The sequence below is a fragment of the Macrotis lagotis genome, chromosome 1 (genome assembly GCF_037893015.1).
Source record: "Macrotis lagotis isolate mMagLag1 chromosome 1, bilby.v1.9.chrom.fasta, whole genome shotgun sequence".
Lineage (NCBI taxonomy): Eukaryota > Metazoa > Chordata > Mammalia > Peramelemorphia > Peramelidae > Macrotis > Macrotis lagotis.
In genome coordinates, this window is record NC_133658.1 from 80,021,644 (window position 1) to 80,093,732 (window position 72,089).

The following is a 72,089-nucleotide window of genomic DNA, read 5'->3' on the forward strand; positions in this document are numbered from 1 at the left end:
CTATGGTATCTTTAAAGAGGGTATAGTTTCCTTCCTTATCTCTTTTAAGGAGATCTATTCTTGCAGTTGCTTTGTCTGAGATAAGGATTGCTACACTTCCTTTTTTTCACTTCAGCTGAAGCAAAATATATTTTGCTCCAACCTTTTACTTTTATTCTGTATGTACCACTACTTCTGATGAGTTTCTTGCAAGCAGCATATTGTAGGATTCTTGTTTTTAATCCAGTTTTCTATTCACTTATGTTTTACAGGACAGTCCATCCCATTCACATTCAAAGTTATAATTATTATCAACTCTTTACTGCCCTCTATGCCATTTCCATCTATTTATAGTTCCCCTTTTTTCACCTTATCAATATTACCCAATATTTTGCCTCTGAATACTACCCCTTCAGTATGTTATCCCCCTTATATCCAATCCCCTCCCCTTTCTTTCCCCTTTCCCTTTGCCCCTTCTTCCTTCCCTTCCTTCTATTAGTTCCTCTTTTCCTCCCCTTCCCCCTTTCCACTTTTAATACTTGAGAGGTAATATAAGTTTCTAAACTTAACTGAACATGTGTATTTTAATCCTTTGAGGCAAATCTGATGAGAGTAAGATTTAGGCCATTCTCACCTCCTCCCTTCTTCTCCTTTATTGCAATAGGTCCTTTGTACCTGTTCATATAATGTGATTTAATCCATTCAATCCCCTTCATCTTCTTATCTCTTTACTATCCACCTTTTTTACTTGAACCTTATTGCTTAATGATCATTCAGAGTATATACACAATGTACAAATCAAAACTGCACTTGACATCTGGATGGAAAGAAAGCCCAATTTCTAATCATCACTAAGGATAAGAAAGATTAGAAAGTTATTTATGTTCTTGAAACCAAAAAAAAAAAAAATGTGCTATACACAAATAGGTTTTTGGCCTTTTATGGCAAGGCAATGTGGATAAGTGACTTGCCCAAGGTCACACAGCTACTTAATTATTAAGTGTCTGAGACCAGATTGGAATGCCCTTCCTCCTAATTCCAGGGTCAGTGCTCTATCCACTGTGCCACTGAGTTGCCCCCCACACAAGCAGTTTAAAGGAAGTGGGTCAATTTAATGCTATTGTTGTTTTACTAGGTGGCCAAAAAGTTCTGGGATTCAGTCAGTGCTCATCATGCTAAAATCATGAAGAACTTCCTCTCAGAGAGAACAGATCAAATTACGATTTCCACAAGGATGACCACCTCTCAAAATGCTTGATATTCCAATCAACAACTCATTAAAGAGCCATTTGCACATGGAAATCATTGACTACATGGAATTTGAATGCAGAGAAATCAGTGTGGAAACTTTGTGAAATCTAGCCTGCAAGAGGTCATGAGCAGGGTAAAGAATTCTTGGGATAAAATCACTGACAACTGTGTTGACAATGTATTACCAGTAGGCTTCATGGACAAGAAGTACTCATTTAAAGAGAAATCTATTGCTGGACATGAGAGATTGGGTCAATAGTTCTACAGAAAATGGAGTCAAAAGATATTCCCACTGGAATTCAGGGTCTGGAGAGTTATGATGTTGTTCCAGAAGGAGATGAAATGACTATAATTGAATAAATGTAAATTTTTGTACATAAAAAAATCAAGACTATTAAACAATGAGACATTCCCTTAAAATAATCTCTATGTATCTTTTGTACCAGAAATTAAGATAGGACCCAGAAACTTGGAATTCAAATACAGTCAAAAAATCAATTTTTTTTCTTAAGACTTTTCTAGAGCCTGTTGGAGGACTACAAATTGCAATCTGTTGAGAAATTAAGAGATGGGTGACCTAGGCACCATCTTTAAATAGACATTTACCATCAATTTCATCTTATCACCATAATTCTTTTCATTTTATTTTCACTGCCATCGTGGTCACCATTATTATTATATGATAATGGTATGCATAGAAATTATTTTGACAAGGATCTAAGGACAGAACAGAACAGTTTAGACCACTAATGTCCCTGAGAAAGCTGTCTCTAGGAACCTGTGTCATAACACTGTATTCTAAGTCCACTTTGAGTTCAAAAGGAAGAGTTTCGTGTAGAATTAAGTACATGGGTCTTAGAAGAACATTGATGGTCATCAACTCATACACATTCACTTCCTAAATAGGAAGATTGAGAACCACAATGACTAAATAGTTTGTCCTAACATACACAAGTAGTATGTAACAGAGTATTTTGAATCCTATCCCCTTATTCTAAATATCGCACTCCATCAATGGCAGTGAGAAAAGAAAGGTGGGGGTGGAGGGAATTATAATATAGATTAGTGGACTACCTGATATAGAATATTAGCCTCTGGTTGATTATTGTAAGATCCAAAACCTAGCATGTGGTATAGATGTCTCCATCCCTATCTCTAGACAATACAAATAAGGTAATTTTGACCATGCTTTTATTTCTGTCTGATGAATGTTGGGTAGAGAGGAACTTTCCATAGTACCTCCATTCCGTCTATGCCTGAGTTTGAATCATCTGGGTCCATACATGGTGCTAAAAACAACTTTAATCATTCCTTTAAGAGAGAGATTAATTACTCTAGTGAATGATTCATCCCATTGAGCAATTGAACACTTAAAGTGATATTCAGGACTCTTGGGATTTTAATGGAGCCTTGGTAAATTTCCTCATTTCTTTGCTTTTGCTTGCCAAGTTTCCAACAGTGGAGAACATATAAATTCAGATCTCTTGGGGATTGACTCTACATAGAATTCTCTCTGTTTGTACAAAGAGATCAGACAATTATAATTCAATAATAAATTGAATAAATACTGAGTTTGCTGATGTAATATTGGGTTAATATTTCTTAAAAGTTTTTAATGACAGTAAAAAATAAACCATAGGAACAAATATCATAAAACAGGAAGAAAAGGTACTGAGTGACCGATTAAAATATTCAATATGTCTGGGAGGGAACTTCTATAAATACATTGATATTTTTTCAGATGAATCAAGAACTATCAACTTTTGTTTCTTAGTGTACTGGATTTACATCTTTCTGACATTGTGAGGTACAAATAGAAGATTAGGGAGGATTGAGGACAATAATTACCATAGAATTAGTACATGATGAGATGGAAATTTTTATATCATGTTAGTGCTTGCAGCAGAAGGACTTAGTGCTTCTTCTGATCACCTTCAATATTCATGTCTTTTGACTAGAGGAGAAAAGTGGAGTCAGCAGTGTCAAGGCACTGTGTGACAACATTGGAAGCAGTAGACATCAGCTAGGTAAGACTTGGAGGGATTGGAATAGTCAATTTCATCAATGTTCTCTCTTCTTTCTGTTCCTTTTTCCTAATATTTTATCAGCAATATGGAGAGCATCTCTCAGATATGGAAGGGTTTGGAAATGTTTATCCCTATGTATACACATGTACCTCTGTTACTAATTATTCAATTTTGTGTATTTTCAATGTATTTTAAGTTTCAGACTTTTCCTCACTCCCTTCAGGCAGGTCACTAGCAAAGGCCACCATTTGACATGGATAGATAGATAGATAGATAGATAGATAGATAGATAGATAGATAGATAGATGATAGATAGATATTTGGAGAGTTAGATAGATGATATATCAATGGACAGATAGATACATGGATAGATGGATAGATAGATAGACCAACAGACATATAGGTGAGAGAAGGGGGGGGGGGGGGCTGGTTGAACCATGGCCATATGTGTGATACTACTTTATGCATACCTCTATCTATCAATTCTTTCTCTGGATTCGATAGCATCTTCCACTACAGATCCTTTGTAGTGGATTTGAGTATTTATTATACTCAGAATGACTTAGTCATTCACAGTTATATCTCAAATGATATTTCTATTATTTGTGATACATTCTCTTTGTACTGCTCATTTCCCTATTCATTATTCCATGCAAATCTTTCAATGTTTTTTACCTAAAATCTACCTACAAAAAAATATTTCATTACAATCATATACCACAGCATTTTAACAGAACCCAATTGATATGTATCCCCTCAGTTTCCATTCCACCACATAGAGACCTGATATAAATTTGTTAAAACATATAGATTCTTCCCCCTGCCCTTTTTCTCTGATCATCTTGGGAACAGACCTAAGAGTGGTATTTCCTGGACCAAAGTGTATACACAGCTTTAGATCTCTTTATTTATTTATTAAGATCAAATAATCATAAAAAACACAAAATTCTTAATTTTTTCCTTTATATCACTATGAGTTTAATAAACATTAACAATATGAATATTGACTACACAGCAAATAAAAAAGAGCCATACCAAACCATAAATTCTACTACACACAATTTAGTTTCTAAGGATATTTCAAATTTGGCTACATACTTTCAACACTTATAATATGCTTATTGGTTTATAACCCATTTATAAACTAGAAAAAAGGAAACAAATTCAGGTTCATATTTATTATTATTATTATTATTATTATTATTATTATTATTATTATTATCACGGAGAATGGAATTAGGATGCCATTATGGATATACCTTCTTTAAAAGGGACATAACGTGAAGTAACTAGATAGTGAAGTGGATAGAGCAACACTCCTGAAGTCAGGAGGACCTGAATTCGAAACTGGTCTCAGACACTTGATAATTAACTAGCTGTGTGACCCTGGATAAGTAAGTTAATGAACATTGCCTTGCAAAAGAAAGGAACAAAATAAACCAACATATTCTAATATGACTGGGAGATTACAGGATATATTCATGTGAAAAAATCCAGAAACCCAAGATAGGAAGTTGAGTGATAAGCACTGGATTTAAGATTTGTGGGAAAAGAAATAGAAGCATTATTTTCAGGAAAATAAATCCCAGACTACCTGAATACAGGGGGAAAAAAATCTAAAAAGAGACATGAAACAGATGACAAATTTCACATAGGGTAATAATACAGAAGTTTATCTATAGGAGGTTTTGATTGATGCAAAATTAATTTAAGTGATTTCCTTCTGTGTCTCAGTCTCCCTCTTCCTTCCTTCCTTCCTTTCTTCTTCCTAGTTTATGTCTTTCTCCTTTAACTCTCTTTTCCTACTCTTCCTCTTCCTCACTCTAACTTTATCTCTCTCTCTCTCTCTCTCTCTCTCTCTCTCTCTCTCTCTCTCTCTCTCTCTCCAGACCGATGCTAATGTCCAACTGTATTGTATAAGAAAGTTTGGGGGTAAAGTAGGGGTTCACTGAAAATGTGTGTATTTTCCAATATTACTAGTCCTAAGAATCTATATCGGGGAGGGAGGGGGGCCAGCTAAGTGGCACAATGAATACAGCACTGGCCCTGGAGTTAGGAGGATCTGAATTCAAATCTCACCTCTGACAATAATTGCTTAGCTTTGTGACCTTGGCCAAGTCACTTTACCCCATTGTCTAAAATAAATATTTTTTTGAAAAAATTAATCTAAGGCAAGACTTGATTTTAATCTGCTCTGCCATTCTATATCTTCTATATGCTCAAATGACTGGTTTTGGTGATCGAAGTCTGTAGGATAATTATAGCATTAGATATGATATATAGATATAGATAACTAGATAGTTAACAATATGCTAGATGCAATACAAACTTAGAATTTCAGCAATAGAGACTGACAGAATTGAAAAGGGTGTGTAAATATAATTTAATCCAATCTTCCCATTTTGCAAACTGAAATACCATGACAAAAAGCAGAAAAATAAGATGCCCATGGTCCTTTCTGATTTATGAGAAAGTCTTCATAGAGTACTTCACTTTTTAATAATGATAATAATCATAACAATAACTAGCATTTATATGTCACTTTAAATTTCGTTAGGTAACCTCCAGATATCTCATTTCATCTTTCCCTCTCTGAGAGATAAATATTGGTATTAGCCCTATGTAACATATGAGGGAATTAAGGGTGAGAGAAGTTAAGTGATTTGTTCTGTGTCACACAGTTAATATATAAGACCAGAGCTGAAGTTCTTCCTAATTCTAGGTCCTCAACTCTATTCACTGAGCCAAACAGCTAACACTTTAGAGCACAGATCAAAACAGTACCATGATTACTTTTGTTTTATGACTCCTTAAACAGAAATATGTTAATATAACTCCCATAGTTTCATCATAGAAGCATTTATTTATTTCATTATATTGTTCAATAAGTCCAACTTTCTTACAATAGAATCATGGGTTGGAAAAACAAGACCACTGTCTCTGAGTTTCTCCTTATGGGACTATTTGAAGGATCAGAGCATCAACATCTACTCTTCTGGCTATTTCTGCTCATGTATCTGGTTACTGTGATTGGAAACCTGCTCATCATTGTGGCTGTTGCTTTCAACACTCATCTCCATACTCCTATGTACTACTTTCTAGCCAACTTATCTTTTACTGATGTCAACTTCATCTCTACCATAGTCCCCAAGATGTTGGTGAATATCCAAACTCAGAATAACTCCATCTCTTATTCTGACTGCCTAACACAGTTATATTTTTTTATCATGTTTGGTTCAGTAGATGAGTTTCTCCTGGCCACAATGGCATATGACCGTTATGTAGCCATTTGTTACCCACTCCATTATGCAGTAATGATGAGACCTCAGCTTTGTTTCCTCTTGATTTCAATTTCATGGGCTATTAATGGCCTTCATTCCCTCTTACATACATTGTTAATGAATGAACTAGTCTTCTGTGCTAAAAATGAAATTTCCCACTTCTTCTGTGACCTGAACCCCCTGCTGAAACTGTCCTGTACTGATATCTTCATTAATGAACTAATGATCCTCACCATTGGTGGTCTTGCTGGCATGACTCCTTTTATCTGTATAATCATATCTTATATGTATATATCCTTGGCTATCCTAAGAATGCCATCTGCAAAAGGGAAGCAGAAAGCCTTTTCAACTTGCAGCTCCCACCTTTCTGTAGTAGCTCTCTTTTTTGGGACTGTCTTTGGAGTATATTTTAGTCCTTCATCCAACCACTCATCCCACAGTGACATCATTGCATCTGTAATGTACACGGTGGTGACCCCAATGCTGAACCCTTTTATCTACACCCTGAGGAACAGGGATATGAAAGCAGCCCTACAAAGACTCTTTTAAGTCTCATTCTTGAGGACTAAGATATCTAAAATTGTGTCTCTTCTCTTCTGCTCTCCAAACTGAGTAGCAGGAGGGCGTCAATTTCAAAGAATGTTCCCAAAGGCAAAGTATTTTGATTCATTCAGATTTCATCAATTATCTTAAGTTAACTCAGGTTTTTCTATCTGGGTTGACAAGTTTGAATTTGGATAAACATACTAATAATATATATTTCTATTGTTGAATATTCAAAAATAATAAAATGTTAAGATAAATAATCAATCTTACAGAAGCTTAGTAACAGAAAAAGAGAGATAAAGCTACAGATAAATTCCATTTTGATGTCCCTTCTCAACATAGTCTGGTTGTCAGACTAGGGATTTCTGGTCATCTGAATATAAAATGACATCTGGTCACCTATTTCCCTATTATTTTACTTATATTTACTTCTCACCTTTTATTTATCTATCATCTGTATATATTCAAATCTATGTCAGATAAACCCTGACTCAACAACATATGCTGTGATAATGAGATTTCTATTCAGAATCTACAACACAGACTTAGTTCTTTACCTAATTTTATGGCTAACTTAGCTATTAACAAGCCTTTTAGTCTCAGTTTCATATGTGTAGAATGAAGGAGCTGCACTGAATAAGTTATGAACATTTATATCACTAACTAAAGGTATCTTTTCAAAATGAAAAAGAATGAATGTTGAAATCAAACAGTAATCTGATGAGCCACTAGTGGGGGTGGGTCTATTAAGGAGAATAAGGAAGGACCGGGATGTTTCCTTCTGAATCTAATGATAGTAAACAAAAATGCCTGTATACACACACACACACACACACACACACACACACACACATTATATATACATATATATATATATATACATGTTTATATATAAATATATATATATATATGAAGAGACAGAGAGACAGAGACAGAGAGACAGAGAGAAAGTTGAGAACTATAAGTTAGAGCTATGATCATGTTCCAATACAAAGCAACATGAATATAGACATTTAACTCTATGTAACTTCTCAGTTCCCCACTGCCAATAGCATCACTTTTCTTGTTCACCTCTAAGCTTTTGTGTTTTTTTCTTGAAGTCAAACACCCAGAAAAAGGGCAGAATACCTTCTTCAGAAACAACATTAAAAGTTGCAAATCTCATTTTTATTCTTTTTTGAGGGCTGAGTAAAAATTATACTAAATGACAGCCTATATGGTGATTTCAATTCCATTCTTGAATGAATCAGCTGAAGCAGCCAAGTCAAATTCTGTGTTAGAAATATTGGGGGGAGGGGGGCAGAACAAGGGGAATGATTGTTAACACTAGAAAGGAGCTTCCATATATCATTCTTCAGATACTGAAAGGGAAGTTTTCCCAGTCCCTCTTAATTCTATTGCTTTTCCTTTGTGATTATCTCCACTTTATTCTGTATATGGCCTATTTGTACATAATTATTTGATGTTGTCTACCCCCTTTAGATTTTGAGCTCTTCAAGAATGTCTTCACCTTTGTTTGCATTCCCAGTGTTTATTGACTATGAAATCTTTTGATACTAGCATTTGAATTTTTAATGTTGTTCTGCAAAAGATATCATTACTGTAGACTAAAATTGCAGTTTGCTTAGAATTTGAATACACAGAATAATCGTGAGACCTTTTCAGTAAATAGTAATTGCTAATGTTCAGTATGTTGTTAAAGAATTCATTGTTTCCTATAAACATGTGTTATTTGAATAATATGGACATTTGGAGGGCAGTTAGGTGGCATAATGGATAGAGCACCAGCCAAGGAGTCAGAAGGACCTGAGTTCAAATCCAGCCTCATAAACTTAATAATTGACTAGCTGCATGACCTTGGGCAAGACACTTAACCCCATTGCATTGAACAAATAATTATTTTAAAACTAATATGCACACTTGAAGAAAGCAAATGGAGTAGTCCCTTAGGTAGTATGGCAAAACTTTCATAATATCAACACTTCAAAAATAATGCTATATCATAATTGGAAGGAACTTCATGAGAAGGGTATAACTTGGACATGACCAGAATATTTCCAAGTCTTGCATGTCTGGGATTCCAGATCAAGCAGTATTGAAAGTTTACCCAGGTATGTTAGACCCAAGCCCAAAGCTGAGTAGTGTAAACTCCAAAATAAAAGCCAATCCACAATAATACAATCTATAACTTTTCTTATCTTTGTTTGATTTCTATAATTACCATAGTTTTTTGGGTGTTCTTTTGTGGGGATCAAATATATCATCTGGCTAGCATTCCAGACTTTTTGTATTTATTTGTTTGTTTGTTTGTTTGTTTGTTTGTTTTGCAAAGCAATGGGAATAAGTGGCTTGCCCAAGGTCACACAGCTGGGTATTTATTAAGAGTCTGAGGTCAGTTTTGAACTCAGGTACTCCTGACTCCAGGGCCGGTGCTCTATCCACTGTACCACCTAGCCACCCCAAGACTTTCTATATTTAAATGAACTACTTTGATTATTAAACTACTTATATAATCAATCTGAACCTCTCAGTTTCGTTCTTCAGTAACATGTTGGAAACCATGTTTGGAGGAGTCTTGAGTATATCACAATGGAGGATGCAAAAGGAAGCAAAACATTATCCCTGACCTCAAGGAGTTTACAATCTTTAAGATGCAAGCAATCATATACAAAGTTAGCTAAATGCAAGATATAATTAGAAGAAAGAAGGCATTGAAATTGAGGGGTTGAAGAAGACCTTGCAGAAAGGGGATTTTAGTTGGGGTTTAAAGAAGTCACGGAAGTCTACAGTCAGAGTTAAGGAGAAGAGTATTCTAGATATGGTTGTATGCCAGGGAAAAATTCTCAGAGCTGAGAAATGGAGTAGGTTGTTGACTGCTCACTCACTATCTATTTGTGAACATTAGTGTATTGTGACATTTTATGTTGGGTGGCATGAGGTCCCTTCCAAATATGAAACTGCACTTATTTTGAGCCCTAGAAATCATGAAGAAGTTGCCATACTACCTTTGTGAGCACTCAGGTTATTAAAATCAATGCCAAATTATCATGCCGCAGCAGTACATTATGAAAATAAGTCCTGCTCATAGGGGAAAATGACTTCTTTATCACCAAACTGAACATTAGGTTATGTAAAATACCATTTGCTCAAAAGGTCACAAGATCATACTATGTACTGATTAGGTAGGCTCAAATACTAATATTAAATTATTTCAGAATCAATCGATAAATATTTATTAAGCATGACTATATTCCAGGAATTGTTCTAAGTGCTGGGGATATAAACCAAGGTGAAGACGTTCCTGTTCCATCTAGAGTTGTAGATAGCTTCAAATAATTATGTACAAACAAGCCATATACAGTATAATTTGTAAATAATCAACAAAAGAAAAACAATACAGTGAAGAGGGGTGGGGAAAACTGCCTAAACATCTAAAAGAATATATGGAAACTCCTTCTGATGTTAACAATTACCCTCACTCCATTCCGCAACATTTCAAATAACAGGGTCAACTCCTTGGATTCTATTTAATTTTTCTCCCTTAAGTCCTAGGGATTGACCTGTTTACTTCAGTTGATTCATTCTTAAATGGATTGATTGAAATTGAATTAAAAAGCTATGTAAGTCTGTCATTTGGATTGCTTTTCAGTCATGCCTCAAAAAATGGAATTGAGAGTTAAATTTTTTGATGTTGTTTCTGCTAAAATTGCAATTGTTTTTTACTTATATGGCTTGGCTTTGAGAACTTTTTTAATTTATGGAATGAAACAAACATTTACAAAACTTTAAAAAAAATGATTGCAACCTGAAATTCAAATCTACCATGTATAACTTTCTCTTCATTTTAAACATACAACAATATTATCATGTAACTTTTTTTCATCCTCACTCCCCTCCAGAGATGGCCACTATTTGATACAAGAGATATGTGTATGTGTATGTGTGTGTTTGTGTGTGTGTGTGTGTGTGTGTGTGTGTGTGTGTGTGCAGAGCATCCAAGCATATTACACTGTCATGGTTTAAGGTCTTACTTTGTACCTCAGATAGGTGACGTGATTAAGTTTGCTTACACCATCTACACTCTCTTTTCTCAAAGGCAAATAAATCTGTAGCATCATCAACTCATCAACTAAAGGGAATTTGGTTAAGAGCCAAATGGTTAGAGGGAGTTGAAGAAGGTTTCAGGGATAAAGGACACAAAGAAATGGTCCCTCTTGAGTGAAATGAAATATCCTTTCTAGGGGCCTCAGGAACCAAAACTAAAGGATGGGAAGCACTGATCCTTCCAATATTAGGAAAGAATGATTCTGAGACATGGGCTAAAATGATCTTAAAGGACACAAAAAGCAGTCCTTCCTGAATCAAATGAAAAAACCCCCCTTGTCTAGGATTCAGGGGGCTCAGGGACCATGACAGAAGAATGAAAAGCACTGATCCCTCCAATAAAAAGGTGAATGGATTCTAATATTAACATTATTAAGAATGTGCTAATAAGAATCCCCAAAACTGAGATTTTTCTCTTGATTCCAGGGGAGAGAAGCAGGCAAGGGTTAACACTGAGAGGCTGGTTCTTATGTCAACTAGAGCAGAACCTCTAAGTCCTCCAGGGAAAAAAAGAAATCTTCAACAGGAGTCATGGGAATAAGGTGTATGGCCTACGTATCTCCCTCCATTTGCTACAGGTCGTACCAGTCCTCCCTGGAGCCTAGTGATGTTGTGTGATCAGGACTGTATTCTTCCTAGGGTGCTTTCTGGCACCAACTCCTGGTCTTCTCTTTCTTGACCAAAACAACTATGAGTTGATACAGATACAGATACATGAGTCTATAAATATAGGGTAAGTTGGAACTGCTTAACAACATCTATGGTTCCTCCCCGGTGCTAGTATATTCTTTGGCAATAGACTGGAGTGTTCTACACTCTCATGCTTAAAAGAATAGATTCCAATCAAGTCACTATCTTGTACATTAAAAGGGAGGATAGGAACTGGGAAGCTAGTGAGTATATTGTAGGTAGTTAGGTAGATTGGTTAAGGGAGTTTTCAAATGATTTAATCTTTCCTTCACTGATTCTAATTCAGGCTTATACTCTCTTTCCCTTATCTTTGAGTACCATTTATCAAAGCTATACCACTCAAGAGGTGGAAGTTTCCTTATTCCTCAGTTTCTACCTTAAATTCTCAAATCTACCATAAAGCAATAATCGCCAAAACCCTTTGGTAATGACTTAAGAAGTAGAGTGGTGGATCAGTAAAACAGATTAGGTACAAAAGATAGAGTAAAACAGATTAGATACAGTAATAAATAATCACAGCAACCTTTGATGAATACAAAGACACCATTTTGGGGATAAGAACTCACTATTTAACAAAAACTTCTGGGACAACTGGAAAACAATAGGACAAAAAATAGGTTTAGACCAAAAGCTAACACATTATACCAAGGTAAGGTAAAAAATGGATGCATGATTAGATATAATGAGTGACTCCACAAAAAAATTATTAGAGCAAGGAATAGTTTACCTCTCAGATCTAAGGGGAGGGGAAGATTTCATGACCAAGTAAGAAATGAACAGAATTATGAAATATAAAATAAATAATTTTATTATATTAAAATAAAAAGGTTTGTACACACAATACCAATGCAATCAAGATTAAAAGAAAGTGGAAAACTGGAAAGCATTCTATACAGCAAGTGTCCCTGGATAAAAGCCTCATTTCTCAAATTTATAAAGAATTGTGTCAAATTTATAAGAACACATACCTTTCCCCCAACTGACAAATGGTCAAAGGATATGAAAAGAGAGTTATCAGATGAAAAGGTCAGTTATCTATAGACATATGAAAAATTCTCTAAATCGTTATTGATTAAAGAAATTCAAATTAAAACAACTCTGAGGTACCACCTTCCAGATAGTAGATTGACAAATATTACAAAAAAAGAAAAGTGATAAATGCTGGAAAGAATTGGGAAAATCAGAACACTAATGCATTGTTGATGAAGATGTGTACTTATCCAACTATTTTGGAGATTAATTAGAATTATTCTGAAAGGACAACCAAACTGTCCATACTTTTTGATCAAGCAATATTACAAATAGATCTGAATACCAAAGAGATCATAAAAAAGGAAAAAAGGCCATATAAATGCAAAAATATTCATAGCATCACTTTTTATGGCAGTAAAAAATTAGACATTGAGATGTTGCCCATCAAATGGGAGATGGCTGAACAAGTTGTACTATAATATGAATGTAATGTAATACTATTGTACAATACGAAATGATGAATAATACACCAGAAAAATATGGAAAGACTTAAATGAACCGATGCTGAGTGAAGTGAACAATACAAAAGAACATCATACAATATCAGCAAGATTTTATGATGATCCACTATGAATGACTCAGCTCTTAAAGCATAAAAAGTACAACTGGCCAAATGATAAGTAACCATAAAAGCTAACTTTAAAATTAGAATAGGGCAATTGCAAATTAATGACTCTATGAGACATCAAGAATTTATCAAACAAAATGACAAGATTTTTAAAAAATAGGTTAACTGCAAAATATCTCATCAGAAAAATAATTGACCTAGAAAATAGATCTGGGAGAGACAACAGCATTGAGCTTAACTAAAATCCACAATCAAAAGGAGGATCTGGGTAACATCTTTCATGAAATTATCAAGGAAACTGTCCTGATGTCTTTGAAACAGAGGGCAAAATAGGCATTAAAAGAATCCATCAATAAACTTAGGAAAAAGTTCCCATAAAAACTTGAAGGAATATTATGAGCAAATTTCAGAACTATCAGGTCAAGCAAAAAATATCAAATGGCCATAAAGGAAATAATTCAAATATTGGGGAGCCACAATTACCATTACAAAAGACTTAGTGTCTCTAACATTAAAGGATAAGTCAGAGGTCATAGAACATGATATTCTGTAGACATAGGAGAAAAGAGTACAACCAAAACTCACTTACCCAGAAAAAAAGACGACTATCTAATGAAGTAGAAGAATGTCAAGTTTTCTTAAGAAGAAAACCAGAATTGAAAAAAAAAATGATCTTCAATATCAAGATTAAATAGAAGTATAAAAAGTAAAAGGAAGAAAGAAAACATAAGGGATGCAATATAACTAAAGTGTTTACATCCCTACATGGGAAGATGATACTTGTAATTCTTTAAAATAATAATGCATCTAGAAGAATTATGCCTCGACTTAAGGAATGGATATGAGGTGAATTTGAGGGAATGACATATAAAAACTTTAATTAAGAGATGAGAAAAAGGACTACACTATATGCAGAAAGAAGGAAGAGATAAAATGAGGCAAATTATTTCACAAGAAGATACCTGAAATGCCTATTACAGTGGAGGGGAAGAAAGGAGGGTGGACAATGGACTTTGATTAAACCTTTCATTCATCAGAATTAGCTATAGAAATCCACATCATCCAACAGATAAATAAGAGGGAAGGAGACAAAATAAAGTGGGAAGACATGATTATTAGAAGGGGGACAGAAGAATAACACTGATAACTAGGGGAAAGGGGTAAAGAGGCAGGAGAATGGAAAAAATAGAAGGGAGGGAAAAACATAGGTGGTAATCATAACTATGTGAATGGGATGACTACTCCCATAAGATGAAAGCAAATACCACAGTGGAGCAAAAGCGATAATCTTACAATATGTTGTTTACAAGAAGCACACTTGAAACAGAGAGACACAAACAGAGTAAAGGTAAATACCTAGACAGAATCCATTATGCTTTAGCAGAAGTAAAATTAAAAAAAGCAAGGATAGCAATACTGATCTCAGGCAAAGTAAAAGCACAAGTAGACTTAATTAAAAGAGATAAAGAAAGTGAATATTGCTAAAATGGATTATAGACAATGAATTATATCAATACTAAACCTATGCACCAAGTGATACAGCATCCAGATTTTTAAAATAAAAGTTAATTGAGTTACAGCATGAAATAGACATTGAAATTATACTAATGGGGGGAGCAGCTAGCTGGTGCAATGGAAGGAGCACTAGCCTTGATGTCAGGAGGATCTGAGTTCAAATCCAATCTCAGATATTTAATACTTACTTAGCTGTATGACTTTGGGCAAGTCACTTAACATATTGCTTTGCAAAAAAATGAAAATTTAAGTTAAAAAAAAGAAATTATACTAATGGATGATTTCCACTGTCTACTCTCAGAATTTGATAAATCCGACAAAAAATAATAAAAAAAGAAATGAAGGTTATGATAGGATATTAGAAAAGTTAGATATGACAGGTTTTTACAGAAAACTGAATGAGAACAGAAATTACCTTTTATCAACATCATTTAGCACCAATACAAAAATTTGACCATGAATTAGGACATAAAACCTCAAAAGCAAATGTAGGAAGGCAAAAATAGTGAATATGTCCTTTGGGATTATAATGCAGTAGAGAGATTAAAGATTAATTGGACACTAAATAAACAACCTAAAGAATTAGTGCATCAAAGAATAAATCATAGAAACAATTAATAAAAAGAATGAAAACAACAAGACAAAACACCAAAATTTACAGAAGGCAGTTAAAGCAGTACTTTGGGGAAATTTTAGTTCTCTAAATTCTTACATCAACAAAATAAAGAAAGGACAGAATGATATATCCATGAGATAGCTTTGATTGGTTCTTGATGTTTCATACGTGCAACTAAAAAAAAGACTAGAAGAACAAATTAAAAATTCTCAGTTGACCACCACATTGGAAATCTTGAAAACCAAAGATGATATATTATGTAATTAGATATTCATGAATAATATATGAATATTATATTATATTTTAGTTAATACAATTAATATAATGATAAATAATATAATTATAATTGTATAATACAATTAATTTAAATAAATGATTATAAAAATAATATTTATGAATTATATAATTTCAAAATATATAATTAAAACTTAGAACACTATTGAACTAATCAATAAAACATGGAGCTGGATTTAGGGGGGAGGAACCAATGATAGATAAGCCATGGGTTAATTTTATTTTTTAAAAATGAAGAAATCCATGTAAGCACTATCAAAAATGAAAAAGGTAAGATCATCACTATTGAAGAAGAAGAAATTAACACAATTATTAGAAGAATTTTCCCTAATTATGTCAATAAATCTATCTGAGAAAAATTGATAAATATTACAAAAATAAGAATCACCAGATTATCAAATTAAATAACCCTAAATTAGAGGAAGAAATTGAACAAGTTATTACTAAACTCACAATAATAATCCCCAGGGCCAGATAGGTTCACAAGTGAATTCTACAAAATGTATATATATATAATAATAATATTTGGTAAAAATTAGTATTTCTGACAAAAGACTCATTTCTTATATATATTATATAATTATATATATGTATGTGTATATATATATATATATATATATATATATATATATATATAACTGAGTCAAATTTATTAAAAAAAAGTCATTCCAATTGGCAACTGGTCAAAGGATATGCGTAGGGAATTTGTAGATGAGGAAATCAAATCTCCCCATAGTCATATGGAAAATTGCTCCAAATTATTACTGACTAGAGAAATGCAAATTAAAGCATCACTGAGGTACCACCTCACACCTCTCAGACTGGCCAATATGGCCAGAAAGGACAATTAGCAATGTTGGAAGGGATGTGGGAAATCAGGGACACTAAGACATTATTGGTGAAGCTGTGAACTGATCCAAAATTTCTGGAGAACAATTTGGAATTCAGCACAAAGGGCAATAAAAATGTGCATACCCTTTGATCCAGCAATACCACTACTGGGTCTATACCCTGAAGAGATCATGAAAAAGGTTGAAAACATCACTTGTACAAATCGAGGGGATTTCCATCAACTGGAGAATGACTGAACAAATTATGGTATATGTATACTATGGAACACTATTGTTCTATTAGAAACCAGGAGGTATGGATTTTCAAAGAAGCCTGAAAAGACTTGCATGAACTGATGTAGAGTGAAATGAGCAGAATCAGAAGAACATAATATACCCTAAAGGCAACACAGAGTTATGATCAACCTTAATGGACTAGCTCATTCCATCAGTGCAATAATCAGGGATGATTTTAAGGGTATCCGACAGAGAATGTCATCTGTATCCAGAGAAAGAACTAGTTAAAACAATGACCAATTTTTTAAAAGTCTTGTGTACTACATAATTTTGCTATCTCCAATATTTTATTTTTTCTCAAGGATTTTTTTTCTCTCAACACAGTCAACTTTGATCAATGTATATAGCATGGAAAAATGGAAAGATTTTCAGATGACTTTCTGTGGGAGGTTGGGGGGAGAAGGGGGCAAGGGGAATTGTAAAATTCAAAACCTTACAAAAAATGATGGGTAGAAACTACTATTGTATGTAATTGGAAAACAAATAACATTTTTAAAAAATAAAAACCAAGGAGAGACAAAATGAATAAATAAATAAATATATAAATGATAGTTGGTAAAATAGATGAAGTAGGAATTTTATGGAATTCTTTTTTATGGCATGAATATTTTACCAGTAACTAAACTAGGAAGAGATAAAATAAATAAAACTATAGGCTAATAAATATAGAATCTAATAAATATCAATACAAAAATTTTGAATAGAATATTAACAAGGTGGTTACATAAATATACATCAAGGATTATAAAGACTGACCAGGTAGGATTTATACCATGTCAATAGCAAAACCAAAAGAAAATATGAAATTATCTCAATATATGTTAAAAACAAGTTTTTTTTAACCAAACTACAGAATCCATTACTATTAAGAGCACTTGAGAGCATAGAAAAAGGGAGTATTCCTAAAAATAATATGCAGTATCCAACTAAAACTATCAGTAGGTATTTTCTATAATGAGGATAACCTAGAAATGTTCCCAAATAAGATCAGAGGTGAATTATTCAATATAGAATACTATTCAATATAGTATATTGGTTACATGAAATTAAAAACTTTTGTACAAACAAAAATAATGTGATCAAGATTAGAAGGAAAGCAGAAAGCTGAGAAACAATCTTTATAGCCAGTGTCTCTGATTTGAATCTCATTGCTCAAATATATAAAGAACCAAGTCACATTTATAAAAGTACAAGTCATTCACCAAATGATCATTAGTCAAAGAATATTAAATAGGTAGTTTTCAGATTAATCAGAGCTAAATATAGTCAAATAAATAGGGACTCAATCAGTTTTTGATTAGATAAATGCAAATTAAAACTCTTAGGAATCACTTCATACCTAAAAGATTGGCTAATATGACAAAAAAAAAGGAAAATGATCGGTATTGTAGTGGATGTGGAAAAATTGAAACACATGCACTGTAGTGTGAACTGATTCAACCATTCTGGAGAGGAATTTGCCCAAGGGTCAATCAAACTGTGCATTCTCTTTAATCCAAGAATATAACTACTAGGGTTGTATCCCAAAGAGATCATAAAAAAGAGAAAAGAGCCTATTATGTGCAAAAATATTTATAGCATCCCTTTTCATGGTGACAAAATATAAGAAAGTGAGAGAATGTCCTTTATTTGGGAAATGGTTGAACAAGTTGTGGTATTTGAATGTAGTGGAATACTATTGTGCAATAAGAAATAATGAATGGTAAATTTCAGAAAAACCTTATAGAAACTAATACAAAAGAAGATAAGCAGAATCAGGAAAACATTGAACAAAGTATCAGTGATATTGTATGATGATTAACTATAAATGACTTACCCCAGGAACACAATGATACAAGACAATTACAAAAGTTCATAATGGAAAATGCTATGCACATTCAGATAAAAAAACTGATAGACACTTAATTCAGATAAAAGTATACTTTTCCCTTTGCTTTTCCATGGTTTTTTTCTCCTTTTAATTTTGAAACTGTGACTAAAATGGAAGCATGCTTTACATAACTGTACTTAACCTGTAACAAATTGACAATCATTTCAGGAAATGGGGAGGATGGGAGAAAAATGTGAAACTCAAAATCTTGTAAAAATCAATGATAAAATGATTTATATAAAATTGAGAAAAAATAAAACACCATTAAAAATAAAATAAAGAGATAATAAAGAAAGCTATGCAGATTTCTTAGAATTCATGGTTTCTAAATAGTGCAACATCAATACCATGAAATTCAAAGAGGAGCTTCTCGGGGTGAACTTTAAATCTTGCAGGAACTGAGATATCTTGGCATAAACCAGGTGAAATAAGTGATTTGTGGGAATTAAGCTAATTTTTTAAACTAAAAGTGCACACACAAACACACACATTACCAACACCTACAAAGATCAAGGTGATATAGTAAAGTCAACCCCCAAGATATTGGGGAAAATATTTATACATTTATTTTTCTATATGATTGAAGATGGATAGAGATGGATAGTAACTTCCCTACAGGTTCTTTGTAGTTGATTTGAGTATTTTAAACTAACTAGCATTCATTGTTGCTACCCTTCAAATAAAATTGCTATTACTATATATTATGTTTTCTTGGTTCTGGTAATTTTACCCTTCACTATTTCATGCAAGTCTTTCCATGTTTTTCATAAATTATCCTGCTTATCATTTCTTACAGAACACAAGTATTCCATCACAATCAGATCACATATTATTCAGTCATTCCCCAATTTATAAGTAGCCCCTCAAAATCCAGTTCTTTGCCACCACATAGAGAGCTGCTAAAAATATTTTAGAATTATGTAGATGCGCTTTTATTCTTTTTCCCTGATCTCCCTGGGAAACTGATTTAAAATTATATTTATGGGTAAAAGGGTATATAAAATTTTATAACTCTTTAGGCATAATGGAATATTGCTTTCAAAATGACTGGAACAGATCTATCAGCTTTATATTAGTAACCTGAACACTATTGTAAATGAAATAATTTGACTTCAAATGAAGTCTTTCTTGCTTTTCAAATTGTCATGTAAGAAATTACATAATTTGCATAAAAAGTCTAATTTACTGCCAGAAACTTATAGTTTATATAAAGAGGAGAAAGAATTATTCAGAAAAGGATATAAAAAGTTCTTAGTCTTCCTCATCTTATTCCCTCTTACCTTTTAATTGAACTCATCTTTTATCCTTAACTGTCTTTGAATATTGTTCATATTGTGTGTTGGGGTTCAGGTGAAAGTTTAAACTCAGGGGAGGCATCAGTTGGACACAACAATATCTTTGACCTCTCAACTTTGGTAGTTGTAGTTATGGTAGTAGTGGTGGTGATGGTGGTGGTGGTGGTGACAGTAGTAGTAGTGGCAGTAGTAGTAGTAGTAGTAGTAGTAGTAGTAGTAGTAGTAGTAGTAGTAGTAGTAGTTAGCATTTATATAGGGAACTCATGTTTTAAAAGGAAACATATAACAAAATATATGTTACCGTAATTTGCCAGAAGTCAATATCCAGGGAGGGTTAATCAATTGTCATGAAAAACAACAAAGATTTTTTTATGAACTTGACATATTGACAACATGAATCTTTTCCTACACAGCAAATAGAAAAAGAAAACTATATACTAAAGCATAAATTGCCATAGCACTGTATACAATTTGATTCCTAAGTAACATTTCAAATTTAATAACATACTTTCAACACTAATAATATCCTTATTGATCTACAATACATTTTTAAATTCAAAGGAAAAAAGAAACTTGGAACTAGGATGCATTATGAAAGTTTATGCCTTATTGAAATGGAACAGAATAAATGGAAGAGACATTCAATAAGGAGATATATTCATGTGAGAAAATTCCAGAATCCAAAGTAGGAAGAAGAATGAAAAGCATTGGGGTAAAAATTGCTGGAAAAAGAAATAGAAATATTTTCATGACAGTAAATCACTGACTACTTGAGGAGAAGGGAAAAAAATGAGAAAAGAGATTTGAGAAACAGGTCACAAACTTTACATAGAATAATAGTATAGGAATTTAGTGATAGGAAGTTTTAATTATTCCAAAATGAGCTAAAGTGATCTAAGTCTTTATCTGTCTCCCTCTTCCCTCCCTCCCTTCCACTCTGACTTTTTCATACATTCTGTTATTCTCCCTACCATCTATCATCTATCTCTTATTTCTCCTTCTCTCTCTCTCTCTCTCTCCTCTCTCTCTCTCTCCTCTCTCTCTCTCTCTCTCTCTCTCTCTCTGTGTGTGTGTGTGTGTGTGTGTGTGTGTGTGTGTGTGTGTGCCCACTTCTCTTCATTTCTTACCTCTTTCTCTATTCCTTCCCTTTTAGGATATCTGTCTTTCCATTCTCTATCCTCTTCCTTCCTCCCTTCCCTCTTCTTTCCCTGTTTTCTCTCCATCTCACTTTCCACTCCTCCATCCTTTATCTTTTCTCTCTAAATATTAGCCATAAAGAAAAGATTTCTATGAAGCAGATAATGGTCTGCTGAAGGCAAGAAACACTTGGTACTGGGTTGGCTGGAAATTTTATCTGAGAGTAAAGCATAGAAAACAGTAATAGAGAAGTTCCTTATTTAGAGCACCCTATGCAGTTGCCATTCATTCAACAAATATTCTTCAGGCACTTGATGTCTACAAGACCATAGTGAAATAGACTGTGCTTTCAAGGAATTTGCCTTCCAGTGACTGCCTAAGTATGGTAATAGAGGGAGACACTAGCAATAGGAAATGAGAAATTTAAATAAACAGAAGGGAAGGGAAGTATAATCAAGACATGGTAGACAGGCAGTGTAAAGGTGTGGAGGCAGTAAATGGAATCATGTGTGAGAAATGTCAGTTTTTCTGAATCACTTCTTTGCCTCTATTTCTCTCACTGTCACTTTCTCCCTGACTCTGACTCTCTTTCTTCTTCTGTCTTTATCTTCTCCCCTTCTCACTCCTCTCTGTCTCTGTCTCTCTCTGTCTCTCTGTCTCTCTGTCTCTCTGTCTCTGTCTCTCTCTGTCTCTCTGTCTCTCTGTCTCTCTGTCTCTCTCTCTCTCTCTCTCTCTCTCTCTCTCTCTCTCTCTCTCCCTCTCTCATTCTCTGTCTCTCCCTCCCTCCCCCCTTCTTCCTCCCACCCTCCCCCCCCGCCTGTCTCTCTCTATTCAGACCAAGAAGCTAATTTATATGTGGAAATTACAGGGAGGCAACTCCTTACACTGGTGTAGATCTTCAAATTGTCTTAGAAAGTTTTGGAGTAAAACTGGAGTTCTTTGAGAACTTGTGTCTTTCCCAATAAAACAAGAGTTAATTAACTAAGGCAGGACTTGAAACTAGACTGCCTTTAATCCAAACTGCCTTTCTATGTACTCTATATATTCATGTGACTGGGTCTGGTCACCACAATCTATCGAATAATTATGGCATTATGTAACAAAATATTAGATTTTTATAGAATCATGGAATTTTCACAGCACAGAACATCAGAACTGAAAGATCTGGAAACATGACTAAATCTAATCCTCCCTATTAACACAGAGAAAAACTGAGGCACAAAGCAGAAAATAACCTACAAGGTCATTTCTGATTTAAGTAAGAAATACTCCATAAAATAATTGACCATTTGAATAAAAATAATAATAGTATTAATTTACATTTACATGTCACTTTGAGTTTTGTGATTCAACTTACAAATATCCCATCCTATCTTAAATACTCTGGAATATAAGAGCTGATATAATCCCTGTTTTGCAAACGAGGGAACTGAGACTGAGAGAAGTTAAGTGACCTGCCTGGGTCACACAGCTAATAAATATCAGAGACCAGATCTGAACTCAGGTATTCCTGAATCCAGATCTTTCATTCAATGTGTTGGGATCTCTTTAATGGAAAGTAGATCAAAATGATGATGATAATGATGACGATTAGTACTATGATTGCAGGTGTATATATGACTCCTGTAACAAAAATACTTTAACATACTCTCCATAGTTTCATTACAGAATTATTTAGTTACCTCATGATATTATTTAATAAGTTTAATTCTCTTTTATTAGACTCATGGGTTGGAATCCTTCTGGGATTATTTGAGGATCAGAGCATCAACAACTACTCTTCTGGCTATTTCTTTTCATGTATCTGATTACTGTGATTGGAAACCTACTCATCATTATGGCTGTTGCTTCCAACACTCACCTGCATACCCCTATGTACTACTTTCTAGCCAACTTATCTTTTGCTGATGCCAACTTCATCTCTACCACAGTCCCCAAGATGTTGGTGAATATCCAAAAACAGAATAACTCCATCTCTTATTCTGATTGCTTAATACAGTTATATTTTTTTTATCATGTTTGGGGTATTAAATGAGTTTCTCATGGCAACAGTGGCCTATGGCAGATATGTGGCTATCTTTCACCCACTACATTATACAATAATGATGAGCTACCACCTTTGTTTCTTCTTGATTTTAATTTCATAGATTGTAAATGCCCTTCATTCCCTTTTACGTACACTATTGATGAATGAACTAATCTTCTGTGCCAAAAAATGAAATTCCCCACTTATTCTTTGACTTGAACCCCCTACTGAAGCTGTCTTGTTCAGACATCTTCATCAACGAGTTAATCATCCTCATCCTTGGTGGTGCTTCTAGTTTGATTCCATTTGTCTGCATCATCATATCTTATGTGTATATAGCCTTGGCCATCCTAAGAATGACATCTACAAAAGGGAAGCAGAAAGCCTTTTCCACCTGCAGCTCCCGCCTTTCTGTAGTAGTTCTCTTCTTTGGGACTGTCTTTGGAATCTACTTTAGCCCGTCATCCAACCACTCAACCCACAGTGACATAATTGCATCTGTAATGTACACAGTAGTGACACCCATGCTGAACCCTTTTATTTATACCCTGAGAACCCAGGATATGAAAGTGGCCCTGCAGAGGCTATTTTAAGTTCTCTTCTTGAGGACTAAAAGATATAAAATCAATCCTAAATTTTCATTTCTCTTCCCCTCTGCTCTGCAAACTGAGTAACAAGAGATTGTCAACTTAAAAGAATTTTCCCATAGGGAAAGTACTTTGTTTCAGATCTCAAATATTTTAAACTCAGTCTCATACTTTGTTTCTTTGTGTGGACAAGTTTGAATAAAGAAAAATTCATTCATAATATTATAATTAAATTCTATTGGTGAAGATTCAAAATAATAAAATTTTGAAATTAAAGAATGAGACTTATAGAAGTTTAATTACAAAGACACAGAAATTATGAAGATACAGAAAAGATGGATAAATTTGATTTCCTTTCTCCACATAGAATGGTCATTAGATTATAGATTCTGATCATCTGGTTACAGATTTAAATCTGGTCATCCATATCCATATTATTTTGCTATTATTTATTTACCATTTATATAGATTCAAATCTATCCCCTTCCTTGTTTCATTCAGCTAAACCTTACTCAGAATCACATGCTACAATAAAGAGATCTCAGAGTCAGAGGACAGACTTATTTTTTGACCTGATTGTATGATTAACTTAGCTGAGAGCAAGAGTCTTAACCAAGGTTCATGTCCATATAGTGAAGGATTTGCACTAATTAAGTCATTTATTTAATAAAGAGTGATAACTTTCCAGAATTAAAAAGTGATTATTGAGATTGTGATACTACTCTGCAGATTATCTCTGGCATACAAATAATTACCTTGATGAGTGATCTGATGAGCCACTGGTGGTAGTAGGCCTATTAATGAGCATAAGGAAGAACTGGAATATCACCTTCTCAACATAATGAGAGTCAGTAAAAAATATAGAAAGGAGCTAAGTTAGAATTATGATATAATATATATCATATCATAAAAAACATAATAAAAAACAAATCCTATGAAAATATCTCCCCACTTCCAGCAGCATCACCTTTCTTGTCTACCATTTTAAGCTTTTGTGTTTTTTCTGGAGTCAAACAAATAGAAAAGGGCAGGATGCCTTCTTGAGAAATAATATTAAAATTATATTAAATAATATTAAATATAAATATATCTAAAAATAAATATGTGAATATAAATAATAAATATCTTAAATAATATTAAAAGTTGTAAATCTTAATTTCATTCTTTAAGGGTCAGGATGAAAAACAAACCAAATGACAGATTACATGGTGATTTCAATTCAACACCATTATATAATAAATCAACTGAAGCACACATGATAAACTCTAAGATGTAAAGGCGGGGGGGGGGATAAATAGAACTCAAGCAATTGACCCTGTATAAGAAATGTTGGGGAGAAAAGACAGGGCACTGATTGTTAACATCAGAAGGAGTTTCCATATGATACCATCCTTTTGAACATTTACAGGCAATTTTCCCAATCTCTTAATTCTATTACTTTTCCTTTGATGATTATCTCCAAATTAACCTGGATATGGCCAATTTGAACTTAATTGTTTGATGTTGTCTACCACTTTGGATTATGAGCTCCTCAAGAACAGGAATGGCTTTCAGCTTTGTGTGTTTCCCCAGCACCTAATATAGTGATTGATACTGAATAAATATTTATTGACTAACTCTGAAATCTTTTTATTCTAGTATTTTAGTGCATCTAACAAGTAAGTGCACAGAATAATCTTGTGTCCTTTCTAGCAAATAGTAATTTGCACATGCAAATGATCAGTTTGGGATTATAGAAGTCACTGTTTCCTCTGAATGTGCTTTATTTGCATAATGCACTTTTGATGAAAGTAAATTGAGTACTCCCTTAGGTACTATGGAAATTCTTTCATGATTTCTAGAGATTCAAAATAATCCTATATCTTATTTGGAAGAGACCTCATGACCAAGGTATGACTGAATATGACCAGTATATGTCCAGTAAAGAACTTTGCATGTCTTTAACTCCCGTCCAAATGTAACAAATTCTGGGCAGAGTAAATCTAAAAATAAGAGCCAATCCACAGTAATGCACTGTATAACTTTTCCTCCTTTTGTTTGATTTCTATCAGAGGTCTTTTGGAAATTCTTTTGTGGGAATCCAAATACATCATCTGACTGACACCCTAGACTGTCCCATATTTAAATGGCCCACTTTGATTTTTAAACAACTTATATAATCAATCTGAACATCCCATTCTCTTTCTTCAGTATCATGTTGGAATCCTTGTTTGGGGAGACCTCAAATATAACATTGTAGAGGACTTGGAGGCAAGACATTAAACTAGAAAAAAATTCATTTGGAAGAACAAAAGGTCAATAATAGCAAATGATTTTTAAAAAATAAAATAAAGGATTCTAGCAGTATCAAATCTTAAAGTGTATGGCAGTAATTATCAAAAGTATCTAGGAAATAGAATGGTGGAAGACTAAAAAAGGACCAATGTGGTACCAATATAATTAAAAAGAAAGCAGATAAAAAACATTGCAGATATTTTGATAAAGATTTCATATCTCAAATATATAGAGAGCTTTGTCTAATTTAAAAGATTTCATATACCTCTTGTTAAATAGTTCAAGGACATATAAGTAAACATATAAGTATTTTTTCAATGAAGAAGGCAATGTATATGTTTACACACACACATATAGACACACACACACACACACACACACACACACACACACACACACACAAACACAGAGACATCTTTTGGTCCACTGATGATAGAGTATCCTGGTTTTCATAACTTTTTTCCTTGATCTCATCAGGATTCATTATATTGAAAGAATAGGCTCTAATGCTGGTGGTGTGATGTGTTCCTACAAAATGGCAATCTCATTGTCAGGAGCCTGTAATTCAATCCTTTTAGTAGACATACAAACTTATTGATTAGATTGGTTGTAATTGCAAAACCCACAACAGTTTGGTGGCATTTTCCTTCATTCCAGTCACTTTGGGGAAAAAAATTGTGTATCCAACCTCAGTTTCACTATGCTGGCCTTCATTTTTCAGCCTTTTTTCATTCAGGGCTGCTATTTGAATGTGATACCTGTTGTTCTCTTGCAACAGGAGAGGTTCATCGTTTGATTGGATTTAATTTTGTCTATGAATGTGCACACATTTCTTGTACCTGTGTTGAACAGAATCTTCTTTGAACAATTTTTTTTACATTTTTTATATTTCCACCAAAGAGTGTATTCTCTACGTGTCATGAATCAGGTCAGGGTTAGGTAAAGAGAGTTTTTAGATGCCTTTTCTATCCTCTTCCTTGCACCAAAAGGCAAGCAGTATGATTGTTAAAGGTTATTTCAGACACCCAGGGCTGCCAAATCCCAACGTTGCTTCCAGTGAGGAAACAACCTTATGACCTGAGGAAAAACTGTGACTACAGTTTCCAGTGTATGCACATCTTCTGCTTCATCACCTGTCTGTCAGCACAGGCCCTTGAGATAAGCTAAAATCCAAAAATGGTATTAGTGATGTCTTTAGATTTGTGCATAAATTGGATTTAAGTAAGATAGTATTGCATCAAGTTATTAATCTCACTCTCTTACAAAGTCATAACATTCCAGTGACAAGATAGAGTCAAGACAATTGATGAAGTGAATTACCTTGGTGCCTTAGATGTAAAATCAAACTCTAAGTACTCCACAGAGATTTCTTCTTCTTTCATGGCCTTTGGAATGAATTGTTCTCATCCACACCTTCCACCAGAGGAAATCTTCACATGCTTGAAGTAGAGAACCTCTAACTCATCTATAGGATTAAAACCCCCTTAGTTACCCTCAGCCTGGTTTAGCCTGTCTGACTAAACAACCTACCCAGGTGAGACTACTGTGCATGTACAGTTTCTTGGAACCACAAGTGAGAATTAGGTAGCTGAGGTGTAAAGCAGCATGAAAAAGGCTCAGCAGCCCTCATACTAAAGTGACATACCCTATACCCCAATCAACCAATCAATATATACATATACATATATATATATATACATATATATATATATAATGTCTAATCACTGTTGGTTAGAAAAATGCAAATTCCAACTACTTTGAGATATCATCTCATACCCTATCAAATTGACTAAAATAATGCTAGAAGGGGAAAGTGACAAAAGTTGTAGAGAAAGGGAAATAATTGAGATGTTGTCATTGTTAGTGGAACTGTGAAGTGATCCAACTATTTTGAAAATTAATATGAAATTATTCCCAAAATATTATTAATTTGTGTATACCCTTTACCCCATAAATATCACTATTGAGCTTCTTTCCCAAGTATATCTAATTTACTTTTAGAGACTTCCATTGTTGTAGCAAATAACTGAAAATTGAGAAAATATCTATCACTTGGGAGGAATGGCTGAGTGAATTGTGGTATCTGATTGTTTTACAATGCAACTGTGTTCTAAGAAATAATGAGTATGTGGATTTTAGGAAAATATGTAAAGATAAATATGAAAAAAAATGAAGAGCGAAATGAACAGAAACAAGTAACAATGTTATTCAGTGTTTTAATGTGAATGACTGAAGCGGACCCTAGATGGCAGTGTTAAGGCAGGATTTCCCAGAGGTTCACTTCCAAGAAACTCCAAATGTCTTAGAAATCATGACTCTAACTAAAGTTGGGAGAGATGTAGAATCTGAAGAAAGATCCAGCAAGGCAATTCTCCAGCCCAAGGTAGCTTGGAAGATCTGTGGGAAGTAGGTGACAGTACAGTCAGGATCAGGAGCTCCAGCCTTTCTGGAACAGCCCTTAGGGCACCTAGATCCCTGAGGGTGCTGGCTTGTGGCAGCAGAAGTGATTTCCAGACCTCCCAATCTAGGGACCATCAAGCACAACTTGGAAGAGCATCAGGAAAACTCTGCCAACGTGATTGAGCCCAAGGTCAGCATGGCCCTCCACATAGCTCCAGCCTCAGGAAATGTAAGCAGATTCAGCAAGCTGCCCAGCAGCTGTTTCCCAACTGCTCAGCCCACAGAAGGTAAGGAGGTGAGAGACAGACTTTCTAGGTTTTTTTTGCTTTGTCCATATTCAGATCCTGGTCGCAGTCTGGAGCCCCCCACACCCCCCCCCCCACTGCCATAGAGCAGGGACCTCCTCACAGTTCCAGGGAAGAGGAGAGTTCTTGTGGTCATTCACAGACCAGTTCACAGGCAGGAGAGCAGTCAGAGTCAGAGACCTTGAAGGAATTGGGATCCTTTTTGGGGTGTCCCAATAACATTCAAAATCTTGGGAAGGTCTCAAAACCTGGGCACAAGCTGGAGAAATGAGTAAATAGGAGAAAAAAAGAACCTGACCATAGACAATTACTTTGGTCCCAGGGAGGATCAAAACACACATTAAGAAGAAGACAAAGTCCAAGCTTCTAATATCCAAAGATTCCAAGAAAAATAGGAGTTGGGCTCAGGCAATGAAAGAGCTCAGAAAAGCTTTTGAAAATCAGGGAAGGCAAGTAAAGGAAAAAATGGGAAGAGAAATGAGAGTAATGCAGGAAAGTCATGATAACCAAGTCAGCAACTTGATCAAGAAACTACAAAAAATACCAAAGAAATAACATGTTAAAAACCAGTTTAGGTCAAATGGGAAAAGAAGTCCAAAGAGTTAATGCCTTAAAAGAAGAATGCTTTAAAAAGCAGATTTGGTCAGATGGAAAAGAAGATAAGAAAGCTCTCTAAAGAAAGCAACTCTAGCGGGGCAGAGCCAAGATGGAGACAAGAAGGGATCTAGTCTTAGGAGCTCTCTGATAAAACTCATCAGCTAAGGACTCTAACTAAACTTTCCAGAGACAGAACCCACAAAGGGACCCAGTGAGGCAGTTCTCCTACTCAAGGTAACCTGGAAAAGAGCAGAAAGTCTCTGCTCCCTGGGATCGGAGAGGTGACCTGCCAGAGGGGTGGCCCGCCAGAGCCAAAGAACTTCAGCCTCCCAGAGGCAGTCCCAGGGAGCTGGGAGCCTCAGCTCACAGCAGCGGGGGAGTCTCCAGAGCTGCACCCCGAGGAGCACCAGGCACAGAGTGGGGGAACAGCTGGGGACCTCTGCCAGAGCAAGCATGTGGAGCCTAGCCCTCAGGGCACATAGCCACCAGCTTGGTCTTTCTGCAGACCAGAGCCGGAAACATAAGCAGGTGGAGCCAGTAAGCAGGAGCCTCCAGGGCATGAGCCCATTGAGCTGAGGGAGGGGAATGAAGAGAAAGAGACTGCCAAGCTCTGTCCTCTACCCCTGGAACAGGACTCTGGGGCTCTGAACACATTCAGATACTGATTGCAGTCTAGGCCCCCCCATAGAACAGCAGGGCCTCCTCCACCTCAGCCCTGTGGCAGAGGGAGGTGTTTATGGTCATTCACAGACCAGGAGGGAGGACAGAGCCTCACACACTGAGACCCTTGTGGGAGTATCCCAAAAGCTCAGGAAGCACCCCAAACCAGGCCTAGGCTGGGAAAATGAGCAAGCAGAGAAACAAAAAGAAGACTATTGAGGTTTTGCAAATGAGCCCAAAAAGGATCAAAATAGTCTGAAGATGATGAAGCACAAGCTCCTGCATCTAAAGACTCCAAGAAAAACAGAAATTGGGCTCAGGCTATGACAGAGCTCAAAAAAAGACTTTGAAAATCAAATGAGGGAGTTGGAAGAAAAACTGGGAAAAGAAAGGAGAGAGATGCAGGAAAAACATGAAAATGAAGTCAGCAGCTTAGTCAAGGAAATCCAAAAAAATGCTGAAGAAAATAGCATGCTAAAAACCAGCTTAGGTCAAATGGATAAAACAGTTCAAAAAGTTATTGAGGAGAAGAATGCTTTAAAAAGCAAAATTGGCCAGATGGAAAAAGAAATAAGAAAACTCTCTGAGGAGAACAAATCCTTCAGACAAAGAATAGAATTCAAAGGAGATTGATGAATTTACCAGAAATCAGGAATCAATACTTCAAAACAAAAAAAAATGAAAAATTGGAAGAAAATGTGAAATATCTCATTGAAAAAACAACTGATATGGAAAACAGACTTAGGAAAGATAATTTAAAAATTATTGGAATACCTGAAAGTCATGATCAGGAAAAGAGCCTTGACATCATTTTCAAAGAATTACTACAGGAAAATTGCCCTGATATTCTAGAAGCAGAGGGCAAAATAGAAATGGAGAGAATCCACCGATCCCCCCGAGAAAGAGATCCCAAAAAACCAACCGCTAGGAATATTATAGCCAAGTTCCAGAACTCCCAAGTCAAAGAGAAAATATTACAAGCAGCCAGAAGGACACAATTCAAATACCATGGAGCGGCAATCAGGACCACACAGGACTTAGCAGCAACTACATTGGAAGCTCGTAGGGCTTGGAATACAATATACTGGAAGGCAAAGAGCTTAGAATGCAGCCAAGAATGAACTACCCAACAAGGCTGAATGTCCTCTTCCAGGGAAAAAGATAGACTTTCAATGAACCAGGGGAATTTCAAATGTTCCTTTTGGAATGGCCAGAGCTGAACAGAAGGTTTGATCTTCAGATACAGGACTCAGGTGAAGCATGGAGATTGGAGGAGAGGGGGGAAATATGAGGGATTTCATGAGGATGAACTGCATGCATTCCTGCATAGAAAAATGACACTGATAATACTCATATGAACCTTCTCAGTTAATAGAGCATGCAGGGAGCTTTTATAGTTGAAGCACAGGAGAAAGCTGAATTTGAAGATAAAATATGGTGTAAAAATCTAGTCAATAGAAAAAAAGGGAAATGGAATGGGAGAAAGAAAAAGGAGAGGGGGAATAATCCAAGATATTTCACATAAGATTTTTTTTATTACAATGAGCTATTGCAATGATATGGAATGAGGGAACCTTTGCTCTCATCAGAGATGGCTAGGAGAAGAAGCAGCATATATACTCAATGGGGTATAGGCATCTAGAGTAAGAAGGAGGGGGGAGCAGGGGGAAGGGGTGGGGATGTGAATAAAGGAGGAGAGGATGGACCATGGGGGGAGAGTGGTCAGATAAAATACATTTTCTTTCTTACTTCTTGCAAGGGGCTGGGTTTGGAAGTCCTTCCCAGGACCATGGGGCCAGGTGGATTCTGGGCCTAAGGGGTGGTATGGGGGCTCAGGGCTTCTTGGCCCCAGGACCAGGGATCTGTCTGCTGTGCCACCCAGAGACCCTACAGCAGAGTCAGAGTGAACGGAGAAAGAAAATATAGTACATCGTAGTGGAGAAATACGAAAGGAGGGAGTTGTGATCAGCAATGGCAACATTGGAAAAATGTGGAAGTAACTTTTGTGATGGACTTACCATAAAGAATGAGATCCACCCATGACAGAGTTGTTGGTGTTGGAACAAAGACTCAAGCACATTTTTTGTTATTATTTGGGGGAGGGTGCAGGGCAAGTGGGGCTGGGTGGCCTGCCTGGGGCCACATAGCAAGGTGATCTTTGGGTGTCAGGGGCCAGATTTGGACCCAGGTGTTCCTGGCTCAAGGGTCAATGCTCTGTCTGCCACCCAGCCACCCCTACTATTATTACTATTTTGTTTTATTTGGGGTCTTTTTTTTCTTTTTTTTTTTTTTTGGTTTTTGCAGGGCAGTGGGGATCGGGTGGCTTGCATGTCACATGGCTGGGTGATTGTTGGGTTTATGAGGCTGGATATGGGCTCGGGTGCTTGTGGCTCCAGGGCTGGTGCTTCATCCTTTGCGCCACCTGGCCATACCTACAATTATTACTATTACTTTTTTATTTTAATTTTTTTCTCTCCCCTTTACTTTTTTTCGCCCAAGCAAGTCTATCTATATTCATGGGGGAGGAGGGGTATTTTGTTTACTTGTAAACAAGAATATTTTATTAATGTAAAAAAATTGTACAAAATGAGAATAAAAAAATAAATTAAAAAAAGAAAGCAACTCTATCAAATATAGAATGGAGCTAAGGGAAGTTAAAGACTCATGTTGAGGAATCAAGAAACGATAAAACAAAAACCAAAAGAATGAAAAATTATAAGAAAACATGAAATATGTCATTAGAAAAATAATTAACTTAGAAAACAGTTGCAAGAGGTATAATTTAAAAATTATTGGGTTACCTGAAAGTTATGACTAGGAAAAGAGCCTTGACTTCATTTTTAAAGATTTTTAGGGACAGCTAAGTGGTGCAGTGAATAGAGAACTGGCCCTGGAGTCAGGAGGACCTGAGTTCAAATCCAGACTCAGACGTTTACTAATTACCTAGCTGTATGACTTTGGGCAAGTCACTTAACTCCATTGCCTTACAAAAACTCAAAAAAGAATTTCTACAGGAAAATTACCCTGATATCCTAGAAGCAGAGGGTAAAATAAAAATTGAGGGAATCCACCAATCTCCTCCTGAAAGAGATTAACCCAAAATTCTTCCAGGAATACTATAGCCAAACACCAGAACTCCCAAATCAAAGAAAAAGTATTACAAGTAGCCAGAAAGAAATAATTCAATTTCTATGATGCTACAATTAGGATTACACAGGATTTGGCAGCATCTACATTAAGGGCTCATAGGGCTTGGAATATGATATTCCAGAAGACAAAAGAACTTGGATTAAAACCAAGAATCAACTTTCCAGCTATACTGAACATTCTCTTCCAGGAGAAAAGATGGATATTCAATGAAACAGGGGACTTTCAAACTTTCCTGTTGAAACAGTCAGAACTGAACAAAAAGTCTTATCTCCAAGTACAAGACTCAGGCAAAGTACAGAGGGTGGACACAAAGGATACATTATGAGGGATTTAATGATATTAAATTGCTTGTATTCCTGCATGAGAAGATAATACTGATAACTCAGATGAACTATTTCAATTAATAAAGCAGTTAGAAAGAACATATATAGACAAGACACAGAAGAGAGCTGAACATGAAGTTATAATATTACCCATAATCAGTGGGTGAAAAAGGAATGTACTGTGAGAAAGGGAAAGGAGAAGTAGAATGGACTAAGATATTTCATGTAAAAAAGTCAAGAAAATGCTTTTGCAAAGGAGTGGAAGGGAGGGAAGATGGAGGGGGACGAGTGAGCCTTCATTCTCATCAGAAATGGGTCAGAGTGGAAACAGCCTACATACTTATTAGGTTATAAAAATCTATCTTACCCTAGAAGAAAAAGGAGAGGAAGGAGATAGAAGAAAGAAGACAGAGAAAAGGGAGGAGGGGTATAGAGGATAGAGGAGAGGGAAGATATGGGAAAGGGTAGTCATATACAACACATTTTTTTTACAAATTGGTGGAGTTAGGTGGCTTGCCTGGAACCACATGATTGGGAGGGTTGTTTGGTGTCTGGGGCAGGATTTAGGCTTTGGTCCTCCTGGCCCCAGGGCTGGTGCTCTATTCTCTGTACCATTTGGCTTCCCCATAATACGCTTTTAAGAAGGGACAAAATAGAGAAAGGAGAAAGAAAATAGAATAAAGGGGAGTGGGGAGGAATGGATAGAGAGAGAAATACAATTAGCAATAGCAACTGTGGGAAAAAAATACAGAAGCAACCTCTCTGACAGACTTATGATAAAGACTGCAACCCATCCCAGAGACAGAGCTGATGGAATTCAAATACAGACAGAAGTACAATTTTTTTTCTCTCACTTTATTTTTCATGATTTTTCTATTTTTATGGGTATAGGGGGAATTATGTTTACTCTTACAAGACTATTTTAGTAATGTGTAAAAAAATAAAAAAATAAATAAGAATAAATAAACAAATAAATGTGAATTACTAAGCTATTCTGAGCTATAATCTTCAAATCAACTACACATGATCCTACAAAATGAAATATAATCAGTCCCACAGAAAAATTATTCCTATGGGGCAATATATTATATAATTTCATCTATAAAAGATATTTATCACTTTATTTATACCTATATTATATATACATATTGCATATATTTACATATATGTGTGTAAATGTTTTAGTGTCTATGTTTATATGTGTGTGTATATGTGTATTATGTATACATATTTATGTGTGTAAATATATATATATATATATATATATATATATGTTGGCATTCTCTAGGGAAGAACTGGGAAGGAGGGAAGGAAAGCATGGAACTTAAATGCAACAAAAAAATTGGAAGTTTTTCTAAAGAATTGTCTGTGACATGTTGAAGGAATACAAATTGTAATCTGGTGAGACATTAAGAGATAGTTTGCCGAGGCACCATCTTTAAATAGAAATGTACCATCAGTTTCAGCTAATCATCATCATAATTACTTTCACTTTATTTGCACTACCATTGTCACCATCATTATATTATTTGTGTATTCCTAGAAATTATTTTGACAAGAAGCTTGTGTCTGAGTCATTTGAAGCAAATAGACCAGACGACTTCCTGTGTCCCTCAGAAAGTTATTTTTAGGGCACTGTCTCATAATACTTTGTTCTAAATTCACTTTGGATTAACTGAACTAGTTCCTATATAGAAGTAAGTTCACAATTCTTAGAAGCACCTTGGAGATAATCTAATTATACTCTTTCGCTTCACAAAGAGTAATATTGAGGTCCATTATGGCTAAATGACTTGTCCAAGCTCACACAGGTAGTATGTGGCAGAGAAGTTTCAATTCTGTCGTCTGACTCCAAATATAACACTATTTTTTTCAATTGATATTTTATTTTTCCAATTACATTTTATGAAAGTTTTTTAACATTCATCCATATGCATTTGCACATTTTTAAGATACTGAATTTCCTTCCACCCTCCCTTCCCACCCTCCTTTCCTCAGCTACAAACAGTCTGGTGAATAATGCACATATACATTGTGCTTAACATATTTAATGATTAGCCATTTTCTGTATGAGGAATTAAGATTAAGGGATAAGAAAGAAAACCACGAGACAGGAAAGAAAAATATGAGAGATTTTTAAAAAGTGAATAAAGTGTTCATTCAGATTTTGTAGCATATATTTGGTTCTGTTTTGTTTTGTTTTTCTTCCTCTGGATGTGGATGTATCCTCAGCACATCTCCCAGGGTTGTCCTAACTCTCTGAACTTCTGAAAGGAGCTGCATTCATCAAGGTTGATCAACTCACAATGGTGACACAGAGAGACATAGACACAGAGAGGTATTCTCAGCACCATGCTATGCATGCATCTATTTATCATTTCTTTCTTGAGAGGTGGATAGTAACTTTACCCATAGGCATTTGCAGTTGATTTGAGTATTTAAAATACTCTTAATAACTGAGTTATTCTTTGAGCAACATTACTATTACTGTATACTATGTTTTCTTGCTTTTGCTAATTTTACTTTTCACTATTCCATGCAAGTCTTTCCATGTTTTTTTTTCTAAAAATCAATGGACTCATCATTTCTTACAGAACACTAATATTCCATCATGATCATATACTACATCTTATTCAGTCATTTACCAATTCATAGGAATCCCCTCAATTGCCTGTTTTTTGGCATATGAAGATTGCTGCTATTACTATTTTAGAATATATATATATATATATATATATATATATATATATATATATATATATGTTCCTTTTACCCTGATGAGTTTGGGAAGTAGATGTAACAGTAGTATTTCTGGATCAAAGGCTACACACAAATTTATAACTCCTTAGGCATAATTTTAGATTGCTTTTGTAAAATGATTGAATCATCACAATTCTGTCAGCTTTATGTTATTGTTCCACATACTACTGTAACTAAAATAATTTGTCTTCAAATAAACTCTTTCTTGTTTTTCAAATTGTCATTTAAGAAATTCCACAATCTAAATTACTGCCAGAAACTCATGATTTGTGTAAAGAGGAGAAAGAAATATTTGGGAAAGGATATACAAAAGCCCCTGATCATTCTCATCTCATTCCCTCTTGCCCTTTAGTTCCAACCCTCCCCATCTTTTCAACTGTCCTGGTACATTGTTCAGACTGTATTTTGGGATTCAGATGAAAATTTCTTGTCCAAATGGAAATCAGTTGGACACCTCATTTTCTTTGACCCTTCAAAACTGATAGATGAAGTAGTAGTAGTTCTAGTACTGTATTGCCAGAAGTTATCCAGGGCAGGTTAATCAATTGTTAGTATCATGAAAAAACAATAAAATTTTTTTATTTTACTTTATATCCATTATGAGCTTGACAAATATCAACAACATGAATGGTGTCCTACAAAACAAATGAGAAAAACGATTGCATTTCAAATCATAAATTTCCACTGCACACAATTAGGTTGTTTAATATGTTTCAGATTTAGCAATATTTATAATATTCTTATTGGTCTATAATCCACTTCTAAACTAAAAGGAATGGAAACAAAATTAGTTTCATAATTACTTCTAAGTCATTGCTGGATGGAACTAGAAGGTCATTATGGTTGACTATGCCCTCTTTTAAAGGAATAGAAAAAAACCCAAGAGGCAGTGAAATATGACTGTGTGATAAGGAGAAACACAGAAAGTCAAGGTAGGAAGTAGAATGATAGAGACTGAAGTGAAAATTGCTAGGAAAATAAAGAGAAGCATTATTTTCATGAAAATAATGTCTGTCACTAAAATAGAAGAAAAAACACACTAAATTTTGAATAGAGTAGTAATAATACAGGAATTTAGTTAGGAGAGATTTTAAATATTCCAAAATTAACTAAAGTGATCTCACACTTTTTCTCTCTGTGTCTCCCTCTTCCCCACCTCCCTTCCCTTCTCACTTCTTCCTATCTTCTAGTTCTCTCCCTCTTTCCCTCTCTTTGCAATCTTCCTGTCCATTGTCTTCCTCCTCTCTCTTTCACCAGCTCTATCTCTCTCTGTCTTTTTTTATCTGTCTCTATTTCTGTTTCTCTCTCTGTCTCTGCCTCTCTCTCTGTCTCTGTCTGTCTGTCTCTCTCTCTGTCTGTCTGTCCTTATCTGTCTCTGTCTCTCTATCCTATCTCTCTGTCTCTGTCTCTGTGTGTGTCTATATATATATATATATATAATATATATATTATATATATAGTCTATGTTTTTAGTCTTTGCCTTAGTTTCTTGTTCTCTCTCTGTCTCCATTTCTATCTCTTTGTCTTTATCTCTATCTCTATCTCTCTAGCACTCTTCTGTCTCTGTCTCTGTCTGTCTCTCTGTCTCTGTCTCTCTGACTGTGTGTATCTGTCTGTCTTTTGTTCTATGTGTGTATCTCTGTCTCTCTGTCTCTGTCTCTCTCTGCCTGTCTCTCTCTCTGCTCTGTGTCTGTCTGTCTACCTGTCTCTCTCTCTCTCTCTCTCTCTCTCTCTCTCTCTCTCTCTCTCTCTCTTTCTGTGTGTGTGTGCTTCTTTCTATTAAGACTTTCATTAATGCTGATCTTCAAATTGTCTTACAAAGTTTTCAAGTAAAGTAGGGGTTCATTGAGAACTTTAGAATCTTTCCCAATAGACAAGTGATAACTGTCTGAGACAGGACATGAAACTAGACTGGCTTTAATCCATACTTTCTATGCCTTCTATGTGCTCATATGTCTGGGTCTTGGCACCACAATCTATTGTATAATTATGACATTATATAACAATATGCTAGTTGCTTCTACAATCATGGGATTTTCAACACCCCTAGACTACTAAAATTGAAAAGTTCTGTAAACATATTCTAATCCAATATCCCATCTTAATAATAGAAAAACTGAGGCACAAAGGCAGAAAAATAATCTGCCCAAGGTTACTTCTGATTTAACTGAGAAATTTTCTTTATAGAGTAAATGATGTTTTCAATTGTAATGATAACAATATCTAGTATTTATATGTCTAAGTTTTGTGAGACAATTAACAAATATTATATTTTATCCTTCCCACTCATCCAGTTATGCTCTTTCATTATTTCTATTTTATGATGAGGGAACAGAGGCTGAGAGAAGATGTGACTTATCCTGGATCATACAGCTAATAAATATCTGAGACCAGATCTGAACTCAGGTCTTCCTGAATCCAGCTCTTCCACTCTGTGTGTCACCTAGTGGTCTCTTGAATGGAGAGTAGATCAAAATGATGATGATGATTAGCACCATCACCACTGTTTTTATGACTTCAGCAAAATTACCTTTTCACATTTCCAATGATTACATTAAGAAACTTTATTTACTTAATTATATTGTTTAACAGGTTTAATTTTCTTTTATTAGATTCATACCTTGGAAAAACAAGACTACTATCTCTGAGTTCATGCTCCTGGGACTGACTGATGGACCAAAGCATCAACAATGACTCTTCTGGCTATTTCTATTCATGTCTATGTTTACAGTGATTAGAAACCTACTCATGACTGTTGCTTCTAACACTCATCTTCATTACCCTATGTGCTTCTTTCTAGTCAACTTGTCTTTTACTGATGTCAACTTCATCACTACAGTTGCCTAGATGTTGCTGAATATCCAACATCTCAGAATAGCAAACTCAGAATAACTTCATCTCTTATTCTGACTACCTGACACAGTTATATTTTTTGTCATGCTTGGGGCAGTAGATGAATTTTTCCTGGGAACAATGACATATGACCACTATGTGGTCATCTGTCACCCACTCCATTACACAATGATAATGAGCTCCCAGTTTTGTTTCTTTTTTATTTCAATTTCATGGTTTTTAAATGTTTTTTCCAGTTCCTCTTACACATTTATTTATTAATATACTAGTTTTCTTTGCCAAAAATGAAATTCCCCACTTCTTCTGGCACCTGAACTCCCTGCTATAATTGCCCTGTTCAGATATATTCATCAATAAGTTAATGATCTGTTCCATTGGTGTCTTGTTGGTATGACTGCATTCTGCACTATCATATCTTATGCATATATAAATTTGGCCATAATAAAGATGCCATGCAAAATAGGGAAGCAGAAAACCTTTTCACTTGCAGCTCCTACCTTTCTGCAGTAGTTTACTTCTTTGAGACTGACTTTGGAGTCCATCCAACCATTCAGCCCCTGGTGGCATAATGGCATCTGTAAGGTACACAGTGGTGACCCCAATGCTGAACCCTTTTATCTACACCCTGAGCTACAGGGATATGAAAGTGGCCCAGCTGAGGTTCTTTTAAATTCCCTTCTATGAGTTCTAAAATAAGTTGTAAAAATACACATCTTTTTGCCTCTGTTCCCCTAAGTGAGTAGCAAGAAGCTGCCAACTTCAAAGAATTTTCCCAAGAGGAAAGTGCTTTGATTCATTCAGATCTTGATAAAATATCTTAAACTCAGTCTCAGGGTTTCTCTATGTTGACAAGGTTGAATCAGGACACACCCACTATTAAGTTTAAATACAAAATAACAAAAATTATAAAGACAGATATCTTTGATTTACTTTATCCACCTAGTCTGGTCTTCAGATTTGAGAATTCTGATCATCTAACTACAAAATGACATCTGGTCACCCAATTGCATATTATTTTGCTCTTATTTACATATCACTTTAGAAATATTCAAATATATGCCACTCTTTTTCACCTTCAACTAATCTCTTATTCAGCATTACATGCTGTGAAAAAGATCTCTTCTCAGAGTCAGAAGACAGACTTGTTCTCATCCTAATTCCATGGCCAACTTAGCTATAAGCAAGGCTCTAAGCCTCAATATTATATTCTGTATATTGAAGGAGTTGCACTAAATAAGTAAAGATCATTTATACTACTAAAGAGAGGTAACTTCCCAGAATGAAAAAGAATGGGTGTTGAGATTGTGATACCACTCTGTAAGTCATCTCTGGCATGCAAGTAATTATCTTGATTGGTGATCTGATGAGCCACTGGTGAAAATATTAAGGGATGGAACCTAAGGAAGTGTCAGTAAAAATATATATATACATACATAGAGGAGTTAAGATAGAGCTATGATCACAGTACAATAAAAATAAAATGCCCATGAAAAATGGGGTTTTTTAATACTGTATAACTTCTTAGCTTCCTATTACCAGCATCATCATCTTTCTAATTCACCAGTGTAAGCTTTTATCCTTTTTCTCTGAACTTAGGAATCAAACATCCAAAAAAAGGTTGAATGCCTTTTTTCAGAAAGAACATTAAAAGTTGAAAATCACAGTTTTATTCTTTTAGAGCATTAGGTCAAAAGAGACCCAAATGACAGACTTCATGGTGATTTCAATTCCATTCCATTCAAGAATAAAGCAAATGAAGCAACCAAGTCAGGTTAGGACTAAGGGAGAAAATTTAATAGAACTCAAGTAGTATTAGAAATGTCAAGGGGCAGGATGAGAGTGCTGATAAAATCATTAGGAACACCATTCTTTTGGACCTGTACTGATAGTTTTCCCAGTTCCTCTTCATTCCATTGTTTTTCCTTTGTTGATTATTTCCTATTTTTCCTGCATATGGCTTGTTTGTATGGAATTATTTAGATTGTGAGCTCCTTAAGAACAGGAATATCTTCATTCTTTTTTATCCCTAGTGTTTAGTATAGTGCCTACAATATAGTTGTGCTTAATAAATGTTTATTGACTAACTCTGAAATTATTTTCATGTATTTGAGTTCATCTAATTAGTATACAAAATAATCTTCTGATCTTTCTAGTCAATGCATATAACAATATCTGCATGTGTGTGTGTGTGTGTGTGTGTGTGTATATATATATATGTATGTATATATATATATATATGGGTATGTATCTATATCTATCTATCTCCATATTTATATCTATATCAAGAGAGAGAGAATTTCCTGAAAATAAGAATTAATTGAAAAATAAATCCTAGCACAATTTTGGGGGATGCATGCATAAGTCCTACCCCCAAAATAAGCCCCAATTAAGATCATCAGTCAGAAGGATGCATTTGATACACCAGTTGCAACACAAGGCGGACAAATTAAACTGTGAAATAATAATACTAATATATAATTAAATATAAATAAATAATATTATTAACATTAATACTTAAAATAAATGATAATAAATTATAATTATTTGTAAATACCCAAACTGATGCCTTTGGATGAGAGGTAAATGCCTGTGTAAACAGATGAACTCAAAACTTGGTCAGATGACCAATCAGAGTACAGACACAACACACAAACTTAAACACTTGATAATGCTTGAATGAAAAGAAAGCTCCACCTCTAATCATCACTTAGGGCTAGAAAGATAAGATTGGATGTGTCTCAGGCTTTTATATTCTTGAAACTGGAAAGGACCTGATGCATATAAGCAGTTATAAGGAAATGGGCTGATTTAATATTGCTGTATGTTTTGTGAGGTGGCCAAAGAGATCTGCTAGTCTAGGATTCAGCCAGTGATCACTGCACTAAAAAAATAAAGAACTTCTTGCAGAAAGAATAATATATAAAATAATGGTTCCTGCAGGAATCTCCAGACTGTTGTTCAACAAAAAGCCATTCAAGGGGCAGCTAGGTGACACAGTGGATAGAGCACCAGCCCTGGAGTCAGGAGGACCTGAGTTTAAATCTAGTCTCAGACAATTTTTAATTGTCTAGCTGTGTGACTTTGGGCAAGCCACTTAACCCCCATTGACTTAAATTTTTTTAAAAAGCCATTCAAGGATCATTTGCATATGAAAACTAATTACTACACTGAAAATAGAATAGAGAGAAATCAGTGTGGAAACTTTGTGAAGCCTAGACTCAAAGAAGTAATGATTTGGTGAAGAATTCATGGGATAAAATCATTGACAGCTGTGTTGCCAATGCACTATGAGCAGACTACATGGATAAGAAGGAGAGCTCTATTGATGAACATGAGACATTGAGACAAGTGGTATATACAGAAAATGGAGTTCCAAGAAATTTAGGTCAGAATTCAGGGTTTAGAGAATTGACAGTGTTTCAGAAGAAGATAACATGACTGTATTGAATGAATAGAATTTATATATGAATAAATGCAGATTTTTGTACATGAATAAATGTAGATTGTTGTATATAAAAACAAAATAACTCTTAATGTGTCTTTTGGAGAGAGACAATAAATATAAGACCTGGGGCAACTAGGTGGCTGGGCGGCTAGGTGGCGTAGTGGATAAAGCACAGGCCTTGGAGTCAGGAGTACCTGGGTTCAAATGCGGTCGCAGACACTTAATAATTACCTAGCTGTGTGGCCTTGGGCAAGCCACTTAACCCCATTTGCCCTTGCAAAAAAACTAAATAGATAAATAAATAAATGAATGAATAAAAGACCTGGGCTTAATTTTGGGAAAATATGCATATATATGAATATGTTTTTGTGTGGATATACATGTATATGGATATATGCAGATACATATGTTTATTGTGTAGATATATACATACAGATATAGATATATCAATGTTATATGTGGGTTTTCTCTAGTAAAGAGCTACGAGGGAGGAGAGAAAGTTTGGAATTCAAATGCAACTAAAAAAACAAAATTTTTTTCTAAAGACTTTTCTGGAGGCAGGTTGAAAAATTGCAATCTGGTGAGAAATGAAGAGTTGGGTAACCTGGGCAACATCCTTAAATAGAGATTCTCTAACAGTTTCATCTCATCACCTTATTTTCATTTTATTTTCACTATCACTGTAGTTACCATTATTATATGATAATAATATACCTAGAAATTATTTTGGACAAGGAGATTCAGTTCATTCATTTGAACCAAACAGACCAGGCTAGACCACTAATGTCTCTCAGAAAGTTATCTAAAGGACACTGTCTCATAGCACTCTATGCTATGGGCCTACTTTAGGCTCAAAAGGAAGAATTCCCATGTAGAATTCAGTTCATAGGTCTGACCTTGGAGATCATCTACTCTACACTTCCACTTCACAAAGAAAAAAGATTGAGGTCCTTAATGGTTAAATAGTTTGTCCAAGCTCACAAAAGGTAGTATGTGGAATGTTAAACCCTATCCCCTGACTTCAAATATAGCACTTTGTCAATAGCAATGAGAAAAAAAATGGGAGTGGGGGGGGGGTACATCATAATACAAGACTAGTATACTACCTATTGCAAAATATTGATCTCTAATAAATTTGTTTGGGGTTTTTTTTAGTTTTTTTCAAGGCATTGGGGTTAAGTGGCTTGCCCAAGGCCACACAGCTAGGTAATTATAATTATTAAGTGTCCTGAAGCCGGATTTGAACTCAGGTACTCCTGACTCCAGGGCCTGTGTGCTATCTACTGCACCACCTAGCTGCCCCTCTAATAAATTTTCATAAGATCTTAAAGCATCCAGGTAGCATAGAAGTCCCCATTCATATCCCTAGGTAATACAAATAAGGTGCCTTTTTTATTCCTGTCTGGTAGGTGCTGGGTAGAGAGGAGATATCCATAGCACCTCCAATCCTTCTATGACTGTTTGAAACATCAGGGTCTGTCCAGGGTACTAAAAGCAACTTTTAATCATTCCTTTAAGAGAAAGGTTAATAACTTTAATGAATGATATGCCTCATTGAACAATTGAGTTCTCACACTGATATTCAAGGCCTCTTAGAATTTTTAATGAAGCTACTGAGGAGCTGTGGTAAATTTCCCCTCCTCTCTTTCCGCTTTTACTTGCCAAGTTTCCAACAGTAGAGAACATGGAAGTTCTCCTGGGATTGACTCTACATAGAATTGTGACTGTTTTTGCAAAAGATCAGATAATAATAATAAATCAATAATAAATTGAATAAATACTGAGTTTGCTGCTGAAATATTGAGACCATATTATTTAAAAGTTTTTAATGCCAGTAAAAATAAAACATAGGAACAGATTATCATAAAACAGGAAGAAAAAGCACTGAGTGGCTGATATTAAAATTACTTGATGTTAATCTATACAACGTCAGGGAGGGAACTATACTGATATTCTTTCAGCTTCATCTAGAGCTATCAACTTTTGTTTCTCAGTGTCCTTGAACATTTATCTTTCTTCTGACATTGTGAGATTCAAATGGGGATAGTGGGGATGAGTAAGAGGATAATAATAAGCATTCATTTTAGTACAGGATTGGGAAGAAAATTTAGAAATCATTTTGTTCATGTAGTAAAAGGACTCAGTGTTTCTTCTGATCATCCTCAATATTCATGTCTTTTGACTAGAGAAGAGTGAAGTCAGCAGAGTCAGGGCTCTGTGTGAAACCATTGGAAGCATCAAACATCAACTGGGTAAGACTTGGAGGTCTTTGGAATGCACAATTCCATCCATGTTCTCTCTTCCTTTTTCTGTTCTTTTTTTCATAATATTATATCATCAAAATCGGGGAGAATCTTTCAGATAAGTGAGGTGCTAAAAAAATTTTATTCATACATTTACTGTATGAAGAACATCACTGTTATTATTATTTTATTTTTGTTACATTGCAAGTTCCAAACTCTTCCTCCCCCACTTCTTACAAATCACTAGCAAAGGTCACCATTTGACATAGATAGATAGATGATAAAGAGATAGAGAGATAGATAGATAAAACCAAGGAGAAATATGTAATACTAGTCTATGCATACTTCTATTTAGCAGTTCTTTCTCTAGAAGTCAGCTTTATCTTCCTCACTTTTTCCTCTGTTTTGCATTTGAGTGTTTTATTACCTTCAGAATAGCTTTGTCATTCACAGTTATCCTTCAAACACTATTACCTATTATTTACGCTATTTTCTCTAAGTACTGCTCATTTCATTCTTCATTATTCCATTCTAGACTTTCCAATTTTTTTCTAAAATAAATCTGAAAATCACAAATTACAGAAAATTAATATTTTATTACAATCATATACCAGTTTTTAATCAGTTTCCAATTGACAGACATCCCCTCAACAGTTCTTTGTCACCACATAGAGATCTGCTATAAATATATTAGAGCATATAGATTCTTTTTCTCTATTGTTCTGATCATCTTGGAGAAAATACCTTATAGTGGTATTTCTTGAACCAAAAATAGTATACATTATTCCAGATTTCTTTCCAAAATGCTGGATCGGTTCATAGTTTCACCGGTATTATATTAGTGACCTGTACTCATTGTAACTGAAATAATTTAATTTCAAATAAAGTTATTCTTGATTTTCAACTATCAAGTAAAAATTTGTTTGACTTGTGAAGGAATTCTAATTTCCTGCAAGGAATCCACAGCTTGTGAAAGAGGAGAAAAGGATTATCCAGGAAAGGGAATAAAAAAAATAGCTTCTGAAACACCCACATCTCATAACCTCTTGCTCTTTAGGTCCCACTTTCCCCATCTTTCACCCTAAATTGTCTTCGTGTATTATTCAAACTGCTTTCAGTTTCACACTGAAGGTCAAGTCTCAGGGAGAGCATCAGATGGGATATACTTAGCTTTGATCCCTTAACCCTAATAGTAATAGTAGTAGCAGTAGCAGTAGCAGTAGTAGAAGTCATAGAAGTAGAAGTAGTAGAAATAGTGGTGGTGGTGGTGGTGGTTGTGGTTGTGGAGGTGGTGGTAGTGAAAGTGGTAGTAGTAGTAGTAGTAGTAGTACTAGTAGTAGTAGTAGTAGTAGTAGTAGTAGTAGTAATTGTAGAAGTAGTAACAATGTTTATTAAAGTCTTTGGGTAACATATGATACCTCATTTGCAACAACCCCATGTATTGTGACAGACAGGTTAATTACTTATTAGGATCAGATATTCATGAAAAACCACAAAGTTTTTTAAAGTTCTATTTTATAGCTTTATGAGTTTGACAAACATTAACAATACAAGTTTTTCCTATACAACAAATGGGAAAAGAAATCCATACCAAACCATAAATTTCTTCTCCACACAATTTGGTTTCTAAATATATTTCAAATTTAACAGCATACTTTCAACACTTACAATGTACTTATTGTTTTATCATCCATTTCTAAACTATTAAAAAAAGAAATTCAGTATCATAGTTACAATTACATCTCTGTGGTATGGAAATAAGATATCATTATGGGAAGTTATACCTTCTTTTAAAGGAACAGAATAAGCCCAAAGATGCACTGGAATAGGATTTGAGATAAGGAGATATATTCATTGAGAAAATCCAGGAACCCTAGGTAGGAAGTAGAGTGAAAAGCATTGCAGTTAAGATTGTTAGGGATAGGAAGAAAAGCATTATTTTTATGAAAATAAATCACAAGCCATCTGAATAGAAGAAAAAAATAAAAAAAGAGAAAATGAAACAGATGGCAAATTTTGCATGGGGCAATAGTACAGAAGTTTAGTAACAAGAGACTTTAATTATTCCAAAATTAACTAAAGTGATTTTATTGTTTGTCTCTGTGTCAGTCCTCACTCTTCCCTCCCTCCCTTCCTTCTTTTTTCATACTTTTTTCCTCTCTCCTTTATATAACTCTCTTTCTTTCCTTCTTTTTCCTTCCCTCTGTTCCTCCCCATATTTTTCACTCTATCTCTGGGTGTCTCTCTCCTCTCCTCTCTCTCTCTCCTCTTCTCTCTCCTCCTTCTCTCTCTCTCTCTGTCTCTCTGTCTCTCTGTCTCTCTGTCTCTCTCTCTCTCTCTCTCTCTCTCTCTCTCTCTCTCTCTCTCTCTCTCTCTCTCTCTCTCTCTCTCTCTCTCTCTCTCTCCTCTCTCTCTCTCTCTCTCTCTCTCTATCTCTATCTGTGTGTGTGTGTGTGTGTGTGTGTGTGTGTCTTTCTCTTTCTGGTTATCTCTGTCTCTTTGTAACTCTGTCTCTGTCTCTGTCTGTCTCTGTCTCTTGCTCTCTCTCTCCTTCTCGATCTTTGAGTAAACTGATATATGAAAATCTCAAGGAGGCAACTCTCTTCTCTGATGCTAATGTTCCAGTGAATTGGCTTAAAAGGTTTTGGGATAGAATAGGGCTGATTTTAATCTGCTCTGCCTCTTTATGCCTTCTATATGTTGACATGGGTGGGTTTGTTCGTGAAAATCTACAGGATAATTTTAGCATTATATAACAATATGCTGTAAGTTATAGAATTAGAGAATCTTTAGAAGCAGAGATTGTCAGAACTAAAAATTTCTATAAATATGACTTATTCTAATCCTTCTATTTTACAAATAAAAAACTGAGACAAAAAGCAGAAAAATAATCTGCCCAAGGTCACTTCTGATTTAAATGAAATATTCTCTAAAGGGTAATTGACTTTTTAATAATAACAATAACTAATATTTATATGTCACTTTGAGTTTTGTGAGGCAACTTATATAGAAATATATGTGTGTGTGTGTGTGTGTGTGTGTGTGTGTGTGTGTAATTTCATCTTTATCACTCAGGGAGGTAAGTATTGGTAATATCCTTATGTTACACAGGAGGGAATTGAGGGTAAGTGAAGTTAAGTGATTTGTCCTAGGTCATACAGCTAATAAATATCTGACACCAGATTTGAACTCTGGTATTCCTAATTCCAGGTCTCCCACTCTAAACACTGGGCCACCTAGTTACCTCTTTAGAGAGTAAATCAAAACAGGACCATGATCACTGGTGTTTTTTTAACTCCTTAAGGGGAAATATCACATTATCCACCATTTCATCATAGAAGTATTTTATTTACTTAATTATATCATTCAAAAAGTTTAACTCTCTTTTAATAGAATCATGGGTTGGAAAAACAAGACCACTATCTCTGAGTTCCTCCTCCTAGGACTCTTTGAGGGATCAGAGCATCAACAACTACTCTTCTGGCTATTTCTGCTCATGTATCTGGTTACTGTGATTGGAAACCTACTCATCATTGTGGCTGTTGCTTTCAACATTCACCTCCATACTCCTATGTACTACTTTCTAGACAATTTATCTTTTGCTGATTCCAGTTTCATCTCTACCACAGTCCCCAAGATATTGATGAATATTAAAACTCAGAATAACTCCATCTCTTATTCTGACTGCCTGACACAGTTATATTTTTTTTATCATATTTGGTTCAGTAGATGAGTTTCTCCTGGCAACAATGGCATATGACCATTATGTAGCCATTTGTTATCCACTCCATTATGCAATAATGATGAAACCTCAGCTTTGTTTCCTCTTGATTTCAATTTCATGGGCTATTAATGGCCTTCATTCCCTCTTACATACATTGCTGATGAATGAACTAGTCTTCTGTAACAAAAACGAAATTACCCATTTCTTCTGTGACCTGAAACCCTTACTGAAGCTGTCCTGTTCACATATCTTCATTAATGAGCTAATGGTTCTCACCATTGGTATTCTTGCTGGCATGATTCCATTGCTTGGCATCATCATATCTTATGTATATATATATATAGCTTTGGCCATTCTAAATATGCCATCTGCAAAAGGGAAGCAGAAAGCCTTTTCCACCTGTAGCTCCCATCTTTCTGTAGTGGCTCTCTTCTTTGGGACTGTCTTTGGAGTATACTTTAGACCATCCAACCACTCAGCCCACAATGACATTATTGTGTCTCTAATGTACACAGTGTTGACTCCAATGCTGAACCCTTTTATCTATACCCTGAGGAACAGGAATATGAAAGCAGCCCTTCGAAGATTCTTTTAAGTTACCTTCTTGAGGACTAAGTAATCTAAAATCATTCCTAAAATTATATTTTACTTCTCTTATGCTCCCCAAATTGAGCAGCAGGAGGGGGCCAACTTCAAAGAATTTTCCCACAGGGAAACTGTTGTGATCCATTCAGATATAAGTCAAATATCTTAAGTTCTCTCAGTCTTTGTCTATCTGTGTTGACAAATTTGAAAGCAGACAAATTCACTGATTGTGCAATAATATAACTCTATTGTTGAAGATGCAAAATAACAAATTTTAAAATTGAAGAGTGTGACTTAGAGAAGCTTAGTTACAGAGAAAGATTATAAATTTCCAGAGAAATACAATTTTGATTCCCTTTCTCCATATAGTCTGGTCATCAGGCTAGGGAATTCTGGTCATCTGAGTATAAAATGACATCTGGTCACCCATTTCCCTTTTATTTTACTTTTATTTACTTATCACTTTAGGTGTATTCAAATCTATGCCATGCCTTGTCAGCTAATCCCTGAGTTCAACATCACATGGTGTGATAATAAAATTTCTCCTCAGAAAAATCAGAAGGCAGCCCTAGTTCTTGTCGATATTCCATGGCTACCTTAGCTATGAGCAAGTCTCTGAGACTCAGTTTCATGTTTTATTTTATAAAGGAGTTGCACCTAAATAAGCTATAATCATTTATATCACTAACTAGAGGTAACTTTCCAGAAAAGAATGGATGTTGAGATCATAATATCATTTTGTAGGTTATCTCTGATTTGCAAGTAATTACTTTGATGCATGATATGGGTAGTTGATCTATTAATAATAATAAGGAGGGGCTGGAACATACCTTCCTGAACCTAATGAGAAAAACAGGGGTGAAAAGCATTACATATATAGATATAGATATTTATATATATGTATGTATGGAGAGAGAGAGAAAGAAAGAGAAAGAAAGAAAAAGAAAAAGAAAGAAAGGGTGAAAACTATATGTTAGAGCTATATTATATAATAAGGCAAAGTGCACTTGAATATAGCAAGATGCTTTCTTCAGAAACAAGACTAAAATTTGTAAATCTAACTTTATTCTTTTAGATAACTGGGTGAAGAGTAAACTAAATGACAGACTACATGGTGATTTCAATTCAATTCCATTCAAGAATGAATCAGTTGAAGCAGCCAAGTCAAATCCTAGGACTTAAGGGAGAAAATGAAATATAACTCAAATAGTTAAACCTGTATTAGAAATGTTGTGAGGGGGAAAGAGTGAGGAAGTTGATTGCTAACACCCCAAAAGAGTTTCCATATAATACCTTTCTTTTGGATCTGCAAAGGTAGTTTTCCCAATCATGTTTAATTCTATTGCTTTTTCCTTGTTGATTATCTCCAATTTATCCTGTATATGTTCTGTTTGAACATAATTATTTTGATGTTGTCCACAACTTTAGGACTGTGAGCTACTCAAGAACGAAAATGTCTTTCCCTTTTGTTTGCATCCCCAGCACTTAGGACAGTGCTGGGGATGCTTACTAAAGGTTTACTAACTGTGAAATCTTTTGATGCTAGTATTTTAATGCTTAGAATGATCTTGTGACCTCTAGCAAATGGTAATTGCCTTATGCAAATATTTAGTTTGGGGATATAGAAGTCATTGTTTCCTATGAACATGCTTTTGCTGAAAGCAAACTGAGTATTCCCATAAGTAGTATGGCAGATCTTGCATGATGTCTACCATTCTAAAAATAATGCTATACCATTTGGAAGAGACTTCATAACTATAGCATGACTGGGACATGATCAATATATGTCCAATACAGAGCCTTGCATATCTGGGACTCCAGCCCAAACATAATTGATAGGGCACCCATGTATCCAAGATCCAAACCCAATGCTGAGCAGAGTAAACCCAAAAATAACAGCCAATTCACACAAATATACTAAATAATTTTTCTTCCTCTTTTCTGATTTCTACAATTAACATAGGTCTTTTGGGGGTTCTTTTGTGGGAATCTAAATATGTCGTCTGACTGGCATACTAGACAATCCCATATTTAAATGACCCACTTTGATCATTAAACTACTTATATGATCAATCTGAGCCTCTCAGTCTCTTTCTTCAATATCATGTTGGAACCTTTGTCAAGGGTAGTCTTGATTATACCACTGCAGAAGATACAAAAAGAAGCAAAAACTATCCCTGACCTCAAGGCACTTACAATATTTAAAATGCAAGCAATCATATACAAAGTTCCTAAATACAGAAAATAATTGAAAGAAGGAAGGCATTCGAATTAAAAGGTATTGAGGGAAACTTCTTGCAAAAAGGGGAATTTTAGGTGAGTTTAAAAGAAGTCAGTGAGGCCAATAGTCAGAGTTGAGAAAAGTATTCTAAATGTCTTGGTATTCTAGAGAAAAATGCTCTGAGCTGAGAAATGGAGTGTCTTGCTGACTGTCACTAACTCACTATCTAATTGTGAAGATTGATGTTTCCTGATGAGCTATATATATTACATTACTTATAAAACCCCTTCCAAATATGATTTATCATATTTTTGAGCTCTAGAAATCATGAAGTTGCCATACTATTTAAGTATTTAGTTCAGTACCGTCAATGCTACATCATCATGCAGAAGCAAGGTGTAAATATGTAAATGAGTTCTGTTCAATAGGAAACAATGACTTCTATATCCCCCAAAATGAACATTTGTTTATATAAATTACCATTTGCTATAAAGTTCACAAAATTACACTATGTGCTAGTTAGGTAGACTCAAATACTAATATCAAAGGATTTCAGAATCAATAAAATCTTATAAATCAAAGCTTAATATTAATATTAATATTAATAATAAACTGTTCTAAGTGCTGGGGTGAGGAGCTCACAATCTAAGTGGTAGATAGCATCAAATAATTATAAACAAATAAGCCATATGCAGGATAAATTGGAAATAATCAACAAAGAAAAAGTTATATGATGAAGAAGAATTGAAAAAACTGTCTGTTCAAATCCAAAAGAATGATATCATATGCAAGTTCCTTCTGGCGTTAACAATCACTATTCTTACTTTATTCCCCCACATTTTCAATACAAGGTCAACTCCTTGAGTTCTATTTAATTTTCTCCCTTATATCCTAGGGTTTGACTTGATTTCTCCAGTTGATTCATTCTTGAATGAAATTGAATGAAATTGAATGAAATTGAATTGAAATAACCAAGTAGTATATCATTTGAGTTGCTTTTCACTCATGCCTCTAAAAAATGGAATTGAGTTTTGAAATTTTTAATGTTGTTTCTGAAGAAGGCATCTGTTCATATAGACTAAAATTACATTCATTTTTTTCTTTCATGACATGACTTTGAGGATTTCTTTTTATTTTAAAGAATAAAACAAGTATTCCATAGCAGTATAATTTTAAAAAGATGATTGTACATGAAATTCAAATCTACCATGAATAACTTTCTCTTCTTTTTAAATCTTCAACAACATTATCAGGTAAATTTCTTTTTTCTTTTTTTTCCTTCCCTCACTCCCCCCAAAGATGACCACCATTAGATACAAATAGGTGCATTTGTGCACACACACACACACACACACACACACACACACACACACGCAAAGCATCCAGATATATTACACATCCATAGTCTTGCTTTTCATCTGTTATTTAGGTGAAGTGATTTAGGCCTCAGAAACCAGGACAGAAGGATGAGAGTCACTGATCCCTCTAATAAAAAGAAAGGGTCATTCTAAGACATGGGTTAAAATGATCTTAAAGGACACAAAAATTTAGTGCTTCCTGGATCAAATGGAGAAGCATGTCTAGGCTTCAGGGGTCTCAGGGACCAGGGCAGAAGACTGGAAAGCATTGGTCCTGCCAACAAAAAAAGGATAGTGGCTCTAAGATTTAGGCTACATTGGTGTTAATAAGAATCCCCCAAAACTGAGATTTTTCTCTTGACTCCAGGGGAGAGAAGTGAGGAAGGCAGAAGGGTTTAAAACTGAGTGTTGTATGATTCTTGTCCTTTGTTATCAAAGAAGTCCAAAATGACATCACTATATTTAAGGAAAAAATTACAGTGTATCTAATGGTATTTGATCAGTTCAATACAAGTTCAGAATGCTATGCCAGAGGTTGGCATAAATAGACCACTGAATAGCTGGGTTGTTTACTCAAAACTTATGTGTGTCATGTTTCCTTTGAGCTGCTTCAAATCTGCCTCCCACATAGAGTGCAGTCCCCCTCTGGTGAGGTCATTCTATGTGGTCCTATACCAGCATCTCCCATGCTATACAATCAAGTTTTAAGTTCTTAAGAGAGACCCTCAAGATGTCCCTGTGTTGCTCCTTCTGACTCTTATGAGCACTTGCCCTGTGTAAGTTTTCCATAAAATAGTCATTTTGGCAAGAGTACATCTGACATTCTAACAACCTGCCCAATCTATTGTAGTTGCTCTCTCTGTAGTAATGTTTGAATGTTAGGCAGTTTAGCTCAAGAAAGGACTTCAGGGTCTGGTATGTTCTCTGACCAGATGATCTTCAGAATTTTTCTAAAAAATTTAAATGGAAACTATTCAATTTCCTCACATGGCACTGGTAGACTGTCCAGTTTTCATAGGCATATAGAAATGGGATCAATATAATGGTTCTGTAGACCTTCAGTTTTATAGTCAGTCTATTACCTCTTCTTTCCCACACTTTCTTTTGGACCTCCCAAATTCTGAACTAGATCTGACAATGCCTATGTCAACCTCATTATCATTATGTAATTCCCTGGAAAGGACACTACTAAGATAAGTGAATTTGGGTTGCAGGCTGATGGAGCACCTGTGTTTTCTTGGTGTTAATTGTTAGACCAAAATTAGCACAGGCAGCAGATAATCAATCCATTTTTTGTTGCATCTCAGCTTCAGAGGTTGCATTGAGTGCACAATTATCTGCAAACAAATCATGCACCAACACTCCCTCCACTTAGGTCTTGACTTGTAGCCATGGTCTCAGTGAAGGTGTTTGAAAACATGACCGAAAACATGCTAGAAAGCATGGGAGTGAGGGCACATCCTTGTTTCACTCCATTAGTGGTCAGGGAATCTCAAAAGCATCATCTACTATTCAGAACCTGGGCAAGCATGCCATCTTGAAATTGTCATACAATACTGAAGAACTTCAGGCAACCAAATTTTGACATAATTTTACATAAGCCCTCGGGACTGATAGTATTAAAGAAAAAAAAATTTAGTCAGATCTACAAACATTGTAAAATAGACCCCATTCTGCTCCTGGCATTTTTCCTTGAGTTGTTGGACAGGAAACATCATATCAACTGTTTCTTGACCCTTTCTGAAACTACACTGGTTCTCAGGAAAATTACCATCTTCCAAGTGAAGGATCAGTCTATTGAGAAGGACTCTGACAAGAATCTCACCAGCAATGACTAAAACAGAAATTGTGATTGTCACAGGACAATCTATTCTCTTTACCTTTACAGAGATGAACAATGGAGGCATCCTTGAATTCTTGAGGGATAACCTCTTCAGGTCATATAACCTAGTCAACATTTGGATGAGCAAGGGACCCCCCCCCACCCTGTAGATCTCTGTTTAGAACAGAATCAGCAACTGATGCTTTGCCACTTGAAAGTAGATGAATAGCATTCAAAACCCCTCCTAGAGTTGTAACTTCAGTTAGGGAAAGTTTCACTTCATCTTGAAGTAAATGGTCAATAGATTAGGCTTTGATTGATGACAATCAGTTAAGAACACTATGGAGTAGTGGCAGATAGATGAAGCAGTGGATAGAGCACCAACCCTGAAGGGAGGACCTGAGTTCAAATTCAATCTCAGACAATAATTATCTAGATATGTGACCTTGGGCAAGTCACTTAACCCCATTGCCTTGCAAAAGACAAAAAGAAAGAATATAGGATATTCAGTTCATCTCTCTAGGATCATGAATCTATCATGAATCAGTGTGGCTCCATCAATACTTTGGATTGTTGCATCTGCATAAAACTGAATTTCATCTGCCTTCTTACTGAGCCAAGAGTCCTGAATGTGTCTAACCTTCACTTGTACGTTACTTTTTTAAGGAATTAAATGTTGCTGTCTTAGAAACAAATGAACTATCCTGCTGGTAAATCCTATGGAGTTCTCATATTTCATTTTGTAGCTTCTTTATTTCCCCATCATGTTCATCAATCCAGGCTTGACGTTTGTGAGTGGTATGACTCAGATGAGCAAATTAGTGCTGCACAGCAAATCTCTGAACACTGGTCATTCTTTCTGCTCCACTACTGCCAACTGTGTATTGACTCAGTTTTCCCTCCAAGTTAGCAACAAACTCTTGACATTTATTCTAGTATTCATTTTGCCTTGGGGCTATTCATTTGGTTGAATATGAATATTTAACTTAGAGAGGATGAATCTGTGATACATCTAGCACTCTGAAATACACACTGTCTTTGTCACTCTCACATTTGTCTTGTCTGTCTTGTCTCCTTACAATCACAGTCTTTTAGATGCCAATGTTTGCTGTGAAAGTGCATGCATTCAGGAAGTTTTATTGTACTTAGGTAAATGAAAGGCATTGTTTGTGATGAAAAGGTCATGAGATGCCCATTTTCACTAGTAGATGACCATTACTGTTGCTGCTTCCAACACCATTCCTCCCAAAAACTCCTTTCCATGTCTGGTCGTCTGAGCCTACTCTGGCGTTAAAGTCACTCAGAATTATGTTTGTCCTCTTTTGATATATTGATGATAAAAGTCTCCAGTCTTCATAAAATTTCTCTTTGGCTTCATCAGGGTTCATCATGTTGGGAGCACAGGCACTGATGATGGTAGCATAGCATTTTCCTGCAAGTGGCAATCTCATTGTCACTAACCAGTTATTCACTCATTTTGGTAGGCATTCAAGTTTGTTGGCTAAATTAGTTTTGATTGCAAAACCTACTCTGGCTTCTTGGCACTCCCCTTCACTGTGGCCACTCCAGAAAACTGTATCCAGTTCCGACTTCAGTAAGTTGACCTTCATTTGCCAGTCTTGTTTCACTCAGGGTTGCTATTTGGATATGATACCTGCTAACATCTATTGCAACAAAAGCTGTTTGTCTTTCAGTCTATTGGATCTTGTGTTGTCCGTGAGTGTGCTCATATCCATGTTCCAATGGTTAATGGACAATGGGCAAGCAAACAATTTTTAGGGTACCTTAGTGAAATCCTTAAAAGAGCTGCTAAGTCACCCAGGGGGTTGCTGATACCACTGCTGATTTCAGTGGGGAAATAACTCCATGGACTGGGCCACCTGTGTGCAGAGTTGTGATTATGCACCCAGTGTATCCACACCTGCTACTTCATCACTTACCTGTTGCCACAGGACTTTGAGACAGGAATGGCAAAGTGGTAGGGGTGTTATCTTTTGATTCATGCATAAATTGAATTTAATTGACACAGTACTGGGTGAAGTTGCTGACTTACTCTCTCTTCTAATGTCATCGTGATCCAGTGGAAAGACAGAGACAAGACAACTTGTGATAGCTCCAGATAAAATGGATGACCTTGACATCTTTGGTGGCTATCCAAACTCTTAGCACTTCAGAGAACCTGTTTCAGCTGCCTTCATGACCATTGGAACAAAGTGTTCTCATTCACCCATTCCACCAGTGGAAGACTTCACATGTTTGGAGTAAACCCCTCCCAATGATGGGTTTGAGACCCCTCAGTTACACTCAACTTTGTTTAGTCAGTCTGCCAAAATGGTTTATTGGAGTATGGTCACTGTGCATGATACAGTTTCTTCAAAGTCATAGGTGAGAGTTAGGTGGCTCATGTTTACATCAAAGCAGCCCTCACACAAGAGGTACTAGATTTCTTGAACAACATTATTCTGAGTGTATGGTACTGATGTCAACTAAAGTAGACACCTTTAGACCCTGGATGAGCAAGGTGAAATCTTCAACAGGAGTCATGGGGATAATGGATGTGGCCTGAGTATCTTCTTCCTTTTGCTCTAACTCCTGCCAATCCTCCCTGGTGTCTAATCATGTTGAGTGTTCAGAACAGGAGAAAGTGTGCTTAATTCTTTCCTTGGGTGCCTTCTGCATCAACTTCTAGTTTCCCCATTCATGTACAAGATAACCATGAGTTGACACAGATCTAAATACCTGAGTCTATATAAACACAGGGTGAATTAAAACTGCTCAGCAAAGTCTACAGGTTCCTCCCTGGTGCTAGCATACTCTTTGGTAATAGCCTGGAGTTCTCTGTATTTTCAGACCTTGAAATCACTGGTTCCGATCATTCTACTATCTTGTACTTTGAAAGGGAGCCTAGGAACTGAGGAGTTGGTAAGAGAGGGTATATTGTGGGCAGTTGGTTAGGTTGGAGTTGTTAAGGAAGTTGTCAAATGATTTAATCTTTTTCTTCACTGATTCCAATTCAGACCTATACCCTTTTTCTATTGCCTCTGAGTACAATTTATCAAGGTTGTACCACTTTTTCACTAGTTTCTAGTTTAAATTCTTTATTATACGTGAAGCAGTTATCACCAAAACTCTGATACTGATTAAGAAATAATGTTTCATCAGTGAAAGAGATTAAGTACAGAAGATACATTAATAAATGATTATAGTAACTTATTTTTTATCAGCATAAAGACTTTTGTCTTGGGGATAAGAACTCACTATTTGAGAAGGCTGGCGGGAAAACTGGAAAACAATAGTACAAAATCTAGGTTTAGACCAAAATCTCACACCATGTATCAAGATAAGGTAAAAATGGGTGTATATTTACACATAAAGAGTGATATCACAAGCAAATTAGAAAAGCAAGGAATGTTCAACCTCTAAGATCTAAGCAAAAGCCAAGTAAGAGATAAGAGAGCATTATGAAATGTAAAATGAATAATTTTTATTAAAATAGAAAGCTTTTTCACAAACAAAACCAACACATCAATAATTAAAAGGAAAGCAGAAATATGGAAAATAATCTTTACTGCAAGTATCTCTGATAAAAGTCTCATTTCTCAAATATACAGAGAACTGAGTCAAATTTATAAGAACATAAGTCATCCCCTAAATGATAAAAGGTCAAAGGATAAGAACAGGCAATTTTCAGATGAAGAAATCAAAACTATCTATAGGCATATGAAAAAAGCTCTAAATCACTTTTGATTATAGAAATTCAAATTAGGGAGCGGCTAGGTGGTGTAGTGGATAAAGCATCAGCCTTGGAGTCAGGAGTACCTGGGTTCAAATGCGGTCTCAGACACTTAATAACTACCTAGCTATGTGGCCTTGGGCAAGCCACTTAACCCCATTTGCCTTGCAAAAACAAACAACCTAAAAAAATTCATATTAAAACAACTCTGAGGTATGTTACATAGATATCAGATTGATTAAAATGACAAAAAATAAAAATGATAAATGTTGGAAAGAATTGGAAAAATTAAAAAATTAATGTACTGTAGGTGGAGTTGCGAACTGATCCAACCATTTTGGAAAGTAATTGGAACTATTCTAAAAGAACACCCAAATTGTGCGATCCAGCAATACTACTACCAGGTCTAATATCCTAAAGAGATAATTAAATAGGGAAAAAACATACATATTCAACAATATTTATAGTAGCACTTTTTGTGGTGGCAAAGAATTAGAAATTGAGATAATGCCCATCAATTGGGAGCTGGCTGAACACCGATGTAGTACTGAATGTAATGGAACATCTTTGTACAATAAGAAATGTTGGATAGGCATGTAAGAGAGTGTTGGGGGTCACAGGAAAGTCATTGAGTAAAGGTCCTCTTGTCCACATACACCAATGGTCTACTCACCTGGGTCAGCTCTCTGGATCTTCTCATCTGTTCCTTATGTTTTGACACTTCCTGAAATATTGGGTGTAAATACTAAGCCGGTGATAGCAATATTGTGTGAAAGTACTAGCCTTAGGAAGTAAACTTTTATCACCTGCTGTCCAAGAGCATGGAGGCATTGTTTGACTGGCTACTTGGAGAATTCTACATGAATTAGGAGTAAAACAGGGACTAAGAGGATATTTAAGCTCTTGGATTATGTAAAATAAATGGAGAATTTTCCATCTTTGTCTCCTGCCTCTTCAGCATTCACCTGACAACTTGACTACAGTTGGATTGAGTCAGGTAATAGGTTATGAGTAAAGTATAAGTTAGCCAGCCAACACACAACATAGGCACATTTCAGAACAAGCTAAAAAGACTTACATGATGCTGATGATGATGAACTAATGCTTAGTGAAGTGTATAGAACCTGAAGAACATTGAACACTATCAGCAACATTTTGTGATGATCAACTGTGCATGACTCAGTCTCCTCAGTAACACAATGACCCAAGACAAGTACAAAGTACTCACAAAGGAAAATTCTATTCATATTCAGGTAAAGAACTGATATAGTAATGTAGATTGATTTTTTCAACTCCTTTATTCTTTGTACTGGTTATTTTTTTCATTTTGATCTTTTTCCTTCTTGCACAACTGTGATATATATGGAAAAATGCTTTACATGTTAATATGTTTATAAACTGCCAACAATTTTAAAAAGAGGAGAGGAGAGGGAGGATGGGAAAAAAATTTGAACCTTAAAATATTGTAAAAATGAATACTAAAAATTTTCACAATATGCAATTGGGGAAAATAAAATACTATAAGAATTACATTATAATGTAAAAAAGCAATAAAACAAAACATAAAAAATTAAAAGTACAGTTGGCCAAGTACAAAAGCTAACTTAGAAATTAAAATTGGGCAAGAGGAAAACATCAAGAATCAATCAACTAAAATCAAAAGAATTTTACAAATAGATTAAATGTAAAATACATCATTAGAAGATATAGAAAAATAAGGGGGGGGGCGAGGTGGCACAGTGGATAGAGCACCAGCCCTGGAGTTCAAATCCAGCCTCAGGCACTTAATAATTACCTAGTTGTATGGCCTTGGGCAAGCCACTTTAACCCCATTTCCCTTGCAAAAACCTAAAAAAAAAGATATAGAAAAATGGACCTAAAAAACCGACCCAGAAAAATACATCCAGGAGACACAATGTCATTGAACTATCAGTAATCTATAATCCAAAGGAGAACCCAGACATCATCTTTAAACAAATTATCAAGGAGGGGAGAATGGCCAAGATAGCAGAGTAAAGGCAGAAATTCCTACAAACTATTTTTCAGACCATTCCAAATACTTTTAAATAATGACTCAAACCAAATTCTAGAGTGGCAGAATCCACAAAAACACTGAGTAAAACAATCTTCCAGCTCAAGACAAGTAGGATGATCTGTGGGAAAGGTCTATTCCATGTGGATTAGAAAAAGCCTGTAGCACAGCCCAGGCTGTGCTGGAGCACACCAGTTCCAATCATCTGCTGGCTGACAGGGTTCCTTGGGGACATCTGGGTCTGTACTAGTGGTGCAATTTCCAGACCTCTCAGTCCAAGAATTGCCATGGACAAAAGGGAAGTTCAGCAGGAAAACTCCGATGCATCAGAGTGAGAGAGGAATCCAGTCCAGCACAGGCCTCGGTGCAGACTCTATCACAGGAATCAGGAGTAGGTTCGGGGAGCCACCCAACAGGGAGTCACCTGGAAACTGCTTCCATAATGCTCAGCTCATAGATAGTAAGGGCATTGGGGGAGATTGCAGAGGTCCCTCTGCTATTGCTGAAGCAGAACTCTGTGCCTTTGTCCATACTCAGATCCAGGTTGCAATCTGGGATCCCAGTCTCAAGAAAGGGAGTTTTACTACCATAATGCAGCAGGAATACCTTCTCACAATTCCAGAGCAAAGGAGAGTATGTGTAGTCATACACAGACCAGAGAAGACAGGAGCATAGTCAGAGATCTCTCATAAGACCTTAAAGAAATTGAGGTCCCTGGGAGTGTCCCTGAAAACAGCTGCAAAAACCCTCAAAAGTTTGGGACAGTGTATCCTCTACCTTGAAAGAAGAGCCCCACCTTAACAAAGAATTAAAATCAGGTCATCGACTGGATAAATGAGCAAACAACAGAAGAAAAATAAATCCAACCACAGACAACTACTTTAGTCTTATGGAGAATCAAAATACACACTCAGAAGATAACAAGGTCAAAACTTCTGTATCCAAAGCCTCCAAGAAAAATATGAATTGATCTCAGACTATGGAAGAGATCAAAACATTTTGGAAATCAAGTAAGGAAAGTAGAGAAAAAATTAGAAAGAGAAATGAAAGCAATACAGGAAAATCATAAAAATCAAATCAGCCGCTTGGTGAAGGAATTACAAAAGAAAAATTCTGAAGAAAAAACAATTTGAGTCAAATGGAAAAAGGAATTCAAAAAAGCCAATAAGGAAAAGAATGCCTTAAAAAGCCAGAAATGGAAAAGGAGATACGAAAGCTCTCCAAAGAAAATTTCTTCAAATGTAGAATGGAGCTAAGAGAAGCAAATTATGTTGTAAGAAAACAAGAAACAGTAAAGCAAAACCAAAAGAATGAAAAACAAGAATAAAATGTGAAATATCTCATTGGAAAAAACAACTGACCTGAAAAACAGATCCAACAGAAATAATTTTAAAATTATTGGACTATGTGAAAGTCATAACCAAAAGAATACCCAGAATTCATTTTTCAAGATATTCTCCAGAAAACAATTGCCCTGATATCCTAAAAGTAGAAAGTAAAATAGAAATTGAGTGAATCCACCAATCACCTCCTGAAAGAGATCCCAAAATGAAAACTGCCAGTAATATTAAAGCCAAATTTCAGAACTCTCAAGGAGAAAATATTTTTTTTAATTTTTTGTTTTTTGGATTTTGCAAAGCAGTGGAGTTAAGTAACTTGCTAAGGTCACATAGCTAGGTAATTATTAAGTGTCTGAGGGCGTATTTAAACTCAGGTCCTCCTGGCTCCAGGGCTAGTGCTCTCTCCACTATACCACCTAGCTGCCCCTCAAGGAAAAAATATTACAAATATTACAAAATATTACAAACAGCCAGAGAAAAACAATTCAAATATCATGGAGCTATAGTCAGGATAGCACAATATTTAGCAGCTTCTATATTAATGACTCATAGGGCTTGGAATATGATATTCTCTAGAAGGGAAAAGAGTTAGGATTGCAATCAAGAATCAACCACCAAGCAAAACTAAACATAGTCTTTCAAAGGAAAAGATGGACATTCAATTAAATAGAGGATTTTCAAGTTTTCCTGATGAAATGACCAGAGTTGAACAGAAAACTTGATCTTCAAGTACAGGACTCAGGTGAAGCAGAGAGAGACTGGATTGGAAGGGCAAATTATGAGAAATTTAATGATGTTAAACTGCTTATATTCTTGCATTTGAAGATGATACTGATAACTCATATGAACCTTTTCATTTATTAGAGAAGTTAGAAGGAGCATAAAGGGACAAGACACAGAAGGGAGTTGAATTTGAAGATACAATATATTCAAAAGACGGAGTTAATGGGCAAGTAAGCAATGTACTGGGAGAAAGGAAAAGAAGTAGAATAGGGCAAGTTTTTTTCACATAAAAAAGGCAAGGAAAAGCTTTCACTTTGGAAAGGAGTGAGTGAACCTTTACTTCCATCAGAATTGACTCATAAAGGAAATAACATACACACTCAATTGAGTATAGTAATCTATCTTACCCTAGAGGAAAACAGGAGAGAACAGGGATGGGAGAAAGGGGATGGGGGAGAAAAGGGAGGTATAGGTGGTAGAAGAGAGGGTAGTCAGATACAACACACTTGTGAGAAGGGACAGGGTGAAAGGAGAGAGAGAGAGAGAGAGAGAGAGAGAGAGAGAGAGAGAGAGAGAGAGAGAGAGAGAGAGAATAGAGCAAATGGGTGCATGAGAAAAGGAGGGAATTATAGCTTAGTAATAGTGATTGTGGGGAAAAAATATTGAAGCAATTTCTCTGATGGACTTATAATAAAGAATACTATGCACCCCAAAGAAATATTTGATGATATCTGAATACAGACCAAAACACTCTTTTTTTCTCACTTTATTTTTAAGGTTTCTCTTTCTTACTTTTCTTACTTTTATAACAAGACTGCTGTAGTAATGTGTTTCATGGCTACATAATTTTAACAAGCCCCAAGTAACTTGCTTTCTCAATGAGGGGAGCAGGGTGAGAGGAAGGGAGAGAATTTGAAACTCAAGGTTTTCGAAGTTGAAACTTATTTGCATTTAGCTGGGGTAAAAAACATTTAAAAAAATAGAAATTATCAAAGAAAAACTTGCCTGATGTCCTTGAAGCAGAGGGTAAAATAGGCATTAAAAGAATCCACCAATCACCTCAGGAAAGAGATCCCAAAACAAAAACTTCAAGAAACATTATAACCAAATTTCAGAACTATCAGACCAAGGAAAAAAACTGCAAGTAGTCATAAAGAAATAATTCAAATGTTGGGATTATACAAGACTTAATGGCTGCAACACTAAAAATCAGAGGTTATAGAACATGATATTCATTTTTTAGGTGTGTGCAAGGCAATGGGGTTAAGTGGCTTGCCCAAGGCCACACAGCTAGGTAATTAAGTGTCTGAGGCTGGATTTGAACTCAGGTACTCCTGACTCCAGGGCCGGTGCTCTAGCTACTGTACCACCTAGCTACCCCTTAGAACATGATATTCTGAAGACATAGAAGAAGACAAGAATTACCTACCCAGCAAAAATTAAGCATAATGCTTCAGAGGAAAAAATGATCATTTAATGAAGTAGAAGAATGCCAAACTTTCATAAGGAGAAAGCAGAATTGAACAAAAAATATGATCTCCAATATCAATACTGAAGAAAGAGACAAAAAAAAGTCAAAGGCAAAAAGAAAATATAAGGGATTCAATATAACTATACTTTTACATCCCTCATGGGGAGATGATACCTGTAATTCTTTGTACCACTACTAATATATGTAGAAGGATTATGCATAGATATAGGGTAGGAGTATAAGATGAATCTGAAGGAACAACAGAAAAAAATTCATTAAAGGATGAGAAAAATGAGTATATTGGGTACAGAAAGAAGGAAGAGATAGAATATTTATTAAATTAAATTATTTCACAAAATGATACCTGAAAGATATATTACAGTGGAAGGGAAGAAGGGAGAATGGGCAAAGGACTTTGCTTGAACCTTTCATTTATCCGAATTAACTCAAAGAGGGAATGATATATATTATCAATTGAACATGGGAGTCCATCTAACCCAACAGATAAGCAAGAGGGGAGGAAACTAAATAAAGTGGAGAGAGATAACTAATAGAAGGGAGGACATATCAGGGAAAGGGAGAGAGGGAATATGAAAAATAAAATGAAGGAAAATACATAGGTGGTAATCATAAATATGAATGTGAATGGAATGAACTCTCCCATAAGATGGAAGCAGATAGAAGAAAGGATCAAAAGACAGAATCTCACAATATGTTGTCTGCAAGAAATATTCTTCAAACAGAGAGACATACATAGAATAAAGGTAAGGAGGTAGAGCAGAATCTATTATGTTTCAGCTGAAGTAAAATTTAAAAAAAAAAAAGCAAGGGAAGCAATCCTGATCTCAGACAAAGCAAAAGTAAAAATTGACAATTATAAGGGCTAAGAAAACCACATATTGCTAAAGGGGTATCATAGACAATGACTTAATAAATATCAATACAGAACATACATGTACCAAGTGACACACCATCCAGATTCTTTTTTTTTAGGATTTTGCAAGGCAAATGGGGTTAAGTGGCTTGCCCAAGGCCACACAGCTAGGTAATTATTAAGTGTCTGATCCAGGATTTGAACCCAGGTACTCCTGACTCCAGGGCTGGTGCTTTATCCACTGCACCACCTAGCCTCCCCCATCCAGATTCTTGAAGATGTTAATTGAGTTACAACTTGAAATAGACATCAAAACTAAACTAGTAGAGGATTTCCACTGTCCTCTCTCAAACTGATAAATCCAGCCAAAAATAATAATAAAAAAAAAAGAAATGAAGGAGGTGATGGGATATTAGAAAAGTTATCTGACAAGCCTTCAGAGAAAGCTAAATGAAAACAGAAAAAATATACCTTCTTTATCAGCAGTATATAGCACCTATACAAAGCTTTATCAAGTATTAGGGCATAAAAATCTCAAAATCAAATGTAGGAAGGCAGAAATGTTAAATATATCCTTTTAGATCATAATGCAAAAGAAAGATTAAAAATTAATTAGACAGCAAATAAACTAATTCCAAAGATTAAGTGGATGAAAGAACAAATCACAACAATTTCATTAAAGAGAATGAAAACAATGAGACAACTTACCAAAATTTACAGAATGCAATCAAAGCAGTTCTTGGGGGAAAATAGAGTTCGCTAAATTCTTACATCAACAAAATAAAGAACAGATCAATGCATGCATGAGATCTGTTTGATTCTTGATGTCTCAAGAACGCAACTAAAAAAATTAAAAAAAGAAAAAATTGAAAATTCACAATTGATTACAGCATTGGAAATTCTGAAAACCAAAGATGAGATTGATATAATTGAAAGTAAGAAAATTCTTGAACTAATCAATAAATCTAAATGCTGGATTTATGGGGGAAAGGTAATAAAGTAGACAAGACATTGGTTAATTTGATTTTTTTGAAAAAAGAAGAAATCATGTAACCACTATCAAAAATAAAACAGGTAAGATCATCACCAATGAAGAGGAAATTAAAGCAATAATAAGAAATATTTTGCCCAATTATATGTCAATCAATCTGACAATCTGACAAAATAGATAACTATCTACAAAAATATCAATTACCAGATTATCAGATAAGGAAATTGAGTGTTTAAATAACCCTATCTTAGAGAAAGAAATTGAACAAGATATTAAGGAATTCTCTAAAAAAAATCCCCAGGGGCAGATGGGCTCACAAATGAATTCATCAAAACATTTAAAGAACAATTAATTTTAATACTATTTGGTAAATTACATGAAGTATGAATCCTATGAAATTCCTTTTATGACACAAATATGGTGCCGATACCTAAACTAGGAGGAACTAAAAAGAGACTGAAAATTATAGAAAAAGGAGCAGCTAGGTGGCACAGTAGATAGAGCACCAGCCCTGGATTCAGGAATACCTGGGTTCAAATGCAGCCTCAGACACTTAATAATTAGCTAACTATGTGGCCTTGGGCAAGCCACTTAACCCCATTGCCTTGCAAAAAAAAATCCTGAAAAGAAGAAAAGAAAATTATAGACAAATTTCTCTAATGAATATCAATGTAAAAATATTGAATAAAATATTAGCAAGGTGATAACAGAAATATACATCAAGGACCATACAGTATGACCAGGTGGTATTTATACCAGGAATTCATAGTGGGTTCAATATTTTAAAAACTATCAACATAATTGATGATACCAATAACAAAACCAATAGAAAACATAAAATTATCTCAATAAATGCTAAAAACTTATTTTCAACAAATATGGTATCCATTACTATGAAAAACATTTGAAAGCATAGAAATAAAGGAAGCATTCTAAAAAATGATATGCAGTACCTAATGAAACTATCACTAGGCAGTATCTATGATGGGGATAACCTAGAAGTCTTCCAAATAAGATCAGAGGTCAAGCAAGTATTCCTATTATCATCACTATTATTCAATATAGTATATTGATTATACTGAATTAAAAACTTCTGTATAAACAAAAGCAATGCAAAACAAGATTAAAAGAAAAGCAGAACGCTGAGAAACAATCTTTATAGCAAGTATCTTTGATAAAAGTCCCTTTGCAGGGGCAGCTAGGTGGCGCAGTAGATAGAGCACCGGCCTTGGAGTCAGGAGTACCTGGGTTCAAATCTAACCTCAGACATTTAGTAATTACCTAGCCGTGTGGCCTTGGGCAAGACACTTAACCCCATTGCCTTGCAAAATCTAAAAAAAAAAAAAAAGTCTCATTGCTCAAATATATAGAAAACTAAATCAAATTTATAAGAATACAAGCCATTCTCCAACTTATCAATAGTAAAAGGATATGAACAGGCAGTTTTCAGATAAATCAGAGCTATCTATAGTCATACGAACTCTTAATCATTTTTGATTAGAGAAATGCAAATTAAAACAAGTCTTTGGTACCACCTCACAACTATTAGATTGGCTAACATAATCAAAAGGAAAAAAAAAGGAAAGTGGACAATATTAGAGAGGATGTGGGGAAATTGAGACACTTATGTACTGCTGGTGGAGTTGTGAACTTATCCAAACATTCTGGAGAGCAATTTAGAACTATGTCCAATGATCAAACTGTGCATACTCTTTGATCCAGGGATATATCTACTAGGTTTGTATCCCAAAGAGATAATTAAAAAGAGAAAAGAGCCTATATGAGCAAAAAACATTTATAGCAACCATTTTCATAGTGATAAAATATAGAAATTGAGGGGCTGCCCATCAATTGGGAAATGGTTGAACATATTGTGGTATATGAATTTCATGGCATAATATTGTACAATAAGAAATAATGAGCAGGCAGATTTCAGAAAAACCTGAAAAACCTTGTAGAAACTGATCCAAAGTAAGATGAGTAGAAGCAGGAAAATAATGAACACAGTATCAGTAACATTGTATGATGATTAAATAGGAATGACTGGTCTTCAGTAACACAATGATCCAAGATAATTACAAAGGACTGTGTGATCCTAGTCAGGTCCTCACAACAAGGGTAAAGAACATAAGTAGTGGTAATTTCAAGAGACAGAGAAAAAAAGCTATTTCCAACCCTTCAAGGTATTCAAGAAATCTGAGGAGAAATGTAGCCTGCCTAACCCAGCAAGAGTTGGATTTAAACACACTAGATAAATGTCTTTCATTTCAGTGCATTTCTATTATTAATTTTACTTTGTTTACTATGTTGCCTTTAAGCATGATGTAATGAATTTGCCCATTTTAATAAAATAGACCCTTTCAATCTTGTCTATTTCTAATGTGACATGATTCATTTAGTTGACTTAATACTTTACTAATACTAAATTGCATTCCAGTACTGCCGCCCTTCTTCTTTTAACTTTTTGTGAATCTAAGTTTCTGCTTTGTAAACCATTCTGCTACTCTCTTCCTCTCTAAACACAAATCTTTATTTGATCTTATATTACCTTGCATTTTTTCCTCTTATTTTCATGTAAGAATCTTGCCTCCATTATCTAGTCTTCGAGTGCACTGAGGAAAAACACTATATCTTCTCATTCTCTTGTCTTCCATACAATTCAGAGTAACATTTGAGTTCAGTGTTAATATTTTTCATAGCAATTGTCTTCATTTCCCACAATACATATCCCTGTTACCACCCAGAAAACTATTCCTTATAACAAAAAAAAATAGTTCAGTAGTTCAGTAAAAGTAAACAATATTAAATCCAATCTGATAGTATATTTAATATTACAAATCCCTAGTCCCCCATCCCTACAAGGAAAGGAAAGAGTTATATATAAATATATATATATATATATATATACACACCCCTCATTGTGACCAAATTTGGTCATTATAACTACATCAGATTCAATTCTGGATTTTTTATTTGTATTTATACTGTTGTGTTCTTTATTCTACTTATTCCACTGTGAATCAGTACATATATCTTCCATGCTTCTCTGTATTTCTTTTCAGTCCAGTAATATTCCATTCCATTAATGTGCCACAGCTTATTTAATCATTTGGCAATTAATGGAATCTACTTTGCTTCCAATTTTTTATTACTACAAAAAGTACTGTCATAGATATTTTGGTGATGTGGGACCTTTCTATCTCTGACCATTCTTGGAATGTATGTGAAGGTATTGGGATACCTAAGTCAAATTGCTACATATTTTCATAGAATAATTCCAAACTTCTTTCCAAAATGGTTGTCAATTCACAATTACATCAATAGTCTATTAGCATCTTTCCACAACTCTTCCAACATTGATTATTCCCATATTTTTTCATCTTTGCTAATTTGCCAGAAGTGAAATGAAACCTAACTTGAATTTCTCTTAGCATTAGGGATTGAGTGAAATTTTTCATATGGTTGTTTAAAGCTTGCGATTATTTTGAGAAATTTTGTTCATATTCTTTGCCTATTTGTCTATGAAGAAATTGCTTATTCTTTTATTTTTATATTAGTTTTCTATATGTCTTTATATCAGAATATTATAGAGTTATTTGATGCAAAAATATGATCCCCTTTTTGCCTCATTGCTGCACTAAATTTTTAATGCAAAAAAGGGAAATAATTGATGAAACCTTAGAGAATGATCTAATGGCAGAACCAGGCTATCATCAGACATCATGAAGTACAATCTCTGTGTTATATAGATGTACAGTCTTAGTAAGAAAAGGACATGGGCATACTGCATTACCCCCAATCAGATTGACCAACATGACAAACAAGAAAAATGATCAATGTTGGAAAGAATGTGAGAAAACTGAGTCATTAATACATTGTTAATGGATTTGTGAATTGATCCAGCTTTTCTGAGAGCAATTTGGAACTATAGCCAAAAAGCAATAAAACTGTGCATACCCTTTAATCTAGCAAGGTCTATATCCCAAAGAGATCATACAAAAAAGAAAAAGACCTATGTGTACAGCTTTCTCTGTAGTGGCAAATAATTGAAAACTGAGGTGATAAATTGGAGAATGACTGAACAAATTATGATATATGAATGTGATGGAGTATTATTGGAAAAATTTCAGAAGAGCCTGGAAAAACTTACATGAACTGATGCTGAGTGAAGTGAGAAGAATCAGAAGACCATTGTACACATTAACAGCAACATCATACATTGACCAAATATTATAGATTTATCTCTCCTTAGTAGTACAATATTCAAAAGAAAATTCTAAAAGTGATGGAAAATAATATCCATATTCAGAAAAAGAACTATGGAATCTTAATGCAGATAAAACATACTATTTTCCATTTTAAAAAATATGTTTATGTTCCTTTTAACTCTCTCATGCTTATTTCTTCCCTTTTGGTCTGATTTGTCTTTCATAGCATGACTAATATAGAAATAGGTTTAATATATTTATACATATAAAACTTATATTACTTGCTGTCAAGGGGAGAGGGAGGGAAAGGAGGGAGAGAGAAAAATGTGGAATTCAAAATCCTACCAAAAAACTAATGTTGAAAACTATTTTGCATGCAGTTGTAAAAATAAATTTAAATTTAAAAAAGGAAAGGGAAATAACCTGACAAAACTAGAACTCTAAACAATATTTGTTTTTGTTTCCTCAATTTTTCCCTTTCTCACAAAAGATGAAGAACATAATAGATTGAGGATAGCTAAGTTGGGGACAATTACACTATGATTCTCTCTAATAAGTTGTCATGGGAATCATGGGAATCAGACCCCAGAGATCCCTGAACCTGTCAAATATTCCCAACAGAAGCCCAATACAGACACTTCAGCTTCAGAAATCTAGGACCTGGGTTCTTTCTCTCCACTCCCCAACATCATCACCACGTTTCAGTCAAGGTCTTACAATTTTAACTATGCCTCTTTTCCTCTAGGGAAGGAAGATTCCTGAATCACCCAGTTACTTAATGTGAATCATCGCAAAGTGGAGAAAGCTACAATGGAATGCATCTAAATTCACCAGAAATCATAGAGGTAAGCATCATGGGGCAAGCAATAGGAAAAACTCACATAATCACAGATACTCAGAGTTTGAAGGGGTCTCAGATTTTGTTTAGTTCAAGCCATATCCAAATAGAAATCTCTTCCATATCTTTGAAAAATAATCACCCAGGATCTCCCTGAAAACCATCATTCAAGTAGAACTGTCTCCCAATTCAGATAATTCCTCTTTTGAATGATTGATTATTAAGGTGTTTTTCCACACTACTTTCCATATTAGACTTCTATTTTAAGGAAGTTTAAATTACTCTCTTTTCACCCTTGGCTCCTACTTCCGTTCTCCAAGTTCTAGCAATAAAAGCCTAATCTTCCTTATATAACAGTATTCTAAATACTCAAGGACTGCTTTCACAACTCTACTCCAAACCTTACTATTCTCCAGAGTTCATATTCCTAATTCCTTCACCTCTTTCTAATTTGGTATGAAACTTCACTTTCTTAGTCCCATTCCTCTAGATGCTTACCAGCTGATCAATGTCTTTCCTGAAATCATTCTCCCTTAGATATACTCATACATATACAGACAAATTTGGAAAGATACCTACAGAGTAATACAAACATATATTCACTATATATATATATATATATATATATATACATATATATATGTATATATATATATATATTTATGGACATATATACCACATTATATATTTATACACATTCACAAGTACACAGATTTTCCTTCCAATCTAATCCAAATTCAGGGTAGCTAGGCAGTGCAGAGTATAGAGCACTGGCCTTGGAGTCAGGCAGACAGGAGTTCGAATCCAGCCTCAGACACTTGACACTTACTTGCTGCATGACGGTGGGCAAGTCACTTTATCCTGATTGCCTCACATCTAAGACCATCTTCAGTCATCCTGATTCACATCTGGCCATTGGATCCAAATGACTCTGGAGGAGAGAGTGAGGCTGATAACCAAGCACAGCCCCCTCACTCAAATCCAATTCATGTGCTTGTCATGGCATTACCTCCCTTGATGTCATGGTATCCTTTGAGAGTGAAGGACAAATTTCAATCAACCCAAGTTCAATATTAGAAGCATTTCATCATCATTCTTCCCTACCTAACCTCATTCTTCCACACAAACACAAACACAGAATGTAGTATTTGAGCATTGAACTTGATTTTTTAGCAGATAACTCTCCTAATTTTCCCCTATATGCTAAACCCATT

General features: G+C 35.1%; 1 protein-coding gene and 3 pseudogenes across 1 annotated transcript; all 4 read left to right on the forward strand.

Annotated features, from left to right (window-relative positions):
- The first annotated feature begins 6,169 nt into the window (after window positions 1–6,169).
- LOC141500402 (olfactory receptor 1G1-like) lies at window positions 6,170–7,087 on the forward strand. Its single transcript, XM_074203548.1, has one exon. The coding sequence runs from the start codon at window positions 6,170–6,172 to the stop codon at window positions 7,085–7,087; it is 918 nt and encodes a 305-aa protein (XP_074059649.1).
- A 15,828-nt stretch (window positions 7,088–22,915) lies between these two features.
- On the forward strand, window positions 22,916–23,951 carry LOC141511616 (olfactory receptor 1G1-like; annotated as a pseudogene).
- Window positions 23,952–28,815: 4,864 nt separating this feature from the next.
- Window positions 28,816–39,937, forward strand: LOC141511724 (olfactory receptor 1G1-like; annotated as a pseudogene).
- Window positions 39,938–48,352: 8,415 nt separating this feature from the next.
- Window positions 48,353–49,274, forward strand: LOC141500397 (olfactory receptor 1G1-like; annotated as a pseudogene).
- Window positions 49,275–72,089: the final 22,815 nt, after the last annotated feature.

What these genes read in the sequence shown, in the direction of transcription:
- LOC141500402 (XM_074203548.1), top strand. Translation starts at nt 6,170, where the DNA reads ATGGGTTGGAAAAACAAGACCACTGTCTCTGAGTTTCTCCTTATGGGA.